This window comes from Indicator indicator, chromosome 9 (genome assembly GCF_027791375.1).
Source record: "Indicator indicator isolate 239-I01 chromosome 9, UM_Iind_1.1, whole genome shotgun sequence".
Taxonomy (NCBI): domain Eukaryota; kingdom Metazoa; phylum Chordata; class Aves; order Piciformes; family Indicatoridae; genus Indicator; species Indicator indicator.
In genome coordinates, this window is record NC_072018.1 from 29503242 (window position 1) to 29564189 (window position 60948).

The window sequence follows — 60948 nt, forward strand, 5'->3', positions numbered from 1 at the left end:
CCTGGCAGTGCTGAGTTAATGGTTGGACTCAAGGATCTTAGAGGTCTTTTCCAATCTAAACAGTTCTGTGATTCTATGATTGTATGAGAAGAGATGGAGAAGGAGAGCTCACACCTCAGAGATGGCGAAGGAGAGCTCACACCTCAACCACCAGCTCATGTGGCTGAACAAAGGGTCTGAACCAAAGCATGCTGCCAGCCTCTGCTTCTGCCTGCTCCTGCTCACCACCTCCTTGTCCACCCCTATGTTCCCTGTCTTCTCCTGGCATTATGCCTGGCTCCTGTACCCTCCTGCCCTACCTGTGAACGCAGTTGATGGCCTCCAGGTAGGCGAGGGCTTTGCTGATCTGCAGCGCGTAGAGGATGAGGGTGGGCACAGCCAGGCAGTGCTTATTCTGCTCCAGGTATTGTCCCAGCTGCAAGGGGACAAACAAAGTGGGCTCAGGGACCAAGAAAGGGCAGGAAGGGTGGCCAAGGGATGGGATCCAGCAGTGGGATCCTGCTCACCTCTCCATAGGGATAGAGCTCCATGATGATCCAGGTGGGCTCCTCTTCTGCGATGCCAATGAGCTTCACAATATGGGGGTGGTCCAACTTCTTCATCAGCACTGCAGGGAGATTACATCAGGCACCCTGCAATCAGGGGACCCCACCACAGGAGTCCCAAACCTTGTGTCCTGGGGTGTAGGGGCAGGCTTCTGCCAAGAAGCCAGAGTCAGAGCAGGAGGAATCACCAGGGATAGCCTAGTTTGTCCCTAGAGGGGTTGAGGCTCCTGGGCTTCCAGCAACTCGGGGATCTACAGCCAGGTGGTGCCCATCTGCCCTCAAACAAGGCTTCAGCCGCTGTCCTTCCCCCCCACAGTGGCCATCCCTCTCAGAAATGAACTCTTTTGGAGAACACTCCTGTCACAGGAGTGAGGATATGGGCCACCTCCCTCTTCCTGCTCTATCCTTCGTCGCAAAGGCAATTTGTCCCCAGGCAGGGACCAAAAGATGCCAGGACAGGGTTCTGCCAGCCTGGCTGTAACACCCCAGCATTGCAGGCCCCACTCCTCTGCCCCAGGCTGGGTGCTGAGAAGGCTCTGTGACCACCCCAAAGCGCAGCAGAACCTCCTGGTGTACCTGCTTCGCTCAGGAACTTGTCTTTGTTCTCTGGGCTGCAGTCCTTCTTGCAGGTCTTCACAGCCACGTTGATCTGCTCCCCCTTCTGCAAGGAGAAGGAAGGATGGTGGCTGCTTTACCCTGCTCCCCCCTGGCCACAGAGGAGACTGGCAGGGCAGGGAGAGGTCAGGAAGCTCACTGGGGTGTTGTAAATCCCCTCGTAGACCTCTCCGAAGAAGCCTTCTCCGAGGATCCTGCCCAAGGTGATGTCCTCTCGGGAGATCCCATAGTGCTGAACTTCATGGACAGAGAAGGGCAGGGGTGGCAGCACCAGCAGGCAGGGAGCTGCCTGTAGCACTGCCCAATTCCATAGGCAGAGGGTGCTGGTGATCCCAACCCTCTCCATCACATTCTCAGCAAGGTCCTCTCTCATGGCAGCTCCCTCAGTCCCTCTGAAGAGCAGGTAAAGCCTTGCTCTCAGCTTTGGAGGGATGGGGTGGGAAATTGGAGTGGGCAGGAGGAGGTGGGAGGGCTTGGCTGGGGTGCTGGGGGATGGGCAATTTCACCATGAGCCAGCAATATGTCCTGGTGGCCAAGGTGGCCAATGGTCTCCTGGGGTGCATTCAGAAGACCTGGGTGGCCAGCAGGTTGAGGGAAGTTCTCCTTCTCCTCTACTCTGCCCTAGTGAGGTCACGCCTGGAATCCTGGCTCCAGTTCTGGGCTCCCCAGTTCAAGAGAGACAGGGAACTACTGGAGAGAGTCCAGTGTGGGCTACAGAGATGCTGAGGTGACTGAAGCATCTCTCTGAGGAGGAAAAGCTAAGACCTGGGGCGGTTTGGCCTGCAGAAGAGCAGCCTGAGAGAATCTTCTCAACGCTGATCAACAGCTAAAGGATGGGGGTAAAGAGGATGCTGGACAAGGGGTAGTGGGCACAAACTGGAACTCAGGGATTTCCATCTGAAGATGAGGATAAAATTCTTTACTGTGAGGGTATTGGAGCCCTGGACCAGGCTGCCCAGAGGGGTTATGAAGTCTCCTCTGGAGAGATTTCAAACCCACCTGGATGCAATCCCAAGCAACCTGTTGTGAGTGACCCTGTTTTAGCTGGGGTTTGGACTAGATGATCTCCAGAGGTCCCTTCCAACCCCACCAGGCAGTGATTCTGTGAGAAGTGCAAGGAGGGAACCAGAGGCATGGCACCTACCTCCAGACCTTGGTCTTGAAGACTCATCAGGGATTTCAGCATAAATGTCAGATTCTAGGGCAAGAAGGAGGTTGCAGGCAGGGAGTCAGGCATGGCACTGGGCAGGGGAGGATCTTACAGCCTCACCCAGCCTGCAGCAGCCCCCACAGGGATCAGGACCATCAGGATGCTCAGCTGCATCTCAACCTCCAGGCAAAGGGCTGCTGGGGATATCAAGCTCTGCCAAACCCCCATAGAACATCCCCATGGCTGGTGGGAAGTGAGGAGATGAGCCCAAAACTCACCCAGGCTCACACTGTCTGACAGTAGAGACTGTCTCTCCTCCAGGTTCCTATGGGGTGGGAGAAGATGGGTGTCAGGGAAGTGGGTTAGGGGGCAGCAGGGAGTCCTAGCCCCACTCTGGGGTCTGGTGCTACTCACGGGGCTGGGATCTGTGGCAGGCTGATCCTCTTCACTCTCTCTGCAAAGAGGACAACATAGTCACCTCCCATCAGCCTGACAGCTTCTGGGGCTCCCCCAGCACCTGGACCACACATGCAGGGAGCTGGTGGCTCTCAGCTGGGGGCATGGGTGATGCTGTGGCCATGGAAGGAGTGGAAAAGGGTTTGAGAGGGTACAAGTGGGGGAGTTTCCTGGGGTTGATGCCCCTCAGGGTGCTCACCTCTCCTTGGGAAGATGATGAGTGAGGTTTCCAAGTCCCCTTGCAGCCTGCAGTAGCCATCAATGAGGTCAGCCATGTTCTCTGCCTCAGCCAGAGAAGCTGTCTTGATAGCCAGGGACTAGAGGAGATAGCCAGGGACTGGGTGAGCCCAGAGCCAGGCCAGGGCCATGCTGGGATGGGATAGTCCCCCCCTTGTCTCCACCTTGGGGTAGCTTAGTGAATAACTCCTTGCTCTGCAGCACATCCTGGTTTCTCCAGCAGCATCCTTCCCAGCACCCCAGGACACTTTGGCCAACACACCTGGCATCCAACCACCCTCAGGCAAGGATGACACCATGGGGCAGGGGCACCCCAGGGGTGGCTTGGACATTCCCTGCTTTGGAGGACACTCTCCCCTTGGCCAGGGCTGGAGGCAGGAGCTCTCTTGGTGGAAACTGAGGCATCCACCACATCCTACCTAACTCACAAGGGTGCAATGCCACCCCATGGCACTGGGAGACCCTCCTATCCCACCCACACCCCCTCAGCACCTGGAGCACCCCTCCCCAAGCCACCTTACCTGGGGAGTGCCGCTGAGCCCAAGCTGCAGGACTGCCTGTCCATCCTCCACGCTGGAGCACTTGATGGACTTGATGTGCTTGAATTCGGCCAAGCAGGTGGGCTGGGGAGAGAGGCAGAGCCCCAGGGCTGACTTTAGCCACCAGTTTAAGAGCAGCCACCCCCCACCACTCCCCACCCAGCACCCACCATACCTTGGCCTCCTTGCTCGTCATCTGCCGGATGCCCTTGGGCCCAATGACCAGGTCCACCATGATGTTCCACCCTTGCTGGGAAGGGACAGCAGAAGGAGAAGGCAAACTTGGGAAAGGAAAGTACCTCCAGAGCCAAGTCCAGCCCCTCCAATCTTCTGCAATGTGTGAGACACCTTGGGAGAAATCATCTTTCCCCAGGGACTTGGAGAGGGGGTGGTTTGGAGAGGGGATGGTGGATGCTTAAAGGAGCCCAGTGTGGATGTTTTTCCTCCTCCTGGCTCCAAAAGGATTCTCAGTGCTCCTAGTTTGCCACATTCTGTGGTTCCCAGCACTCCTGGTTACTGCTTTTTCACCCAAAAGGGGTTCAGTAAATATCAGGTCCCAGCTCACACCCACCATGCTTGGATTCCTGGGTGTGGAAGGTCCCCAGAGCCCCCAGCACACCCCCAGCCCCTCTCAGATTGCAGGATCCTCCAAAAAAAGGAGTCCCCGGAGCCTCCTCCTGCTGCAGAGGAGGGACAGAGATGCTCATCTGCCCTTTGGGAGGTGATGCTGGGGAGTTGCATGGGGCTGTGGAGATTTTGTCTCCCTTTGGGGTCAGTGAGTGAGTTCCAAGCCTCCCTGCAAGGGATTTGTCCGAGATGGGGGTGTCCAAGTCCCCATCTTGAATCTGGGGAGCACAGCAAGGAGCTGTCCCCAGCAGGCTGGCTTTGTCCATGCTGTCACTTGTGAATATCATGTTGGATCAGGTGACCTTTAAAGGTCCCTTTGTCCATGCTGTCTAAACAGTGTCCTGCTGTGCATGGTTAACAAACAGCTCAAGGGCACCCTGATGGTTATGGTTGCACCTTCAGCAAGCCTTTGCTAGGTTTAAGGGCATGGGAGATCGTAGAATGGTCTGGGTTGGAAGGGACATCCAAAGATCAGCTAGTCCAGGGTGCTGGGCCACTCACTTCAACTATATTCTTACTTGGAAAGGTTGGACTAGAGGATCCTTAAGGTCCCTTCCAACCTGGTATTCTATGAATGAATCTATGAACCTCGTGTAGCCTTAAACACCAGCTTGTAGTGGAGGTTGTCCCTGTCCTGCAGTGTTCCTCCCTGCACACTCCCTGGCACAGAGGGACACAGTGAGCCTGGGCTCTAAAGTACCCTGGGCCGGGGGATGTCCTTCCATCGCATCGCATCGCACTGCATCCCATCCCACCCCATCCCATCCCATCCCATCCCATCCCACTCGTCAGACTCACGATGAGCTCGCAGTGGTAGCTCTCCTGGTCGATGTTGGCGAAGGTGGAGAGGGTGTGGAGGAACTTGAGGATGCAGTCCTCCTCCCGCAGCAGGGCGTACTGCTGGAACGTCTGCTGGATCATCTTCCGGAACTGCCTGGGCTGTGGGCACAGCAGCCCTGAGCATTGCTGCCAGCCTGCCAGGCCTACAGCGAGCGGCTGAGCAGCACACAGGGACACCCAGGGACACACCAACACGCAGCTGAGAACAGGAGCTGCACACAGGCACGGCCACAGGTGTGCACACCTGTGTCTGTCTGCTCCCTCACCCTGGTGTGAGGGTGGGCAGAGCACAGAATCATAGAATCATAGCCTCATAGGATCACAGACTCCTAGAATCATAGCCTCATAGGATCACAGACTCCTAGGATCATAGCCTCATAGGATCACAGACTCCTAGACTCCTAGGATCACAGACTCCTAGAATCATAGCCTCATAGGATCACAGACTCCTAGACTCCTAGGATCACAGACTCCTAGAATCATAGAATCACAGACTCCTAGAATCATAGCCTCATAGGATCACAGACTCCTAGACTCCTAGAATCACAGACTCCTAGAATCATAGCCTCATAGGATCACAGACTCCTAGACTCCTAGGATCACAGACTCCTAGACTCCTAGGATCACAGACTCCTAGAATCATAGCCTCATAGGATCACAGACTCCTAGACTCCTAGGATCACAGACTCCTAGAATCATAGCCTCATAGAATCACAGACTCCTAGACTCCTAGGATCACAGACTCCTAGAATCATAGCCTCATAGAATCACAGACTCCTAGACTCCTAGGATCACAGACTCCTAGACTCCTAGAATCACAGACTCCTAGACTCCTAGGATCACAGACTCCTAGACTCCTAGGATCACAGACTCCTAGAATCATAGACTCCTAGACTCCTAGGATCACAGACTCCTAGAATCATAGCCTCATAGGATCACAGACTCCTAGACTCCTAGGATCACAGACTCCTAGACTCCTAGAATCACAGACTCCTAGACTCCTAGGATCACAGACTCCTAGAATCATAGACTCCTAGACTCCTAGGATCACAGACTCCTAGAATCATAGCCTCATAGGATCACAGACTCCTAGACTCCTAGGATCACAGACTCCTAGAATCATAGCCTCATAGAATCACAGACTCCTAGACTCCTAGAATCACAGACTCCTAGAATCATAGCCTCATAGGATCACAGACTCCTAGACTCCTAGGATCACAGACTCCTAGACTCCTAGGATCACAGACTCCTAGAATCATAGCCTCATAGGATCACAGACTCCTAGACTCCTAGGATCACAGACTCCTAGAATCATAGCTCTAGAATCACAGACTCCTAGACTCCTAGGATCACAGACTCCTAGACTCCTAGAATCACAGACTCCTAGACTCCTAGGATCACAGACTCCTAGAATCATAGCCTCATAGAATCACAGACTCCTAGACTCCTAGGATCACAGACTCCTAGACTCCTAGGATCACAGACTCCTAGACTCCTAGAATCACAGACTCCTAGACTCCTAGGATCACAGACTCCTAGACTCCTAGAATCACAGACTCCTAGACTCCTAGACTCCTAGAATCATAGACTCTTAGACTCCTAGACTCCTAGACTCCTAGACTCCTAGAATCATAGACTCCTAGAATCATAGACTCCTAGAATCATAGACTCACAGAATCACAGAATCATAGAATCATAGACTCAGAATCATACTCACGGAATCATAGAATCATAGAACCATAGACTCAAAGAATCACACAATCACAGAGTCATAGAACCATAGACTCACAGAATCATAGAATGGTCCAGGCCAGAAGGGACCTCCAAAGGTCATCCAGTCCAACCTCCCTGCAGTCAGTAGGGACATCCCCAACTAGATCAGGCTGCCCAGGGCCTCGTTGAGCCTCACCTTGAATATCTCCAGGGAAGGAACCTCAACCACCTCCCTGGGCAACTTGTTCCAGTGATCCACCACCCTCACAGTAAAGAATTTGCTCCTAACATCCAATTTAAATCTGCTCTTCTCCAGTTTGAAGCCATTGCCCCTTGTCCTGTCACTGCAGGCCTTTGTAAATCGTCTCTCTCCATCCTTCCTGTAGGCCACCTTCAGGTACTGGAAGGCTAATAAGGTCTCCCTGGAGCTTCCATTTTTCCAGGCTGAACAACCCCAGCACCCTTGGTCTATCCTTGTAGCAGAGGTGCTTCAACTCCCTGATCATTTTTGTGATGAGGTTCAACCCAGTCAAGTGCTGGGTCCTGCACCTCAGGCACAAGAACCCCATGAATGTTCCAGGTTTGGGCAAGTGGCTGGAAAGCTGCCTGGCAGAAAAGGACCTGGGGGTTCTGATCAATAGCTGTCTGAAGCTGTTGTGCACCCAACAGCATCCTGGCTTGGATCAGCAATAGTGTGGCCAGCAGGAGCAGGGCAGGAATCATCACCCTGTGCTGGGCACTGGTGAGGCAGCACTTCGTGTATGAGGTTCAGTTTTGGACCTCTCACTACAAGAAGGGCATTGGGGAGCTGGAGTCTGTCCAAAGAAGGGCAACAAAGCTGGTGAAGGGTCTGGAGCACAAGTCTTGTGAGGAGCAGCTGAGGGAGCTGGGGTTGGTTGTTTGGTCTGGAGAAAAGAAGGCTCAGGGGAGACCTCACTGTCTATGACTCCCTGGAAAGAGGCTAGAATGAAGTAGGAGTCGGTCTCTTCCCCCAAGGAACAAATGATTGGACAAGAGAAAATGGCCTCAAATTGTGCCATGAGACGTTTAGGTTGGACATGAGGAGCAATTCCTTCCTTGAGAGGGTTGTCAATGCCTCAAACAGGCTGCCCAGGACAGTGGTGGAGTCCCCAGCCCTGGAGGGACTGAAAAGCTGTGTAGATGTGGTGGTGAGGGACATGGTTTGGTGGTGACTGAGCAGTGCTGGGTTAATGGCTGGACTTGAGGATCTTCAAGATCTTTTCCCACCAGAACTACTCAGTGACTCTGTCTGCATGTGTGTGCATGGTGGTGCAGCAGCAGGCGTGAGCAGCTGTGCCTGCACACACACATGAACACACTTCACATACACACACAAAAGCACCCTCACACACCTCAGCAGACATGACCAAGCCACTCCTGCACACAGGCACTCACCTTCAGGTTCTCCTGCATCTGGCTGGGGAAGAAGAGGTCCAGGCCCACCTCCTTCCTGGAGAGCAGAGACCTCTTACACTCATTAATAGTCCCATGGGGACCCCCAGCTGCTGGGGACCTCCCTGGGGAGATGCAAACCAGCACAAGAGGGATGTACCAGGCAAAGTGGGTGCTAAGTGTCAAATGGGCTGCTCCTGGGTGAGAAGCCACCCACCCAGAGCAGGATAAAGGGCTCCCCCACCTTGCATCAGCAGGGCTCAGGGAGAATGAGTAGTTGCGGGGGGATGAGGAGCTGCGGGGGGATAAGGAGCTGTGGAGGGATGAGGAGTTGCAGGAGGATGAAGAGCTGCAGGGGCATAAGGAGCTGTGGGGAGGATAAGGAGCTGTGGGGAGATGAATAGCTGTGGGAGGATGTAGGATGAAGAGCTGTTGAGGGATGAAGAGCTGTTGGGGGATGAGGAGCTGCCAGGGAATGAGAAGCTGCCAGGGAATGAGGAGCTGTGGGGGTTATGAGGAGCTGGAGGGACATGAGGAAGGCCATCTGCAGCACCCCAGCACCTTGAGGCCAAAGGGTCGGGGTGAGGGGTTTTGGGGTACAGGGGTTTCTGCCTGGCAGGATGGGCTGTGCCTACTCACTCCAAGAACTCGAAGTTGGACTTTTTATCCAGCGCATTTTGGGGCATGTCCTTATAAAACCTCCTGTGAGAAGCAAGGGACATCAGACAAGCACCCTGTGCCCATAGTCCCCCACCATGTTCCCACCCTCCTTGGCCCCAGCCCCTGCTGCCAGTCCTCCCCAGTGCTCCCAGTGCAGCCAGGACTGGGAACACACATACCTGAGCTCCAGGCAGCCGAGCTGCAGGGCCATGCCCTCGCTCACCTTGCTGGCGTAGTTCTGCATGTACTCACTGCGGAGCTGCCGGGGAGACCGGGGGTCAGGAGACACAGAGGGGGTGTGCAGGATGCTCAGAGGGGGTCAGGAGACAGAGAGGATTCTTGCAAGTGGTCAGGACACACAAGGATGCTCACAGGGGGTTAGGAGAAGAAGGGAATATTCGCAGGGAATGCTAAGCAGATGCTCGTGGGAGATGCCCACAAGGGATGCTCCCAGGAGGTCAGGAAGTGGAGGGGATGCTCACAGGGGATGCTGTCAGGGATGCTTGCATGGTGTGCTCACAGGGGATGTTCATGGGATGCTTGCAGGGTAGGTTTGCTGGGAGTGCTGGCAGGGGATGTTCACAGGATGCTTGCAGGGGATGCTCGCCAGGGTTGCTAACAATGGGTTAGGAGGTAGAGGGGATGCTGGCAGAAGATGCCCACAGGAGAGGCTCACAGGGGATGATAGCAGGAGATACAGAATGCTCACAGGGGATGCTGGCAGCGAATGCTTGCATGGGATGCTCACAGGGGATTCTGGCAGGGGATGCTCACAGGATGCTCACAGGGGATGCTTGTGGGGATTCTGGGCAGGAGATGCTTGCAGGGAGCACACCCTCCCACATCCCACTCTGGGATGTAGCAGGGTAAGGAGCATGGTGGAGGGATTGGGACCAGCTGTCTCTCATGGGGATGCAGTGATCCAGCAGCAGGATGGGATCATAGGAGCTGCCCTTGGGCTGCAGGCTGGGGGTTCAGCAGCTCAAGGTGAAGGTAAATGGGCTGCAAGCTCTTGGGAATCATGTTTTTTTCTGGGCTAGGGAGGAGGAAACAACCTCCTGGATGTGGGGTGTGGGTTAGGGTGGGTGGAGAGTAGATCTTGTTGGGGCTAGGACAGCTCCGGGGCCATCTCTGACCTGCTGGTAGAAGTAGAGCAAGGTGGTCCTGTCCTCTTTGAAGCGCTCAATGAAGTCCTCTGGCAGATAGCGGATCTGGAGGTCATACCTAGCAAGAGAAGAACCCCGCAGTGAGGACCGCGCCGGAGGAGACTGCCATCAGAACGGGCTCGGTGGTGCCCAGGGCCCTGCCTCGGCTGGGGTCCAGCATGGGTCCTACCTCCACTCAGCCTCCAGATGCAGGCACTCATACTTCTCCTGCACTTCACCCACTGTCAGGTCGGGGTGCAGCCAGTGGATCTCGTCGGATTTGACGTGCTTCAGGCGCAGCCCATAGCACTCGGCCAGCTTGATGTCGGGCCCAATGCGGCCGCTCACCAGGATGGACCTGATCACCTCCTGGGGTAGAAACGAGCAGGGCTGAGAGCCAAGACCTAGCTGAGCTCCAGAAGAGCTTTAGATAGTGGGAGAACAAGGAGGAAAAATGAATGAATTCAACAGAAATGTCCCTGGAGCGAAAGTGGCTGAGTCAGCAACCCTGGAGGGACTGAAAAGATATGGAGATGTGGTGCTGAGGGACATGGTTTAGTGGTGACCTGGCAGTGCTGGCTTAACACTTAGACTTGATGATCTTAAAGGTCTCTTCCAGCCAAAATGGTTCAACGATTCAATGTAGGAGGACACAACAGGGGAGGTGATTGTCCCCTTGTACTCAGCTCTGGTGAGGCCACACCTCAAGTATTGTGTCCAGTTTTGGGCACCTCAATACAGGAGAGACGTGGAGGTGCTGGAGTGAGTGCAAAGGAGGGCAGTGAAGCTGGGGAAGGGCCTAGAGAATAAATCTTCTGAAGAGCAACTGAAGGAGCTGGGGATGGTTAGCTTGGAGGACGCTGAGGAGAGACCTCATTGCTCTCTGTAACTACCTGAAAGGACACAGTAGAGAGGCTGGTGCTCGTCTCTTCTCACAGGTAATTAGTGATAGAACAAGAGGGAATGGCCTCAAGCTATGACTGGGTAGGTTTAGACTGGACATTAGGAAAAAACGTTTCCCAGCAAGAGTGGTCAGGCCTTGTGCTGCCCAGGGAGGTGGTTGAGTCACCAACCCTGGATTTGTTTAAAGGTCGTTTGGATGTGGTGCCTGGGGCTATGGTTTAGGGGTGAACTTTGTAGAGTAGGGCTCTTGGTTGGACTTGGTGATCCTGAGGGTCTTTTCCAAGCTGAATGTTTGATTCTGTGATTCTGTGAACAGCTCCCCCTCCCCACATACCCGGATCTCTGTTGTCACGGAGCACTTAACCAGCTTGAAGTTCTTCCCCATGTTGAAGCTGTTGCTGTAGAAGCAGACCTTGAGGATTCGCATCTCCTCCTTGTCCATCTCCAGCGTCCCCATGCCCAGAGAGGTCTCCAGCGTCCCAGCCAGGCTACGAGAGGAGCTGCTCCGTGGGCGACCCAACGCGTCAGGGATGGCTGACATCCTCACCACACCTGGGGTGCTAGGAGCTGAGCATCCCTTCCCTGCAGGAAAGACACTGTAGTGGCATGGTGGGGACCCTGCAGATGAGGAATCGCTGTGTGGGGTGATGAGAGGGTCAGAGGAACGGGGATAAGCAAGGACAGGCAGTGATGGGGATAGTGGGGACATCCCAGGGTGGGTAGGGAAAGGGAGAGATGGAAATGGAGGAATCTAGAGATGGAGAGAGAAAATAAAGCTCCTCTGAGCAGTGCTTTGTGTCCTCCAGAGTTATGTGGAGGACTGCATCCTTGTCCCCTCCCCTTTTCACCTCCAAAACAATACTCCTGTGTCCTTTGCCACTTCCAGAGCAATATCTTGTGTCCTACCCAAAGTTCACTCACTAAGCTGCTTCCAAGCTGGAGCTTGGCTCTTGAGTTAATGATTAAACAGCTGAGAAGCTGATTGCAAATTGGAGTGTTGCAGCTCTGGTGTGCATCACACCGGTGTGGAACATGAAAAGGTCCCATCGTGGTTCTCATGTCCCTGAGAAGTGAGCCTGTGTGAATCTCCTCAGGTTTAACAAGGTCAAGGCCTGCACCTGGGTGAGGACAATGCCTGGTATCAATCCAGGCTGGGGGATGAAGGGATGGAGAGCAACCCTGCTTAGGGATGAGAAGGACTTGGAGTTGCAGGTAGGTGAAAAGCTGGACAGGAGCTCACAATGTGCACTCAGAGCCCAGAACCAACCACCTCCTGGGCTGCATCCAAAGCAGCAGGGCAGTCAGTCAAGGGAATTCTGTGCCTCTGCTCCACTCTGGTTATTCCCCACTTGGAGTGCTGGGTCCAGCACTGGGGTCCTCAGCACATGAGAGATACAGACCTGCTGGAACAGGACCAGAGGAGACTGCAAAAATGATCTAAAGGGCTGGACCCCCTTTATTGTGAGGACAGGCTGAGAGAGTTGGGGTTGTTCAGCCTGGAGAAGAGAAGGCTCTGGGGAGACCTTCTTGTGGCCTTCAATACTTGAAGGGGCCTGTAAGGAAGCTGGGAACAGACTTCAGCAGAGCCTGTTGTGACAGAACAAAGGCTGACGGTTTTAATCTAAAAGAGGGGAGATTCAGACTAGAGAGATCACCAAAAAATTGTTTATGCTGAAGGTGGTGAGATCCTGGCCCAGGCTGCCCAGAGAGATGGTAGAAGTTCCATTCCTGGAACCATTCCGGGTCAGGTTGGACCAAGCTTTGAGCAACCTGCTTTATTTGAAGGTGTCCCTGCACGGGGGATGATCTTTTAAGGTCCCTTCCCACCCAAAGCCATTTAGTGATCTGATGATTCTGTGACCTGATCCAGGCAGCAGCACTGAGCTGAGCTAACCCTCACCTCCATCAGCAGGGCAGGTGCCTGTGAGCTCACCAGCATTTTCACACACGTTTTGGGGTTTAATGTTCTTTCATCTGCAGCAATGCCTCATGCTGCACAGGGAGGATCTTGCAGCAACCCACATCCTTTGCAGAACACTGGGCCATGTCAGGAAAGCCATCCCTGCAAGTGACATCATGGACACCACAACCCTGAGCAATGCTAGCCCACAGATGACACCCATGCTGTGGCCACTGAGCATCACACTGCCCTGGGTGAGTTTCCTGATCAAATAGACTCAACGGGCACAAGCAAAATTAGTAACCCTCTGCCCCGGCTCAGCAGCTTGTGCAGAGATGCTTCACTTCTGGGTTTGCCCCAGCTCTTGCTGCTCTGCAGAAGAAGCTGGTACCCAAAGAGGTTCTCCTTCCAGAAATACCCAAAATAAATCACTGAATCACCAAAGAGTTTAGGTGAGAAGGGACCTTTAAAGATCCAGCTCCCTGCCCTAAGGAGGGACATCTTCAACTAGATCAGGTTGCACAGGGCCCCATTCTACCTGACCTGGAATGTTTCTGGGGATGGGGCTTCTACCACCTCTCTGAGAAACATGGGCCAGGGTCTTACCACGTTCAGTGTGAACAGTTTCTTCCTTCTCTCTAGTCCAAATCTCCCCTCTTTTAGTTTGAAACCATCACCCCTTGTCCTGTCACAACAGGCCCTGCATCCTCTGGGTTTCAGACTGACCCTCCCAGCTGGATGTCAAGGTGGGGACAACTGGCCAAGCCAGCCCCTGGAGCCACACTCTTGAGAGTGGAGGTTCCTGGACTCAGGAAGCATGCTGCTGTTTCTCAGGGCACATAGACTAAAGGTATTTTTGCTCTAGCAAAGAGGGCACTTCTGTTTACCCACTTTCTCTTCATTGTCTGCTTTCTTCCTCCAGCCCCATTACCCTGGCACATCCTCTCATGCTCTCATTGAGCACATGGGGCCAGGACCAGGGCTGGATGTCCCCTCTGTGTCCCTGAATCAATAAATGATGATGCTGGGGAGCAGGATGCAGAGAGCATCCCACAGATTACATCTCACAGAGAGCATCCTGCTGCCCATGAGCAGCATCTCCAACCGTCATGGCTGGAGATGGACTGGGCTGGAGGCAACCATCATGAACAAGGCCACATTCTACATTTCCATGTGCCCTCAAGCCCAGCAGGGACCCAAGGGATGACTTCAGTCCCTCCCATGGTCTCCCAGCCCCTGCATGCCCCAGGCCAAGATACTTGACCAAAATAAAGCCAGAAAGGGCAGGGAAGGCACTGCCTACACCGTGGCCCTGTGACACATCCCCAGGGCCACTTGGCTGGAGGGGATGTGTCCCATACAGACCTGGCCATACTCTGCTTCTCGGCTTCAGGGATGGAGAAAGGTCCACAGCCACACTCACCTCCCCCTGCCCACCCACTTCCCCTCTGGCATGGGAACATGTCCCCAGTGGGGACAGCCATGACACAGCCTCAGTCACACACACGGACGAGGAGCCCAGGAAACGAAACTGAGTGCTTGCACCACGTTCACCCTCCCCAACATCCCCCCTGCTGCAGCTCTCTGCGTGCCCCAGCACCCCCACTGCCTGTCAGCGGCACCCCAAAAGCTCCTGGTGGCAGCTCAGAGCCACCTCCTGTCCCACACCCCGGGCACAGACGGAGACCAGGAAGTTTTCCTGGGTGCTCTCATGCTGTTGGAAATGTTTGGTGCCCCGGGGGCTGGTTCCTCCAGCTCCATCCTAACCCCCAGACCACACACCCGGGCTGATGCCATGGCACACTGAGAGCCCAGGAAGCCCCTTCCTCAACTCACTGTAACAAGTTTGCCTGTGCTCAGCCTTCCACTCACCTCACTGAGGGGAGGCTCTCAGGCTCACCATCACCCCCTGAGGCACCGGTGGGTGCAGGCAGGGCAAAGGGGGCGCAGGAGGCAAGCGGCACTTACAGCGAGGTGGCTGTCCCCTCTGCCCCCAGGCTGAGCCTGCGCTGAGGGAGCCCTGAGCTTCCTGCTGCGGCTGACAAGTGTGCGCAGAGGCATTTGCATAGCAGCCAGGCGCTGGGGCACGGCCACCCACGTGAGCCTGACATACCCACGGGGAAGCTGAGGAACAGCTCACCCAGCCTGGGAGCGCACTTCGGATTCCAATGCAATCCTCCCAGGCTGGGTGAGCTGTTCCTCAGCTTCCCTATCCCGATAACAGGCGCAGGGATGCAGGCAGGGAGGTGAGCAAGCAGCCTGCTCCGCTGCAAGTCCCTCTCCGCTGCAAACCCAGGTCCCACGGAGCAATGCCAGCACCACACGGTGCCTGTGCTGGCTGGAACAGGTTGTCCAGGGAGGTTGTGGAGGCCCCCTCCCTGGAGGTGTTGAAGACCAGGGTGAATGAGGCCTTGAGCAACCTGGGCTCATGGAAGATGTTCCTGCCACTGTCAGGTCCTTTCCTACCCAAACCATTCTATGAATCCCAATCAAGGACCCAGGGGATGGGGCCAGTGGTGACCTGACTTACCCCAGCCACCCAGGAGGGTCTCCAGTTGTTAAACTGGCCTGTGGGTTCCACCATCCCTCACACCAGGACACAGCACACCCCTTCCTTCTGAACCATCCTGCCCCTTCTAAGTTGGATCCTGGCCCCATCCAAGGAAAACTGAGCCCCCAGAGGAACCCAGGGATCTCAGCTTGAGTCATTCCATTTCCTCACTGGCAGGGATATTGCAGGCAGGGCTGCCTGCTCTGCCTCCAGCCCTTCCCCTATCTATGCAGGTATTTAAATGACTCATCACATTATTGCTTGTTACAGGGGAACAGACAGGCTCTCACCCTGTTTGGCACCCACAGCATCATCACCCAGCCCTGCTTTGGTACCAAACCCAGTGATTTTCCACCATCAAACTGGGAGTGGGGATGGGGCCTCTCCAAAAGATCACCCACTGTGGTCTGACCACCCCACCACACTCCCAGACTTAACTCTACTTCCTGATATCGACCCCAAAATCTGCCTTGCCTAGCTCCCATCCATCACTCCAGTTCCTAGGAGCAGGTTTTTGCCTCCCCACCGCAGATCCTGGATAGGGATCAAGGCCTGGCAACACAAAAACATGCCTCAGGGTGCTGCCAGGACCTCCACGACGGCTGGGAGCCAAGATTCAGTGAGATCTGAGCCTCTGCTGTGGTGTGTAATGCAGATTGTCCTGCCTCCTTCCATATCTCATCCCTGACCTCCATCCCCTCTTCCCCCGGTCCTGCCCATCTGGGGCATTTCTCCCCTTTCCCATCCATGAGGGTTCATTCTTGAGGGACTTCGCCCATCCCAGCACATTCCTGGCACATGCACAATGCTGCTGGCTTGGCAGGGATGTGATGGCCTTTGGAAGGGGGATATGAGGTGGGATGGCAGTGGTGGAAGCTGACTGGGGGCCACCAGGACCGTCCTACCACCCTGGTTCCCACACTGGGCAGGCAGCATTGGGGCAAGCTGGGGACTGAGGGCTCCTCACATGATGTCCCTGCACAGGAAGCCAGAGTTTTGCAAAGCAAAGGAAATGACACAGGTTCTGGCCAGCAACATCAGGCCACCTGGGATGTGGCTGAAGCAGAGGTGCTGTCCCCTCTGCTAAGGGAACCCAAAACACCACCCATTGCTGGCACCCCCATCCCCGGTGCTGCAGCTCCCCATGACAGCCAAAACAACCTCACACAGACAACAAGAACCACCCAGACCTCCTCAGGCCCATGTCTGTGACACCTCTCTTGCCAAAACAGCAGCCCAAGAGCCGTCATCCTGCCTCCTGTAGGGGTTTATCCTCCTCCCAATCAGACACCTCCCTTTTCAGACTGGGTAACATCAGTGGGGTTGGTTTGGAGTGCAAGGCTGGGCATAAACCTGCATCCCATCTTCCATCACATCTCAACTCACCCTGCATCCCATTGCTCACCACATCCCATCTCCTCCTGCATCCCATTGCTCCCTACATCCCCTCTACTCACTCATCCCATCTCCCCTGCATCCCACTTTCCCTGCATCCCATCTACTCAGTCATCCCACATCCCCTGCATCCCATCTACTCACTCATCCTGCATCCCCTGCATCCCATCTACTCACTCATCCCATATCCCCTGCATCCCCTCTACTCACTCATCCCATATCCCCTGCATCCCATCTACTCATTCATCCATATCCCCTGCATCCCATCTACTCATTCATCCATATCCCCTGCATCCCATCTACTCACTCATCCCATATCCCCTGCATCCCATCTACTCATTCATCCATATCCCCTGCATCCCATCTACTCATTCATCCATATCCCCTGCATCCCATCTACTCACTCATCCCATATCCCCTGCATCCCATCTACTCATTCATCCATATCCCCTGCATCCCATCTACTCACTCATCCCATATCCCCTGCATCCCATCTACTCATTCATCCATATCCCCTGCATCCCATCTACTCACTCATCCCATATCCTCTGCATCTCATCAACTCACTCATCCCATATCCCCTGCATCCCCTCTACTCACTCATCCCATATCCCCTGCATCCCCTCTACTCACTCATCCCATATCCCCTGCATCCCATCTCCTCCTGCATCCCATATTCCCTGCATCCCCTCTACTCACTCATCCCATATCCCCTGCATCCCCTCTACTCACTCATCCCATATTCCCTGCATCCCCTCTACTCACTCATCCCATATCCCCTGCATCCCCTCTACTCACTCATCCCATATCCCCTGCATCCCATCTACTCATTCATCCCATATTCCCTGCATCCCATCTACTCACTCATCCCATATCCCCTGCATCCCATCTACTCACTCATCCCATATTCCCTGCATCCCATCTACTCACTCATCCCATATCCTCTGCATCCCATCTACTCACTCATCCCATATCCCCTGCATCCCCTCTACTCACTCATCCCATATCCCCTGCATCCCATCTACTCACTCATCCCATATTCCCTGCATCCCATCTACTCACTCATCCCATATCCCCTGCATCTCATCAACTCACTCATCCCATCTCCTCCTGCATCCCATTGCTCCCCACACCCCATCCCTCCCTGCATCCCCTCTCCCCATGCATCCCATCGCTCCCCACATCCCATTTCCCCTTGCATCCCGGCTCCCCACGCATCCCAGCTGCCCCTTTTTGCCCACTTTCCCTGCATCCCCTGGCCCCTCAGATCCCATCTCCCGTGCTGACCTCCCGGCCTGCAGGGGGCCAGCGGCGGACGGGGCGCGCAGCAGCGCCGGCGCTCCCGGGGACTGGGGAACGGCACCCAGAGAGCTGCTGCCACGGCCCACGCCAGGCAGCTCAGCTGGAGGGGCTGACTCAGGCTCCAGGGGAAAAGATCTCCGTGTTCCCGGCACAGAGCGGAGCTGTTTATCTGGCGCCAGGGATGGGATGAGGAAGGACCATCTGGGAAAGAATGGCTCTGGCAGGCTGCCAGCAGAGCAGCCCTCGGGGGGCCTGCCGAGATGCTGCTGCAAGGCTCCCATCTGAGGGGGCACCAGGAACGGGGGAATCACAGTCACCCCGCGTTCCATGGCCATGGGCAATGTGGTGCCTGGACCTGAAGACAAAATGTACCTCCCAGCCAACCCCCATGAGGGAGAGACCCTTGGCTGGGAAGAAGCATGGAAAGGAGAGGCTGCACCTGGAATACTGGGTTCAGGTTTGGACCCCTCACTTCAAGAAGAGCATAAGGGTGATGGAGAGTGTCCAGAAAAAAAAGGGAAAAAAAAAAAAAGTGGTGAAGAGCACAAGTTTTGTGAGGAGCAGTTGAGGGAACTGAGGTTGTTTAGCCTGGAGAAAAGGAGGCTGAGGGGAGACCTTCTCACTCTCTGCAACCCCCTAAAAGGAGCATGGTGGGGGTTGGTCTCTTCTCCTGAGGAGTAAGTGATAGGACAAGAGAAAATGGCCTCAAGTTGCAGCAGGGAAGGTTTAGGTCAGACTTGAGGAACAATTTCTTCCCCAGAAGGGCTGTTAAGCTCTGGAACAGGCTGCCCAGGCATGTGGTGGAGTCCCCAGTTTAAAACCCCTGTAGATGTGGCTCTGATGGACATGGTTTAGAGGTGACCTTGCAGTGTTGGGTGAATGGTTGGACTCAATGATCTTAAAGGTCTCTTCCAACCAAAATTATTCTGTGATTCTATGATTTCAGATGCAAGCTTTGCTGCAATGATCCATTCTAGTCTTCGTCCATGGAGATTTTCCTGACAGAACTACTTGAGTGTTGCCCCTTGGCCATGCCAGAGCCATCAGCTCCTCTATGCTGAGCAATCCCCAGTGAAAATACACCCTCCAAGCAGGCCCAGGCTTTGCAGGAAGAGAATTTCACCCTAAAGCCCTCATATTTCATGTCAGGAGAGAAACTACTCACATCAGAGCCGCAAAAGCTGTAGGTGTATGCTCCTTTTTATCCTCCTCTTCCTGCAGCCAGACAGATAGTTCATGGACATGCTCTAAGATCTGGTTTCCAGCCTGCCCTACTAAGACATCCTGTATCTCAGGGGCCTTTCTGGGGCTCCCATTCATTCCTACAAACAATAATGTGATCATAGAATCATAGAAGCATTTTGGCTGGAAAAGACCTCTAAGATGACCAAGTCCAACCATTAACCCAGCTCTGCCAGGTCACCACTAAACTATGTTCCTCAGCACCACAGCTCCATGACTTTTCAGTCCCTGCAGGGATGGGGACTCCACTACTGCCCTCGGCAGCCTGTCCTAGGCCTTGACATTGCCTTTGTGTAAGAAATTCTTCCTCATGTCCAACCTAAACCTCTCCTGGCACAACTTGAGGCCATTTCCTCTTGTTCTTATCATTCAGCATATGGGTTTTGTTTTCTACATCCACAACCAAAAGTAGGTCCAACACCGCTCCAGCTCCATGAACAATGAGGCTGTAGTAGAAGCAGAAAGGGTCAAATATGCCAACAATTTGGAAGAGCTCCCAAAATCACAACTAGAAGGCTCTGCAAGCCCTCAAGGACAGTTGTAGGAGGGATTCTAGAGAAGCTTCCTGCTCTGGGATGATGCAGGACAGAAGCATACAGAACCACAGAATCACCCAGGCTGGAAAAGACCTTTGAGATCATCAAGTCCAACCTATCACCCAACACCATCTAACCAACTAAACCATGGCACTAAGTGCCTCATCCAGGCTTATTTTAAACACTTCCAGAGATGGTGACTCCACCACCTCCCCTGGCAGTCCATTCCAATGGCAAATCACTCTTTCTGTGAAGAATTTCTTCCTTGCATCCAGCTTAAACCTCCCCTGGTGCAGCTTGAGACAGTGTCCTCTCCTTCTGTCACTGGTTGCCTGGAGTTGGCTGGCAGGGCTCAACCTTCCCCACCAAAGCAAACCAAACCAAACCATCCAAGCTCACGCAACACCATCAGGCTAAAAATAAGCCCAGAGCAGCACTGAAAGCCTCCCCTCCAGGAGGGGAATCAGCTTCCTGGGAACAGGGTGGGCGTATTTCCCTGTAACCTTTCTGCAGGAGGGGGGAGCGGGGCGGGCGAGGGCTTGCAGCAGCGTTTTTGGCACGGCAGGAAGCCTGCCGGAGGTCCTGGTCGCTAAGCATTCCGGTCGCCAAGCAACCCAAGAGATGCTGCTCCTGCTTCCTTTGAGGAAGGAGAGGGGAAAGGAAAACAGAGGGGCTGGGGTACAAACTCCTTCTGGGGTTCTGGAGTCCCCATCCCTGGGAGAGGTTGGATAGAGGTGCTGAGTGATACGGTTTGGAGTGAGCTGCAGTGTTGGGTTAATGGTTGGACTTGGTGATCTTAAAGGTCTCTTCCAACCAAAACCAGTCCATGATTCTGTGGGTGAGGCTTGAGGGAGCTGGCACTGGGCATCAGCTGCAGGATGTGGCCAGCATCACCCTTCCAAGGTACTTGCCAGAGTCCCTGCCACAGGCAGAGGACCCTTTCGTGGGTGCACTTACACCACTTCCATTGTATTCATCTAAGTTTCCTGAAGAAGACTCATCTCCTCCCGAAGTTTATCCCAAACTCTTTGGGATAGACTTTTACTAGGGCCTGTCAAGACAGAACAAAGGGTGATGATCTTAAGCTTTTTAAAAAAAAAAAAATGGGGAGATTCAGGCTATATAGAAAAAATTGTTTGTACTGAGGGTGTTGAGACCCTGGCCCAGGTTACCCAGAGAGGTGGTGGATGCCCCATCCCTGGAACCATTCCAGATCATGTAGGACAGGGGTCTGAGTACCCTGATCTAGTTGAAGACCACAGAAACATTGAATGACAGAATGGTTTAGATGGGAAAGGACCTTTAAAGGTCATATAGTCCAGCTCTGCTGCAGTGAGCAGGGTCACCTTCAACTAGCTCTGTCCAGCCTGACCTGGAATTCTTCCAGAGATGGGGCATCTGAGATGTCCCAGCTCACTGAAGAGGGGGTTGGACTAGATGACTTTTACAGATCCCTTCCCACCCAAACCATTCCATGATTGTATGAAAACTCCTGCCTAGGTTGTGGCTTTTCAGGCAGAAATATCCCAGGAGGGTGCCAAGCTTCAGCCCCTCCAGCTCCCATTCTGAGCCCTTCCCCTGCACCAAGTGGGAATTTCAAGCTCCAGCTGCTTCTCCACAGCCCCTGCTGATTCCCAAGGGAATTGAGCCAAGTCCAGGGTCAGGGGGAGAGAAATTAATTAAGCCTTTTATTTCCTTGCTGGTCAATCATTTCTAGCCCACATTATGGTTTTGTGTAAGCCTGTGCAGCAGTGTCAAACTGGAAGTGTTTTTTATCCTTTGCAAAGAATTTCCTTTCTTTGGAAAGAATGATTTGAAATATCAGTCTTTAACATTCAAAAAAAAAAAAAAGCTAAAAGAGCCTCTGAGGTGCCTACAACTCTCTGCCCACTTGGTCTGAGCTGTAAATGTACCAGCTCAGGTCAAACCACATCATTAATTCCCCTGGAACTCCCCTAGACTGGGTGCTTTCTGAACTGTCTTCACTGTCAATCCCAGGGAGCACACTGGAGGAGGAGAAGGGTTTAGGGATAGAGCAGGGTGGGGGTTCTCATCTGGAATCCCTCCGTGGTTCAGCCTCTGGAGATAAAAACGGGCTGCAAAACATCCCAGCTTCTGCCAGGTGGAAATTCCCAGCCCCAGCAGGGCCCCACAGGGACAGGCCAGATCCTGGCAACACATACAGGTATTTGGCCTCTGGCTGCAGCAGCGGGAGGTGAAGGCAATCCCCCTTCCTCCTACTCTTCTTCCTCCTCTGCCTCTATTTCTTCCTGCTCAGAAGGGAGGCCTAAATCAGCTGTTCTAGCCCCAAAACCAGGCTAAATGACTGCCTAGACCCAGTCTGGCACCCCCTTGCCTGGGACCCGGTAAGCCCCAACTGGAAGGGGGAAGGAAAAGCCTCCAGGGGCAGGGCAGGCAGAGCCCTGCAAAGGGAAGAGATTATTTCCTTTCCTTATGGGGGCAGAGCAGGGCAGGGGCAGAGGGGTGTGTGGTGTGGCAAGGTATGCAGCATGGCAGGGCGTGCAAAAGGGCACAGAGTGCAGCCTGGCTGGGCATGCAGTGTGGCAAAGCATGAAGCATAGCTGGCACAGGGTGCAGTGTGACAGTGTGCAGCATGCCCAGGAGTGCAGCATGGCACAGGGTGCAGTGTGACAGTGTGCAGCATGCCCAGGAGTGCAGCCTGGCACAGGGTGCAGTGTGACAGTGTGCAGCATGGCCCAGGAGTGCAGCATGGCACAGGGTGCAGTGTGACAGTGTGCAGCATGCTCAGGAATGCAGCATGGCACAGGGTGCAGTGTGACAGTGTGCAGCATGGCCCAGGAGTGCAGCATGGCACAGGGTGCAGTGTGACAGTGTGCAGCATGCTCAGGAATGCAGCATGGCACAGGGTGCAGTGTGACAGTGTGCAGCATGGCCCAGGAGTGCAGCATGGCACAGGGTGCAGTGTGACAGTGTGCAGCATGGCCCAGGAGTGCAGCATGGCACAGGGTGCAGTGTGACAGTGTGCAGCATGCTCAGGAATGCAGCATGGCACAGGGTGCAGTGTGACAGTGTGCAGCATGGCCCAGGAGTGCAGCATGGCCCAGGAGTGCAGCATGGCCCAGGAGTGCAGCATGGCCCAGGGTGCAGTGGGACAGTGTGCAGCATGGCCCAGGAGTGCAGCATGGCACAGGGTGCAGTGTGACAGTGTGCAGCATGCCCAGGAGTGCAGCATGGCCCAGGGTGCAGTGTGACAGTGTGCAGCATGCCCAGGAGTGCAGCATGGCACAGGGTGCAGTGTGACAGTGTGCAGCACGCCCAGGAGTGCAGCATGGCACAGGGTGCAGTGTGACAGTGTGCAGCACGCCCAGGAGTGCAGCATGGCACAGGGTGCAGTGTGACAGTGTGCAGCACGCCCAGGAGTGCAGCATGGCACAGGGTGCAGTGTGACAGTGTGCAGCATGCTCAGGAATGCAGCATGGCACAGGGTGCAGTGTGACAGTGTGCAGCACGCCCAGGAGTGCAGCATGGCACAGGGTGCAGCATGCCCAGGAGTGCAGCATGGCACAGGGTGCAGTGTGACAGTGTGCAGCATGCCCAGGAGTGCAGCATGGCACAGGGTGCAGCATGCCCAGGAGTGCAGCATGGCACAGGGTGCAGTGTGACAGTGTGCATCATGGCCAGGAGTGCAGCATGGCACAGGGTGCAGTGTGACAGTGTGCAGCACGCCCAGGAGTGCAGCATGGCACAGGGTGCAGTGTGACAGTGTGCAGCATGGCCCAGGAGTGCAGCATGGCACAGGGTGCAGTGTGACAGTGTGCAGCATGGCACAGGGTGCAGTGTGACAGTGTGCAGCATGGCACAGGGTGCAGTGTGACAGTGTGCAGCATGGCACAGGAGTGCAGCATGGCACAGGGTGCAGTGTGACAGTGTGCAGCACGCCCAGGAGTGCAGCATGGCACAGGGTGCAGCATGGCACAGGGTGCAGTGTGACAGTGTGCAGCATGCCCAGGAGTGCAGCATGGCACAGGGTGCAGTGTGACAGTGTGCAGCATGCCCAGGAGTGCAGCATGGCACAGGGTGCAGTGTGACAGTGTGCAGCATGCCCAGGAGTGCAGCATGGCACAGGGTGCAGTGTGACAGTGTGCAGCATGCCCAGGAGTGCAGCATGGCACAGGGTGCAGTGTGACAGTGTGCAGCACGCCCAGGAGTGCAGCATGGCACAGGGTGCAGTGTGACAGTGTGCAACATGCCCAGGAGTGCAGCATGGCACAGGGTGCAGCATGGCCAGGAGTGCAGCATGGCACAGGGTGCAGTGTGACAGTGTGCAGCATGCCCAGGAGTGCAGCATGGCACAGGGTGCAGTGTGACAGTGTGCAGCACGCCCAGGAGTGCAGCATGGCACAGGGTGCAGTGTGACAGTGTGCAGCATGCCCAGGAGTGCAGCATGGCACAGGGTGCAGTGTGACAGTGTGCAGCACGCCCAGCTGTGCAGCCTGGCTGGTTTTGCAGCCTGGCTGGGCGTGCAGCATGGCTTACCCAAGGCTGCAAGGCAGAGCACCCCAGGCAATACTTGCTGCAGCCAGCTCAGGACAGGAGAGTGAGGTCAGGCTACTGGCAGCCACCTCTTGCCCATGGCAGCACTCCTGCTGAGGTGACAGAATCAAATCATAGAAACGTTTGGATGGGAAGGGACCTTTAAAGCTCATTGAGTCCAATTCCTCTGCAGTGAGCTGGGACATTTTCAACTACAGCAGGCTGCTCAGACCCCCATCCAACCTGACCTGGAATGACTCCAGGGATGGGGTATCTACCACATCTCTGGGCAACCTGGGCCAGGGTCTCACCACTCTCAGCACCAACAGTTTCTTCCTTCTATCCAGTCTGAATCTCCTCTCTTTTAAGTTAAAGCCATCACCCCTTGCCCTGACCCAAGAGGCCCCGATGAAAAGTCTGTCCCCATCTCTCTTACAGGCCCCTTTAAGTACTGAAAGGCCACAAGAAGGTCTCCCTGGAGCCTTCTCTTCTCCAGGATGAACAACCTCAATTCTCTCAGCAGAGAGGTTCCAGCCTTCAGATCATTTTTTGTGGCCCTAAATAATGGAAGACTATCAAATCTGCATCAGGCTGAGGCCAAGTAGGCAGGTGGGAGCCAAGCAGGGCAGGTACCAGGACCCTCTGCTATGCAGGCACAAGGGCAGGGCACAGGCAGAGCTCTTTCACCTCAACTAACAGAGCCAAGACGCTCAGAAACCTCTGTGGAAATCAACCTCCTCAGGGCAGGGCATGACCAGGCAACTTTTCAGTCCAAGGAGCAAGGTGGACACTTTTAGGCCACTGTTTTTGAGTTCTCCCTGAGATGGAACACCTCACACCCTAAAAATATCCAAGTTTGGGTTTTTTTTTTTTCCCTCCAAGGGGATCCCTGCTTGTGCCTTCATGTGGCTCTTTTTGCTGGAACCAGCCATGGCCTTCAGGGCTCACAGCCACACTGCCAAGTCTGCAGCACTTCCTTCCCTTCTGGGGAGCCTTTCTGTTAAGCTGCCTCTGCCTGGTGGTTACAGCTGGGGAGAAGCCTCTCCCCCATCATCCCAGTGCTGGGTTTTTCCCTGTGGGAACCAGAGCTCTGCTGAAACAACTTTTTTTTGGAGCCCTTTTTAAAAAGAGAAATCCACCCCAAAACAAAAAGCCCAACAGAGCCCTGTGAGGTTTCCCCAGGGGCTGATGGGAGCCACATCTCCAATGAGCTGTTGTGTTCCTCTTCCTTCTTTGAAAGCCACTTCCCCAAACAGAGCTGGGGGGAGGCCTGGCTGCCGTGGCACTGCGGCCACCAGCACTGTCCCTCCTGGCCAGCACCATCCTAGGGGAAAGCACAGCTGACCTAAAAGGATTTGCCATCCTCAGGAGGATTTTCCAAGGGGAAAAAGCTCAATTAAGCCCTGGGGTTCCTCAGGGAAAAGTTTTTCCCTGGGATTATTGTCCCACTTTTTACCCCTCCTGCTTGCCAGGATGCCTTGGTGGAGAAGAGGTGGGTATCAGAGTGCCTCTGCCAACGTTGTGATTTGAATCACGAGCCAGGCTCTGCATGGAAGGTTCCCAGCTCCCTCTACCCCTCATGAGTAATAACTCTGCCAGGGAAAAAGCAAAGTGATTCAGACACTGCTCTCCCAGCCCCCAGCCCCTGCAACAGCATTTATGCTGAATATTGCCAACAGCTGAGCCCACAGGCATGGGGAGTCAGACCCTGGGGGAATTGGCACTCGAGTCTCTGCACACCAGACCCTTGGCTGCCCTTGCACACACCTGTGTGTGTCTCACTAGCATGGACAAAGCATCATGAGGGTGTTTCTTGTGCATCCCTGCCCATCCTTTGAAGACATTGTGGAGCATCCAGCCCCTGCAGCTACTGCAATGGGATGCTGGCTGCAATGGGACACTGCAGCTGACTGCCCCCTCCCCAGCAGAACTCAAGGCCCCACTGGTTACCTCATCCTGGAAACAGCCTTGGGTTAGGCATGATTTTGGGCCAAGATGTGGGTGAAGGACCCTTGCAGCATCGACTTGGCCATGAAGTGCCCAGGACACACCACATTCAAGCCCAGCCACCACCACCAACCTCTCCTCACCTCCCTCTCACAACACAGGTACCTTGGTCACCTTCCCCATCAGCTCCCTATCACTTCTTTGGGACAGTCCCAGCCCCACACAGCACCTCCAATGCCCCTTAAATTCCTTTCCAATCCCTGGCCACACATCCCCAAACATCCCTGTCCTTGGAGGAGCAAGCACTGGGGCAGATTTCACCAGGCCAGGACTGGGTGAAGAGAAGCAATATGTCCTCAAGGAATCCTCCACTGAGCTGATGCATCAAGTTCCCACTGCAAAGTTCCTGGGGCTCTTGCATCAGCCTGTAACGCTCCCACCTCCAGCCTTCCTCCCCCATGTCCTCAGCGGTGCCGTGCCGTGCCAGGGAGCCCATGCAGACACACTCCCCTGGCAGGAACCGCCCCACTGTTGGGCAAACACTGAGGCCAGCAAGAGATAGCAGAGCCTGGGAACCACCCAAACACCAGTGGCAGGGCAGGGAAAGCCGGGTGAATGCTGCACCCTGCCCTTGACCCCCCAAACTCCAGAGCACCACGGCTTGGGGTGCCCCTCTCCTGCACCCAACATGGGTGCATCCACTGCCTGGCCTCCCTCACCTCCACTTCGTCCCCCCCTGCCTCCCAAGCGTCCTCCCTGGCACCCAGATGTCCCCCTCAAAGAGCAGGCAGAGGCTCTCTCACCTTGGTGGAGGGTGTGGGAGTTGCCTTCTGCCCACTGGTTGGCCCCAGTGGGGAGGGTTGCCCCGGTGTCTGCGTGTCCCCGCCGGCTGGTACCGGTGCTAAAACCACTCCTTCCCCGGCGCCTGCTTCCGGAAAGGGCTTGCCAAGGCTGGTGGGTACTGCCAACACCCCGAGGAGGAAGAGGAGGTGGGAAGCAGCAAAGGCTAAGGACCCCTCACCTGCCCACCCAGCCTTTCCCCACCTCGGTCCCACAGGCAAGTAGGGGCAGGTCTTGGGATCAGTCGGGAATTTGGGCAGGGAGCCCGAAGCAGCTGGCGTTCAGGTGCTGCTCGTACCTGGGAGGAGCTGGCAGGCTGTCCACGGTAAGCCCCCGCTGCTAGGGGTCCCTCCCCAAAACCACAGGCCCGGAGGGGATGTCCCAGTGCCACGGAAGAACCCAAGGCAGGAAGGAGGATGGTGCAAGAGGCAGCTGGGGCAACGGTTGTGCTCGCAGGGAGGCTGTCCAGGCACTGCCACACCCCCAGGGCCACAGCAACACCTCCCTGCTTCTGGGGTGCACCAGCAGCCCCTTGACACTTGCTTTAACACTCCTCTGAGGACCCCCATAGACGTTGAGGTTGGACAGCCAGGCCTGCACAAGACTCAACCCTGAGCGCTTCCAAAATGGTTAGGGCAGCACTGGAGGTGCCAGAGACAGCTGGATGAAGAGAGGAGCTATAGGGTGCCCCCTGCCCCACAGCATGCAGGGGGGCAGCCACGATCCTGGGGAGCAGTGGAGGTGGTGGGGGGCACCCCTGTGCCAAGCAGGAACGGGGAAGTGCTGGGGTGTATCTGGTGAAGCAGCTCCCCAAACCCTGGGAAGGAGCTTGCAGGGTCCCAGGGAGCTGCAGTTCCCTGGGGATCCCCCACCTGCTGCTTAGCAGGTCCCTGCCAGATCACCTATTGATGGCTGTGCCCCATCACACAGCTCCATCACTCCACATGGCACCTTCTGCCTTGGAGAGGTGTTCAGAGACAGGTCTCACCACCTCCTCCCTCCACTCAGCTCCCTGCTGCTCCCCAAATTAACACCCCTGGAAGGTGTGATGCCTGGGAGCAACAGGAGCTACACTAGGCACAACCTGGAGATGGCCCCTTCCTGCTACAACCCCTGAAAAACTGTTGGAGCATCCTCACAGCCAGGCACAGAGTGGGAGCAATATCTTCCAGTACCCCAAGAGATACAGAGGGGAAGAAGCATAGACACCAAAGAGCTTCTGGACATGAGAAAGACTCCCTCAGGAACCAGGAGAGCTTTAGATGGACACAGGTCAACCACCATCACCCTCTTCTCAGCCCAACCCCACCAGTGGTGCCTGGAACTCCGGTGGCAGCACTCCCACGCACGCAGGGAGAGCGGCACTGCCAGCCTGCGCCCACACTCTTGCCCGATGCCAGCCAAGCTCTTTAAACACCTGAAGACCCTCAAAGAGATGGAGCTACCTCAGCACACTTCAGAAGAGCTTGCATCTCCTGGTGAGGGGCATGGGGGGCAAGCAGGGTGGGAGAGACAACCAGCATCAGGGACTCCTCTGCTCGCTGCCGCGGCTTCACAGAGCTGGGGAGGTGGAGCACCCCTTTCCCGTGCACCCCCTTCCCTCTCCATCCCCTTGTCCAGCTCCTATCTCCTTCCCTCTCCACCCAGTCTCCTGAAGAGGTGCCTGGGCTTAAGCCCACATCTGGCCCGCTGCTGCCATGTCCTCCCCAGCACAGCCCTGCCAAAAAATTAACCCAACCACCCCCTCCTCCCTCCTGAGCCCCCAGCAGAGACACCCCCCCCATGACTTACAGGAGAGCTGGTTGAACAGCCTGCTGAGCCATCCCATGCTCCTGCACCGAGGGCGAGCTACGTAGCTACGAAACAGCTCCAGAGAAGCAGGTTCCCCCCTCCCTCCCTCCCTGGCCCCCCCTCCTTTCCCCAAGCCACCCTCTCCATTGGCACAGGGAGAAGCCATCAGTTCTGACGGGGTTTATTAATAGCACCTCTCCCAGCACTACGGCAGTGGGGCTTTGGAAACGGCTGCCAGCATCCCAGCGCGGGGCTGCCTCGAAGGAGAAAGGCTCCAACTTACTTCTGCCAGGGTCAGCTGCAGCTCCAGAGGCACCAGGAGATGTTTGGAGACGTGAAGGAGAAGCAGAAGTTGCGTGGTGCTAGAACCAGCAGAGGTGGTTGGGGGTGTCCTTCCAGCCAGGAGGTCCCCACTCCCTCCAAGAGGAGATGTAGAGGGTTGCTGCCATCTTGAGGTTGGCCAACCTGAAGTGGAGAAATCCCCTCTAGCTTCCTTGCAGCACTCCAAGGAGTGTGGGGTTCCCCCTTCTCCCTGAGCAAGTTGCAAGTTACTTTCTGATTTGACACTGATAATCAGTTCTGGGTTCACTTGTAAGGGGTCAAAATTCCTTTTCCCCAAGTGGTTCAGGCCCCAAAGCCTGCAAAATAGTAGCAAGGGTTGGTGAGTGTCCTCCACCAGCAGTGATGGGGAGACAGCAGCTGAGGGTCAGCAGACAAACCCCATATGGGGGCTGGATCTGCTTTTTTTTCCCCCCCATCTCAAGGTCCCTGGTGAGAAGACTGCCTGGCTTGCTGGGTCCTGGAGCTCCTCCACCTGGGCCAAGCAGGCCATGAGAAGAACGAGCTGGGCTACCCTAGAAGCCAGTAGGGCTCTCCACAAAGTATCTCCTGATGTATCCCTGCCTGTGGACCCCAATTCAGCCCATGCCTACAGATCCTAAGCTGTCCTCCCTCACCCAGCCCAGCCATCACCCTCCTGGTGCCTTGGTCCAGCCATGATCGGTTGATTGGTCCATCTCAGGATCCTGCCAGGGGTTTGGAGCAACCTCACAGCCCTTCCCTAAAACTGCCCTTTGAAGGATGAGTTTTGGTTCTGCCTGGCTTCTGTCCCAGTCTCCTCTGAAAGGAGCTCCCCAAGGTCCAGGCTGGACATGAAGAAGCTGATACAGACCTGGAGAGAGAGCAGTGTGCCAGGGGGAGGAACCTGCTCTGGGATGATGGTGATGGATGAGATGACCTTGGGACAGCAGGACAACCTGTCCATCTACAGCTACTGGCAGAAGGCTGCTAGCCATAAAGCACAGAGAAAGAGATCTCTGGGCTCTATCAGAGCTACCTCCAGGCTGTGGGGGGCTTCCTGAGAGCTACCTCCAGGCTGTGGGAACTGGTGGCATTGTCTGTGCTGTTGCCATGGGGTTGCCATGGAATTTGTATCTAGGGTTGCTATGGAGATAGAAGGAGGCTGAGAATGGGGGGCTGCTGCCAGAGCTACCAGGATAACCCCCATGCCTCACATGGAGGAGTTAAAGAGGCCTGACCAACCTGTGGTTCCCCAGATTCTCCTTCTTGACCTTCCTGGAGATTGATGTCACAGTTCCAGGGAACTGCATCTTCCTGCTGGAGGCTGCTACAAGTGGCTGTGTGTCCTCACTCTTTCCTGGGTGGGTGTGACAAGAGGCAGGCAGAACCAAAAGGCAGACTCCAAAGAGGGGTGTCAGGGAAAGTCTTTGGGGTTTCTTCAGCCCTCCTGGCAGCATCTCAACTCTGTTGGGCTAAGGGAAGCCATCATGGCTGGACCAAGGCATCAGGAGGGGGATGGCTGGGCTGGGCAAGGGACTTCTTGGGCAAGTGCTTCCAAGGATGGGGCAATCACATTTTCTCTGGGCAGTCTGTTCCTATCACCCTTATAAAGAACTTCATTGTCACCAAACTAAACCTAACCTCCTCTTTAAAACCATTGCCCCTTGTCCTGTCATTACAGGCTCTGCTAGAAATATTTTCTCCAAGTACCCTTTATATAATGAAATAAAGACTACAATATGATCTTCCTGGACCCTTCTCCAGGTTAAAGATCCCCAGCTCACTCAGCCTGTCCTCACAGCAGAGAGGTTCCAGCCCTTGTGTCATTTTGCTGACCTCCTCTAGACCTGCTCCAACAGGTCCATGTCTCTCATGTGCTGGGAACCCCAGGGCTGGACACAGCACTGCACACAGGGTCTGACCAGAGCAGAGGGCAGAATCCCCTCCCTTGATCTGCTGAGTGAGTACACACTGCTGGCCTGGTTTAGTTTTTTTACTATGAGAGCTCCACAGGTAGCCCAAGGAGGTTGTGGCATCTCTTTTCTTGGACACACTCAGAAGCACTCAGGATGTGATCCTGGACAGGATCTGCCTGTGCCTGGCCCTGCATGAACAGACAGTTGAACCAGGTGACCTCCATAGATACCTGCCAGCTGGAAAAAGGCCTTTAGGGTCATCAAGCTCAACCACTAATCCTGCACCACCAGCTCACCACTAAAACACATCCCTCAGCACCACAATTACAGGGCTTTTCACTTCCTCCAGGGCTTGGGGACTCCACCATTGCCCTGGGCAGCCTGTCCCAGGGCTTGACAACCCTTTGGGGGAGAAAATTATTCCTAATGTTCAACCTATACCTCCCCTGGGGCAACAACCTTTAGTCCTGCTGCTTGTTCCCTGGGAGAAGAGGCTGACTCCCACCTCACTACAACCTCCTTCCAGGGAGCTGTAAAGAGCCAGAAAGTCTCCCCTGAGCTTTCTTTTCTCCCGGCTAAACAACCCCAGTTCCTTCAGCCACTTCTCACAGAGCTTGTGCTCGGGACCCTTCACCACCTTCGCTGATGTCCTTTGGACACGCTCTAGCCACTCAACGTCGTCCTTGGAGCGAGGGGCCCCGAACTGATCCCAGGACTCGGGGTGCAGCCTCACCAGCGCCCAGCAGATGGGGACAATCCCTGCCCTAGCCCCGCTGGCCACACTATTGCTCATCCAAGCCACGATGCTGTTCTCCTCTTGGATGCCCAGGCACACGCTGGCCCATCTTCAGCCGGCTGTCGATCAGCACCCGCAGGTCCTCGTCCAGCCAGCAGCAGCTCAGAGCGCACAGGCGCCGGCACTGCCTCACGGCGGCCATGCCCCAGCAGCACACCGCCGCCACCTCTCGCCACCCGCGCCGCTCCTTCCTTTTCTGGCTCAGGTCCGCAGCCTCCGCCAATCAGCGCCGCCGCGCCGCGCGTGCGGAGTAACAGCACAGAGAGGCCGGTGCGGGGGGAGGGGTAGCGCAGCCCGGGCCCGGCGGGGTTCTGCGCATGCGCACTGCTGCCGTTTCCAGGCGACGCAGGGACGCGCTCGCCGTGAGATGCATGCGCGGCAGAGGGACGGCGGAGGCATGCAGCGGGGAACGGGAGCGGAGCAGACGGAACGGGGCGGTCTGACCCCCGTCTTCAGCGACGTCGAGCTCAGCGCCGAGGAGCGTATCGCTAGCCGCCGCCGCCTCACCGCTGCCCGCCTCGATGCCAAGCGCCGGTGAGAAACAGGACTCGACGCCCTCCCCCAGCCCAGTTGCAGCTGCCTGCACCCCCTATATTCGAGCACGGTCCATCCCCCTCCCTGCCGCACCTTCTCCCCAAGCTCCGTGTCTCGTTACAGATGATCTCCTCTTCCCAAAATGGCTCTAGGGAAGAGGCCAAAGCCGTGCCTCTTCCAGATCCCTCATCCCAAACTGGAACTCAGTCCTGACCCTGCACCCAGGACCGGGATAGACTCAGAGGCCAGCCCCAGGAGCCACCCCCCACCACCACCCGGGAACGGCTCAGGATAATACACTGTCCCCAGGGCTCAGAACATCCCCTGCCCCACAATAGCACTGGGGCCAGGACCCCTAGCCTGAACTGGGCAGGTGGCAGGGACTTGATATGTCCCTGCCAGCCTTCATGGGACCCAGGACTTCTCCCCAGACTGGTGGTGTGTCAGGGGCCACCAGTCAGAAACATTCTCCATTCCTTGCCAAATGGCAGATGAGGACAAGGACCACCTTTCCCAAGCCTGGCACAGCCCAAAGTCAGGAATATCCCTGTCCTGCCCCCAGGCCAGTGGTAACCTTGTCCCCAAGATATTGCCCTGCCGTAAGCCCTCTGCCCCCCTGGGCAAAATGAGCACCAGAACAGTGGCTGCCTGGATCAGACTGATGTTCCTAAACCTGGGACTCACCAGCAACAGGACACACTTTTCTTCAAAGCAGGACTGAACTGTGATCCTCTCCCAAGCCTTTGTGGTTTCTCCAGGCTGGGTAGGATCAGATCATAAAGTGGCAGCACCCTGCCATCCTCGCCTGAGCTGGGGTGGGTCAGGGTGCCCATCTTGCTGCAGTCTGGGGAAAACTGGAGCATCATTGCCATAATCATCTCCTCCTTAAACTAAGAGTAAACCACAGCAAGCTGCATGTGGATCTTGTGACCAACCCCTGGGTCCAAACTTTATCTAGATCACTAACATCCCAACAGCCTTGTTTTCCCCTTCTGGGTCTCAGAGCCTTCCTTAGAGGTTAGACCGATCCCAAGGAACTAGCATAGGATTGGTGCCACCACTGGAATTGTTCAAGACAGAAACTCTCTCTCTTTATGTTGTCCTGAAGTCTTTGCCCCCTGTCCTTCTCCCTCTGGGAAGCAAGCAGGGGCTGAGTTCCTCCAGTCCTGTGCTGCAGGAGTAACCAGCCTTGGGCTGCACTCCCAGCTCCAGAATGGGAAGCCTGGACCTCCCCATTTTCCCTCAGGGAGGCTGTCCCACCCTTTCTCCATCTGTCGACCTTCTGGCCTGGAAGTAAACTTGCTGAGGTGAAGAAAGAGCAAAGCGTGCTGTGCTGTGCCATGCTGTGCCATGCTGTGCCATGCTGAGCCATGCTGAGCCATGCGGTCTGGGCTGGGATCCCAGATTCAAGGCCATGTCCAAACATTAGGAAGATGATTTGATGTAAAATGTTCTCAAGGCCCTATCCAAGCATTAGGAAGGTGTGAAATGTTCCGGCTTTCCCCCTTTTCTGCCCAGGGAGACCCTTGGAGATGCTGCAGAGTTGAAGGTGGCTGTGGAGGAGGAAGAGCAGAGAAAGAGCCACAAGCTGATTGAGGAGACAAATCGGGTAGGACAGGAAGGTCCTTTCAAGTCCTTGACCTCTAAATATTTGGCTTTAGCCTCCTTTTTAGCTTTGTGTGATGCTTAGTGTCACACAGCAGCATTTCTGTGAGAAGAAACAGGGACAGAAACTCCTCCAGACTGGGTGGAGGGTGATGCTTGAGCTGGATCCTGGGAACGTGATTTCCCCATGACAAACAGCTCATGGGTTGGAAAAATCTGGGACTGACACCATGGATCCAAACCCCAACCTCACCCTTAGACCCATCTGCACGTGCCAGAGAAGTAAAACAAGAGCATGTTCCTCTTGGAGCATGTTCCTCTTGGTGGCTTGTGCGGCTTCCAGGAGAGGGAGGACCCACAGATGCATGGAGGTCCTTGCAGTGCTCATCAATCCTGGCTGGAGCATGGAAATACAGGGCTGCTGGGCCCACACAGACATCTCAACATAGGGATAGGAGCCCTCCAGCATCCATTCCTTGAGAGCTCAGGGCTCCAGCTGTGACTAGGGCAGGGATTGTCCCCTGTGCTGGGGACTGGTGAGGTCACACCTCATATATTGGGTTCAGTTTTGGGCCCCTCGCTCCAAGAAAAACATTGAGTGGCTGGAGTGTGTCCAAAGAAGGGCAGCAACAAAGCTGGCAAAGAGTTCAAGTCTTGTGAGGAGAGGCTGAGGGAACAGGGCTTGTTTAGCCTGGAGAAAAGGAAGCTCAGGGGAGAGCTCACTCTCTACAACCCTCTGAAAAGAGGTTGGAGTGAGGTGGGGGTTGGTCTCTTCTCTAAAGGAACAAGCAACAGAACAAGAAGAAGTGGTCTCAAGTTGCCCCAGAGGAGGTTTAGGGTGGACATGAGGAACAAATTCTTCCCCAAAGAGCATTGTCAAAGCTTGGGACAGGCTGCCCATTGCAGTGGTAGAGTCACCATCCCTGGAGGGATTTACAAGCCATGTAGCTGTGGAGCTGAGGGATGTGGTTTAGTGGTGACCTGCAGTGCTGGATTAACAATTGGACTCCATGATCTTCAAGGTCTTTTCCAGCCAAAATGATTCTGTGATTCTTCTATGATCCTCCCTCACAGAAGCTGACCAAGCTGCTCTTTGATGGCACGCAGTTGGTGACAAACATCCAGGTTGCTGCTGACTTGAGGGAAACACAGAGGAGAGCAGAAGGGGCAGAGCTGAAGCTGCAGAGGTAAGAGACTGCATGGTGGGTCTGGGCTGCTGGAAAGGAGCAGTACAGATGTTGGGGCAGCTTTCTGAGGACATCCTAATGCTAGTCATTCAGGAATGCAGGAATGCTAGTCATCCAGGAATGCTCAGCATGAATTTGATGTTCCAAAGGAAAATTGACACAAAGAGCCTCTAGGTCCCACCTGCCACAGCTGGATCTTTACAGAGCTCTGCAGTCAAGGCTGGTGGCTTCTCCAGGTGGCACTGCAGTACTACGGATGTCTGCTTACTGAACTTCTCCACATCCATACCATCTTCAGCTCCAGAGCTGGTTCTCAGCTGGAGCCTGTACCATGTATACTTGTGGTCTGCTTGCCTGAGAAGCATAAGCACAGTTGCCCTTGCTTCTGGCTTGCTGAGCAGCCCTCCTGAGCCTGGAGGCAACATCATCATGGAGAGCATGCCATCTTGTGCTGAGGTTGCCCTCCAGTTATGGAGATAGGAGTAGTTATTAGCCATAGCATGGGAATGAGCTGCAACAACCACATCAGGCTGTGTGTGAGAGGTGGGAAGAATGTGAGCCTGTGCTGAATGTAAGATGTGGGATGTTAAAGTCTGCACAGTGAGACATCCTGGGTCAGGAGCCCCTGATATTGTAGAGATCTTTCTCCTTGGAGATAGTTTTGGTAGAAAGATATCTCTAAGATCATTGAGTCCAGCTGTTAACCCAGGTCACCACCAAACCATGTCCCTCAGCACCACAGCTACACAACTTTTCAGTCCCTCCAGGGATGGGGACTCCACCACTTCCCTGGGCAGTCTGTTCCAGGCCTTGACAACCCTTTTGGGGAAGAAATTGTTCCTCACGTCCAACCTAAACCTGCCCTGGCACAACTTGAGTTCATTTCCTCTTGTCCTATCAGTTGTGACTTGGGAGAAGACCCCAGGCCCCACTTCACTCCAGCCTTCTTTCAGGGAGTTGTAGAGTGAGGTCTCCCCTCAGCCTCCTTTTCTGCAGACTAAACAACCCCAGTTCCCTCAGCTGCTCCTCACAAGACTTGTGCTCTGCACCCTTCACCAGCTTCATTGCCCTTCTTTGGACATGCTCCAGCTACTCAATGTCCTTCTTGTAGTGAGAGGCAAAACACTCAACCTAATATTTAAGGTGCAGCCTCAGCACATGCCTGGACAAGGTCCTGCACAACCTGCTCTTGACACTGAAATTAATCCTCCTGTGACTGGGAGTCAGCAATTTCCTTAAGCCCTTCCAGCTCCTATTGCTCTCTGCTCTCTCTGTATGCCTTGCTGGACAACCCTCTCCTGCTTTACCAGAGGAGCTGGGCAGTCTCCAAGAGGCTGGCTCTTTTAGGACTCTGAGAGCAGCTAGACAACACTGAGCTCTCCTTCTGCCTTTGGAGACCACTGCAGGAACAATTTATGGGAGGCTTCTGTAGCAAGACCCACGTCCCTTGCTCAGATGATTCCCTAGTGGGAATCTTATTAAGGAACAAGGTGCTGTGTCCAGGAACTGCCTGTAGAACAGGTCTGGGGGGGCAGAGGTGGTGGCTGTAATATGTCTGCTCAGTGCTGTTGGGCTTTAGGTGGAGTATGATCTCTGGACATAGTCTAGGGGTATCTGGTAAGCTGTTTTGCACTGCTTGTCCATCACCTCTTGCCCAGAGCTTGCTTGGTAGGAGGATTTGTGCTCCTTGCAAAGGTGACTGCTGCTTGAGCTCCTCAGTCTGTCCTCCTCCAGGTAAATGGTTGATAGAGCACTGGGTGAGGGCAGAGCTGGAAACTCCATCTTTGGATTCATCAGCACAGGAGAGACATGGAGCTGTTGGAGTGGGTCCAGAGGAGGACACAAAAATGATGCAAGGGCTAAAACTCCTCTGTTGAGAGGACAGGCTGAAAGAGTTGGAGTTGCTCAGCCTGGAGAAGAGAAGGCATTTCGGTACTTAAAGAGGCCCTTGAGAAAGCTGGGGACAGACTGTTTAGCAGCACCTGTTGTGACAGGACAGGGAGTGATGGCTTTAAACTAAAAGAGGAAGATTCAGACTAGAGAGAAGACTGTTTAAACTGAGGTGGTGAGACCCTGGCCCAGGCTGCCCAGAGAGGTAGTAGGTGCTCCATCCCTGGGACCATTCCAGGTCAGGTTAGATGGGGCTCTGAGCAACCTGCTCTAGTTGAAGATGTCTCTGCTTACTGCATGTGAGTTGGACTAGATGACCTCTAAAGGTCTCTTCCAGCCTACACTGTTCTATGATTCTATGAAATGTCTGTCTGTAGAAAAGGTTCTGCAGGATGCCAGCTCTGCCCTAGGTTGATGCTCTGATAAACCCTTGCAAGAAAGCTGCTGCTCCTCTGCTATCTTGATGCTACTCAGAATTCAAACTGTGTTGGGCAGGAAAGTACTTCTGTAGTGAGGGTCACTGAACCACATCTGAAGCACTTTGCTGCCCTGCCCCAGCTCCCCATTTGTCCTTTGCTGCCTGCAGGGTGAAGAAGCTGGAGGATGAAGCCAAGTCTAACGCATACAAGCTTGAGGAGATCACCTCTAAGTGGGCCTTGGCCAAGGAAATGAAGATCCCACAGGAGCTGTGGCAGCTGCTGAACCAACAGCAGCAACAGTGCACGCTCCTTCTGGAGGAGAAGAACAAACTCATCAGTCACCTGAAGCAGGTAGAGTGGGGACCAGGCAGGGCTGACCAGGGGTATCAAGCTCTGGGAGATGCTGTTGTAAAGCAACAATCATCCCTGTCTGATTCTTCAGTCCACCAGGATATGGCAGGGATCTGCATAGTGTCAGTTGGTCTGGGCCAACATTGCCAGGAGTTGCAGTGCAAATGTTCCAGCGTGGATGATGAGCTCACAGGATCATAGAATTGTTTTGGTTGGGAAAGACCTTTGAGATCATGGACTCCAACCATTAACCCAGCACTGAGAGGTCCCCACTAAGCCATGTCCCTCAGCACCACGTCTACAAGAGTTTTCAATCCCTCCAGGGGTTGTGACCCACCACTGCCCTGAGCAGGCTCTTCCAGGGCTTGACAACCCTTTTGGGAATAAAGTCTTCCTCATGTCCAACCTCAGTCTACCCTGGTGCAACTTGAGGCTGTTTCCTCTTGTCCTGTCACTTGTTCCTTGGGAGACCCCCACCTTGCTCCAACCTCCTTTCAGGGAGCTGTGGAGAGTGAGAAGGTCTCCCCTGAGTATCCTTTTCTCCAGGCTGAACAACCCCAGTTCCTGCAGCTGCTCCTCACAAGACTTGTGCTCTAGACCCTTCACCAACATATTGGGTGCCCTGGCACTGTTCAGTGGCCAAGAACATGCACTCTGACACTGGAAGCAGTGAGACAAAGTGGCAGGTCTCCAGGCAAGGCCAAGGAGCAGAGATAGGCAGTGTTTTTGTTCAGGGAAGAAGGCCTTTCCCACAGCAGGCTCCCTGGCCCCCAGAGAGGCAGTGGTGGTGTGTCTGCAGGCATCTCACCTCCCATTCCACCTCATTTTGGCAGCAATGATCTGTCTCTCCTTCTATTTTCTCTAGTCTCTACCTCTTGATTTTCTGTCTCTTTGTTCTCATCACCTCTTCTCCTCTGGGAAAGGCAGCATCTGCATCTTCCCCTCTCAGTTAACCCCGGAGGATTCCTGGTCTTCAAGTATTTCTCCCTAGTTCCAGCATCTGTTCTGCTCTTCTAGGAGCTGAAAAACAAAGATGAGCAATATGTGGAGGCCATCAAGAAGCAGTCAGAGGATATCCACCTGCTTTTGGAGAGAATGGAGGAACAGACCAGATTCATGCTGAAAACTTACCGCCACAAGCTGCTGCAGATTGAGGTAACTGCTCTGCATGGTGCAGGAAGAGACCAATGAGAAAGCCTTCAGCCACTTACTTGGAGACACAGAACCACAGAATCTTTTTGGTTAGAAGACACCTTTAAGACCATTGAGTCCAACAGTTAAGAGAGCATTGCTGGGTCACCATTAAAACATGTCCCTCAGAGTCACATCTGTAAGGCTGTTCAATCCCCCCAGGGATGGGGTCTCCACCACTGCCCTGGGCAGCCTGTCCCAGAGCTTGACAATCATTTCCAGGAAGAAATTGTTCCTCACGTCCAAACTAATCCTCCCTTGGAACAATTGGAGGCCATTTCCTCTTGTTCCTTGGGAGAAGAGACTGACCCCAACCTCACTCCAACTTCCTTTCAGGGAGTTGTAGAGAGTGAGGTCTCCCCTCAGCCTCCTTTTCTGCAAACTAAAGAGCCCCAGTTCCTTCAGCCACTCCTCATAAGTCTTGTGCTCTAGACCCTTCACCAGCTTTGTTACTGTCCTTTGGACATGCTCCAGCACCTCCATGTCCTTGGAGTGAAGGGCCCGAAACTGAGCCCAGAATTCAAGGTGGGGCATCACCAGTCCCCAGTATATGAGGACAATCCCTGCCCTACTCCTGCTGGCCACACTATTGCTGATCCAAGCCAGGATGCTCTGAGCCTTCCCAGAGAGGTGGAGTCTCCATCTCTGGAGTCATTCCAAACCTGCCTGGACACTGTCCTGTGCAATATGCCTTAGATGAACCTCCTCTGGCAGGGAGGTTGGACTAGATGATCTCCATAGGTCCCTTCCAACCTCTGTCTTTCTGGGATTCTAGGATTCTAGGCCACCTGGGCACACCCTGGCTTATGTTCAGCCAGCTGTCTACCAGCACACCCAGTCCTTTTCCACTGGGCATTTTCCAGTCACTCTTCCCCAAGCCTGGAGGGTTCATGGGGTTGTTGTGTCCCAAGTGCAGAACGTGGCACTTGGCCTTGTTAAACCTCATCCCTTTGGCATTGAGCTATTGATCCAGCCTGTCCAGATCCCTCTGTAGAGACTCCTGCCCCACTTGGTCTCACCTGCAAACTTACTGAGGGCACCCTCAATCTCCTTGTCCATATTGAAGAGAACAGGCCCCAGTGCTGAGCCCTGGGGAACACCACTTGTGACTGGACATTTTCCATTCACCACCACCCTTTGGTTACTTCAGTGTCTTCTTAGGTGAAATCAGGTGGCTGTGTGACCAGGCTCTGCTGGTAATCATCCAGAAATGATTTCTAGTCAACTCACAGAGCTACCTAGAGCATCCCTCCCAGCACAGAGTGGCAAGCCCCATGGGGTCACACTGTGAGGTCTCTGCCAGCAAGGTCCTGGCATGGAAAAACAATGTGCTGTTGTGGCCAAGAGAGCCAATGGGATCCTGGGATGCATCAAGAAAGCTGTGTCCAGCAGGTCTAGAGAAGTTCTTCTACCTCTCTGCTCTGCCCTGCTGAGACCACACCTGCAATACTGTGTCCAGTTTGGGGCTCCCCAGTTCAAGAGAGACAGAGACCTGCTGGAGGGAATCCAGCAGAGAGCCACAAGGATGCTTAGGGGACTTGAGCATCTCCCCTGTGAAGAGAGACTGAGAGCTCTGGGGCTGTTTAGTCTGGAGAAGAGAAGACTGAGAGGGGATCTGATCAATGTCTATCAATATCTGGGGGGTGGGTGTCAAGTGGAGGGGGCCAGGCTGTTTTGGGTGGTTCACAGTGGTAGGACAAGGAGCAATGGGTTCAAACTTGAACATAGAAGATTTCACCTCAGCATGAGGAGAAACTTCTTTACAGTGAGGGTGACAGAGCCCTGGAACAGGCTGCCCAGGGGGGTTGTGGAGTCTCCTTCTCTGGAGACATTCAAAACCCACCTGGATGCATTTACCCTAAGTGATCCTGCTCTGGCAGGGGGGTTGGACCTGATGATCTCTTGAGGTCCCTTCCAGCCTCTGATATACTGTGAGACTGTGATACTGTGATGGAGAGGAGAGATCAGGCCAGTGTGTGCCCAGCAGGCAGCAGCACCAGTCTGCATCTGATCCTCTCCTGAAGGCTGCTGGCCTGGTGTAAGGTTGGCAACGTGATGGTGAAGGTCTTTGTTCCACAGAAAGCTTTTGAGCTGGAACGTCGAGAGCTGCTGGACAACAACAAGAAGAAGTGGGATGAAGCCATCCTGGCCCACAACACACAGCAGGTAAGGGTGCTTGGAGATTTACACTCATAGAATTGTTTTGGTTGGAAGAGGCCCTGTTCCAGTGTTCCACCACCCTCATAGTAAAGAACTTCTTCCTGATATCCAGTCTAAATCTGCTCTTCTCTAGTTTGAAGCCTATCACCACAGGCCTTTGTAAACAGTCTCTCTCCATCCTTCCTGTAGGCCCCCTTCAGGTACTGGCAGGCTGCTGTTAGGTCTCCCTGGAGCCTCCTCCTCTCCAGGCTGAACACCCCCAGCTCCCTCAGCCTGTCCTCATAGCAGAGGTGCTCCAACCCCCTGATCATTTTCATGGCCCTTCTCTGGACCCTCTCCATCAGGTCCATGTCCTTCCTATACTGAGGGCTCCAGACCTCCGGATCCATCGATGACCTTGCTTTGGGCTGGCCAAAGGAGCTGTCACCATGCAAGGATGCTGTCACCAAGCTGTGTAGACGTGGTGCTGAGATACATGGTTTAGTGGTGACCTGGCAGCACTGGGTTAACCATGGGACCTGATGACCCTGAAGGTCTCTTCCAACAATTGCATCATTATAGGGTTCTGTGAGGATTGGTGGATCCTGGCCTCTATTAGAAATGCTGTGTCCAGCAGGAGTAGGGAGGTGATTGTCCCCTTGTACTCAGCTCTGGTGAGGCCATATCTTGAATATTGTGTCCAGTTTTGGACACGTCAATACAAGAGAGATGTGGAGGGGCTGGAGCCAGTGCAAAGGAGGGCAAGGAAGCTGGGGAAGGGCCTGGAGAATAAATCTTCTGAAGAGCAACTGAAGGAGCTGGGGATGGTTAGTTTGAAAAAGAGGAGGCTGAGGGGAGACCTCATGGCTCTCTACAACTACCTGAAAGGACGTAGTAGAGAGGCTGGTGCTGGTCTCTTCTCACAGGTAATTAGTGACAGAACAAGAGGGAATGACCTCAAGCTATGACTGGGTAGGTTTAGACTGGACATTAGGAAAAAAGTTTTCCCAGCAAGCGTGGTGAGGCCTTGGAATGTGCTGCCCAGGGAGGTGGTTGAGTCACCAACCCTGGATGTGTTTAAAGGTCGTTTGGATGTGGTGCTTGGGGCTACGGTTTAGGGGTGAACCTGGTAGAGTAGGGTTAATGGTTGGACTTGGTGATCCTGAGGGTCTTTTCCAAGCTGGATGTTTCTGTGATTCTGTGATGTTCTCCTTCTGCCCACAGCTGGAATACCTGCATGCCCGTATGAGGAAGGTGAAGGAGTATGAGAGACAGCTCAGTCAGCTGCGGGCACAGGATGAGGAGGAGTACACCAGCATGAAGATCCAGCTGCAGAGCGATGTGCAGGTAGAGTGAAAGGCTGCTGTGTGCCATGGGAGGCAGCAGAGCAGATCTCTCTCTGCTCTTTGGTGTGGAGACAGCAGGATGGTATGAAAGCTGCAGCTCCTACCTGGTCACCTCAGCTCTTCAGCATCCACAGTCCAACCCTGCATCAACAGGGTGATGGAGCTGTTGTTTCCTCTCCATGGGTCCTACATCACAGTGTCCATCTTGGCTCTCAGAGGTTTGTAGCCCATGGACTGTACCTCTAGGACAGAGGCAGCACCGTGGAAGGCCAAGGTGTTTCCTACCTCTGCCATCATGACCGATGGGAGGAATAAAAGGTGTGAGTCTCCTGACAGCAAATCACTTCAGGTCAGCCTGATTTGCCTCCTTTGCCAGGGTCCTGGCCTAGGAGAGGTGAGGTTTTTCCTCTGACACCTAACCATAGACCCATGATTTCTCTAATGCACACCTGATGTGAGAATTATCATGAGTTTGCCCTTAGGTAGGAGGGCTTGCAGTGGAAGAGCACATCCCTGGCACACCACTGGCTCATTGTTTGCCCCCCATGGGATGTCCTCCTCAAAAACCCAAGCTGGGACTGGTATCTAGAAGGTTTTGTCCGACTTCAGGTGAAGTATTACTGTTGCAAGTCCATGAAAGGACATGTCTATGGAGGACAGTCCTGCCTTTGCAGTTTCTTCACCTTCATATTGATGACCTGGAAGGTGACACAAACATTTGCTGGTGTCTCTGAGCCCTTTGGGGAGGGAGGCAGCAGGATGCTGGAGAGGAAGGTACATAGACAGTGATGTGGGGCTGTTGTGAAACCACACCTGCTGCCTTTAGCTATAGCTGTGGGAGAGTTTTGATACCAGGCAGGGGAGGTGTTTGTTCCTCTCTGCTTCATATCTGCAAGTCCTTGTCCAAGTTTGGCAACACGCTTGGGAAACAGCAGAGAGTCTTAAACAGACCAAATAAACAGATGACTGCTAAGGAAATGTTGGAAGGCTGTGGGACTTAGTTAGACCAGGGAAGAGGTTTCTGTAGGGAGGTGAGAAGTCTGCAAGTACACACAGTTCTGTGTGATACAGGAGGAGGAGAAGTTCTCTGTGTCCACTGTGGATGCAAGAAAAAATCGTGGGCTTGAGTTTTGTGTAAGGAAGATTTAAATTGGCGTGGAATCATAGAATCATTGAATGGTTTGGGTGGGAAGCAACCATTAAAGGTCATCTAATCCAACCCCCCTGCAGTGAGCAGGGACATCTTCAGCTAGAGCAGGTTGCTCAGAGCCCCATCCAACCTCACCTGGAATAGCTCCAGGGATGGGGCATCTACCACCTCTCTGGACATCCTGGGCCAGTGTCTCACCACCCTTGGCACATAGAATTTCTTCCTTCTATGTAGTCTGAATCTCTCCTCTTTTAGTTTAAAACCATCACCCCTTGTCCTGTCACAACAAGCCCTGCTAAAAAAGTCTGTCCCTGCCTTTGTTAAAGATCCCTTTAAATACTGAAAGGCCACAATTAGGTCTCCCTGGAGCCTTCTCTTCTGCAGGCTGAGCAACCCCAACTCTCTCAGCCTGGCCTCCCAACAAAGGGGTTCCAGCCTTTGCATCATCTTCATGGCATTCAGATTTAGGGTTGAGATTTCAAGCCAGGAAAGCCTAGAAGGGGTAAGGAGTTCCTTGATGGTTACCTAGAGTGATTGTGCCCTTAGTTTGCTGCTCTTCAACACAGGATTTCAGCAACAGCCTAAGTCAGCTTTTGCTGGGGCTGATCTGGTGTAGTTGTTGCCTCTGTGGGGCACAGGGATGAAGCAGAAGGGCAGATGTCCTTCTGGTTGTGTAAGTCTGTATACCACAGGCTTCACCCTTCCAGTTCAGGGTGAATAAGAAAAGATAAGTTGGTGACACCAACCTTCCTGATTCAGCTGTGATACCGTTGTCCTCAGGTATCTCAGGACCTTAACCAACACCTAAAGATGAAGTCTGTGGGTTGGGGGTTGTTTGTACTGCCCAGTTTCACTAAATCATAGAGTCACAGAATGGTTTGACAGGAAGGGGACCTTTAAAAGTCATCTGGTTCCCCCCTTCCCCCCTCACAGTGAGCAGGGACATCTGCAACTAGATCAGGTTGCTCAGATGGGAATCAGCATTTCAGATATAGGGTTTGGGCTGTGGTCTTCCTCCATCTGCTAGAAGGAGAAGGTCCTTTGGCCCTGCTGGGATTTACCACCACCTTTTCTTCAGTCCAGGTTTGATCCTAGCCAGCTGCTTCTGGGTGTCTTCCCAGGTTGTTTGCACACTCTCAGTTGTACCTAGGGCTCCCCAGGAGAGAAGGCTAACTCATGTACCAGTGTCTTCTCTGCAGTTACAATAATGGGTTAAACCATGCCAGGCCCAAACACCACCTCTCACCCATCCATGCAGTCATGCTGCCTTCTCTTAGAGTTCCCATGTCACTGTGCCCCCCCCGAGCTTGTTTCCAAGGGCTAGCAGGCAGCAGTGATCATCAGCAAGGAGTGATGCTTCCCCTCCCAGAGCAGCAGTCCCAGGAGACTGGGAAGTGGCTCTTCCTTTCCATCACATATCAAGCAAAAGGGTTCTCCCTGGATTTGTGTGTCAGTCCTCCTATCTGTTCCTTCCTCCAGCTCACCAAAGAACTTCTGAGCCTCTTGGCTGATTCAGAGACATGCAATTCCTAGCAGTGACATCAAAATCAGCAGCTAGGTGGAGGAGAGAGGCCCATTCTGTGGCCCACAGACTGAAAGCTGGGCCAAACTTCAGTCCTTCCTCCCTTCCCCAAACATGGCCCTGTGGCTGGTACTTACTGAGTCACAGAATCATTTGGAAGAGGTCTTGGAGACCGCTGAGTGCAGCTGTTAACCAAGCACCACTGAGCCCTGTCCCTCAGCACCACATCTAGTACGGACAAGCAGCGTCTCTGTCCCTCACTGTCAGTGTGGCCAGGGGGTAGCTGGGAAAACGTGCATGGGAAGATGGGGTTTGGAGAGCAGAGCCAGCAGCACCCAGGCTTCAGTGGGACCTTTGCTTATGGCCCATCTTGGCTTTGTGTTTTTTGCAATGCCAGAACCTGGAGAAGCAGCTCCAGCAGGCGAAAGCCATCTACCGGCTGAACCAGGAGAAGCTGGAGTACAACCTCCTGGTGCTCAAGAAGCAGGATGAGGAGAACACCATCCTCAGATCCCAGCAGAAGAGGAAGATCAACAGGTAAAAACCCATCAGTCTCTGCTTTGTGTGCATCTCCTGCCCTGTGCCATTTTGTCTGGAGGCCATCGCCTAGGACAGGCCAGCAAGCTCTGTCCCACCTATCCCTGGGCAGAGGCAGGGGTTAGCCACCCCCAGAGCACTTTGTCTGGCTGTGACCAACCCGTGCCAGCTGCATCAGGGTCAGCCAGGCCTTGGCACTGAGCAGTCACCAGTAGATAAGCACGCCCATGTCCCAGAGCCTTCATGTGAGCTGTGTATGCCCAAAGGTGTCTCTTTGGGCTTGCCCAGCTGTGCTGTCCCTCCCCAGGCTCCACAGCTTGCTCAACAACCTGAGAACAAAACTGGCCAACCAAGAGAAGCAGCTTGAGGAAGAGAAGCAGAGCCTGGCAGCCTACTGCAAGTCCATCAAGAGACACTGCAAGGAGGTGCAGAGGAGGATGAGGTGGGCTGCGCACAGGCACCTCATCACAATGAGGCCTTGGAGCACCTAAGTGAGGTGCAGGAGGAGCTGACGAGGCACAGAGCCTTGTTCCATGGGCCATCTCCCTCCTGCACAGGCACTCTGCTGCCGTTGATGCTGCAAAGTTCCTGGAGGTCTGGCTTATGAACGAGAAGGAAGCCAAAGGGCTGATACAGAAAGCCTTGGATGCAGATCGCATCATCCACACCCAGCTGCTGGGGCTGCCCTGGGAACAGCCTCATTATTGGTTCCTTGACAATGTTGGCCCTCTCAAGTGTGCCAAGGAGAAGAGGATGGCAACCAAGCTGGCTGAGGAGGTCCTGACAGGTGGGATGCATAGAGACCTTCACCTTCCTCCATGGTGGTCCCTTTGGTCACTTCTGTCCCTGCCACTGCAAGGTGAAGTCCCCATCCCTGGAAACATTCTAGGTCAGGTTGGATGGGGCTCTGAGGAACTGCTCTGGTTGAAGATGTCCCTACTGACTGCAGGATGGTTGGGCTAGAAGACCTGGAAAGATCCTTTCCCATCCAAACCATTCTGTGACTCTATGATCTCACAGGGGTGACATCACAAGCCCAGGCAGGAGCTGTCCCAGCTCTGAGCTGCCTCATGCCAAACCAGCTTAGGGATATTTGCCTCTGCTGTGCCCAGTGCTCCCAGTTGCAAACAGGTTAACCAAAAGCCAGCCAATGTCCTAAGATCGTGGTGGTCCTTTCCAGGTCATGGGCAGCAGCTGTGATTTCCATGACGACTCCTGCAGTGCTGTGACTGAGGAGCACAGACCAAGCACAAAGGTTTTTGCTCACCCTTCTTTCTCCATGTTTCAGAGAGCACATCTAGGGGACAGCAGGAGGAAGAAGGAGGAGAGAAGGGAGTGGACAGTGGAGAAGGAGGAAAAGAAAACACAGAGAAGGCTGAGGATAGAGTCACACCTTTGAGAAATATCTCCAAGAAGACTGCCAAGAAGATCCTGGAGCTCGTGAGCGATGAGTTGGTGCGTGCCTCGATCGGGGAAAAGGAGCTCCTGTCCCCTTGTGCTGGTTTGAGGCCAGCCAGAACATCTCTTGCCCCGAAAGGGACAAAAGAATGACCCTCACACAAACAGATTGGAGAGTGATGGAAAGTTTAAATGGAAAAGCGATTGGTGAAACTACAGAAAAACTACAAAGCGTAGTGGCAAAGAGCATCCTAAAGCATACAGAGTCCCTTACATAGTACCCAGAGGCTTCCCAATCCTTCCCTCCTCCCACCTGAGGGTCTACCCAAACCCCCAGGGCTCCTTCTTGCCCCTCCCGCTGCTAGGCAAGTCTCAGGCTGGCCAGGTCTGAGACTGCCCCCCCCTCCATTCTCCTCCTGGCATTAGGCCTAGACAGGCCTAAGAGGCCTGAGATACTCCCCCACCGTTATCCGATAAGAGAGGACATCTCCCTCGGGGGCAGAGAGGGAAGAAAGAGGAAGAGAATGACTTTGCAGATGGCTTTATAGGGTGCAGGACTTATGGGTAGAAATACGTCGTTTCCTGTGTCCACCCCTGTGGGTGGGCACCCAGGACACCAGAGGTGTATCTCATGCGGCAGTGGCAGGGGGCACCCAGCCTAAACTGTCACACCCCTGCTGGGGACACTTGCTCCAGCTTGTATTGCATCTCTTCCAAGCTCCACACCTTGGGGGGAAGGCTTCTGCATGGCACTGCCTTGCAGTACCAAGCAGCCTGTTGTCAGAGAGCTGCCCCAGGGGTTCACAAGTCACCAAATGATTTTGGGTGGAAAAGACCTTTAAGATCATTGAGTCCAACCAGTAACACAGCACTGCCAAGACACCACCAAACCATGTCCCTCAGCACCACATCTACACACCTCTTAAATCCCTCCAGGAATGGGAACTCCACCACTGCCCTGGGCAGCCTGTGTCTGTGCTCGGCAATCCTTTCATGGAAGATATTTTCCCTCATTGTCCAACCTAATCCTCCCCTGGAATAACCTGAGGCCATTTCCTATTGTCCTATCACTTCTCCCTGAGAAGTGACCAACACCCACATCACTCCAACCTCCTTTCAGGGAGCTGTAGAGAGCCAGAAGGTCTCCCTTGAGCCTCCTTTTCTCCAGACCAAACAACCCCAGATCCCACACCCTCTCCTCACAACACTTGTGTTCTAGACCCTTCACCAGCTTTGTTGTTGTCCTCCATGCCCTCAATGTCCTTCTTGGAGTGAGAGACCCAAAGCTGAACCCAACATTTGAGTTGTGGCCTCACCAGTCCCCCATGCAGAGGGACAATCCCAGCCCTAGTCCTGCTGGTCACACTATTGCTGATCCAAGCTAGGATGCTGGTGGCCTTGGTCACCTGAGCACACTGCTGGCTCGTCTTCAGATGGCTGTCAACCAACATTCCAGGGTCCTTTTCCACTGAGCATTTTCCAGGCACTCTTCCCCAAGCCTGGAGCATTCCTTGGGTTGTTATGACACAAAACTCCAGGATCTCCCAAGTCTTACCCCAGTGAATGGCAGATAAATGATTCTAATAACTGCTATTGGTGGTCACAATCCCCTTCCCAAATCCATAGCTCCTCAGGCCACAGGCTACATCTGCTACACCTGATGCTCCAGGCTCTTCCTTGTATCTGGGGACTGCCAGCAAGACCTTCAGACCATGAGGTCCTGTTGGCATCACCACGCTGTTGACTCTACCTTCTCTTTCTGTTGGGTGGCAGTTGCAGAGCCTCCTGGCCCTGTCAGCTTCACAGTGCCCAAACACTGCCCCCCCTCCCCACTGGGGCTGGCTTCTGGGCAGGGATGGAGAAACTGTTGTCTGCATGTTCTTCTCTCTGTGTCTCCCAAGGCTTTCCTTGTTCCAAGCACATTGTTGAAGCCCCTGCAGACACTGAAGAGGCATGAGCACACCCTCATGAAGCTTGACTCCATCTTTTCAGTGAGTTCTGGCTTGCTCCATCCCTTGGTGCTCACAGGGCAAAGCTCTCTGCCCTGTGTCCATATGGTGGCCACTGCAGGGAGGTCCCCTTGGATTGCTGGGGGGACTTGGGTAAAGAAGAGCGTGGTGGGAGGATGTGAAGCACTTTGGCCAAATGCTTCTCAGCCTTTCTTATGAAAGACCATCTCCTATGCACCTCCAGCCTGCTCTCAGACTTCTTACCACCCACTCTTGTCATGGCATTGACAGAGGGACACCTCAGGTTGAGCCCTCTCCTATGATGTCTCTGAGGGATGCTAACCTGGTTCCTCTGCTCCCCAGGCCCTCAAGATTGACAGTGAGGATGACCTGTATCAGCTGCTGGATTTTTTCCTGAAGTACAAAGCCCAAGGAATGACTGTCAGCCAGGTGGGACCACCGGGGTAGAGCAGTGGGGTCCCCTGGGCCCAGGAAAGGGAGGGCAGCACATGCCCTGAACACCCAGGGAAGGCAGCGATGGGGAGCAGCGTGTTGGCTCTGACATGTTTCCCTGTGACATTCCAAGGGAGGGGAATGTGTCAGGGCTGAGGGGTGGTGAAACAGAATCTCTTGCATGGGAATTTTTGCCACGTGAATTTTTTGCCTCAACTCCCTAAATTTACCAAGGGACAGCTGGAAGCTCCCAGAGAAAAAGTGTCTCTTGGTGCACAGGACATTGGCCAGCTTGCTGACCTTCCCTCCAGATCCAAGACAGCCCAGGTGGGGAAGATGTCATGGATCCAGCCAAGGACAGAGAAGAAGGTGAATCTAGTTGGCAGAAGGAGAAGCTCAAGTCCCCTAGCAGCTCGCTCTGCACCCTTCCTTCCATGTATTTCCATGCTGATGACGTCCTGAAGATCCTGAAGGCGTTTATGAAGGATCGCACCAAGCCCAGGTAGGACCTGGGGTGGAGTGGTTCCTCACATTCAGCCAAAACCTTCCCTGTCCCAACTTAAGGCTATTTCCTCTTGTCCTATTGCTTGTTCCTTGGGAGGAGAGGCTGACCTCCACTTCCTTCCAGTCTCCTTTCAGGGAGTTGTAGGCAGTGAGAAGGTCTCCCCTGAGCCTCCTTTTTTCCAGGCTAGACAACCCCAGTCCCCTCAGATGCTTCTCACAAGACTTGTGCTCTAGACCCTTCACCAGCTTTGTTGGGACATGCTCCAGTCCCTCCAATGCCTTTCTTAGAATGAGGTCCCCAAAACTGAACCCAGGATTCATGGTGTGGCCTCACTGGTGTTTAGTAACAGAGGGACAACCCCTGCCCCTACCTCTAAATGGTTCTCTGTCTCTCAGGGAGAAGGATGAACCAGCCAAGAAGGTGCTACAGGTACAGGACAGCTCCAAGGATGGAGAATACTGGGAAGCCTTGGCACATGTTATACCTGAGCCAACACTGAAGCTGTGGGATGCACTGGCAGTGGCACTGGGAGAATATTAGTGAGTGCTTGGGACAGGGGAGGATGGTGGTGTGGCTGGGGGAACTACAGCAGGGCTGGCACCAGCTGGGGTTAAAGGTTGACCTGGTGGAAAGCAGCTCTGTGGAGGAGGATCTGGTTCTCCAGGTGGACAATAGGTTCACTGTGAGCAAGCAGTGTGCCCTCATGGCCAAGAAGGTCAATGGTCTCCTGGGGTGCATTCAGAAGAGTGTAACCAGCAGGTCAAGGGAGGTTCTCCTCCCCCTCTGCTTTGTCCTAGGGAGACCACATTTGGAGTATTGGGTCCAGTTCTGGGCTCCCCAGTTCAAGAGACACAGGTAACTGCTGGAGAGAGTCCAGTGGAAGCTACAAAGGTGCTGAGGGGTCTGGAGCATCTCTCTGATGAAGAAAGGATGAGACACCTGGAGCTGTTTAGTGTGGAGAAGAGCAGACTGAGAGGGGATCTTCTCAGTGCTGATCAGTATCCAAAGGACAGGGGCAAGAGGGTGGGGCCAGACTCTTTTCAGTGGTGCCCAGGGATGGGATAAGGCACAGTGGGCACAAACTGGAACACAGGAAGTTCCATCTGAATTGAGAAAAAAACTTCTTTCCTGTGAGGGTGCTGGAGACAGGAACTGGCTGCCCAGAGAGGTTGTGGAGTCTCTTTCTCAGAAGAGATTCCAAACCTGCCTGGACACAATCCTGGGTACCCTGCCATGGGTGACCCTGCTTTAGCAGGGGGGTTGGACTAGATGATCTCCAGAGGTCCCTTCCAAGTCCCCATGAATCCATTCTGTGACTGGCCACATCAGTCTTCTCCCCTCCTTTCCCAGCAAGGTGCTCACAGGCCGGGTCAGCCTTCTCTCCAAAGTAGCTGCTCTGCAGCAGGAGAACTCAGAGCTGTATACCCTGCTCAAGGAGTTCATCAGCTCCAAGGTGAGTATGACATCCTCCTCCTCTCCAGCCCAGGGACACCCTACCATGGGTGCCCAACACAGAGTTCCCAGACACACAGGGTCAGGGTGCTTCTCCCCACAATTGAACACCAACCTGCTCCCCCCTCCCATGCAGGAGATGGACCTCTGTCCTGGGGAAGTGCAGTGAGTGGCCAGCACCAGGATATGGCTTTTCTTGGCCCTGTGCTGAAGCTGTGTGTGGAGCCAGGGCTTCCTGGCAAGAACTAATAAACTCTTTTCCTTCACCAGTCTCAGTGCTGCTCTGTCCCCAGTTTTGATATTTCCACAGAACCATAGAATTAAGTTAAAAAGACCCTTAAGACCATTGAGTCCAACAGTTAACCCAGCACAACTAAGTCCACCATTTATCCATGTCCTTCAGCACCAGGATGCTCTCAGCCCGGAGTGGTGCTACCAGCAGATTTCCATTCAGGAGGGTTTTGTTGTATCCAGAAGTCCATTCCACCCCTCCCAGGTTCACAGAGGTTGTATCTCAATTCCAGTAGAGGCTTCCTGGCCAGCTTTATCTTTAGCCTGCCTCACACAAGCATGGCACAAAGAGTTCCTCACACAAGCATGGCACAACGAGTTCCTCACAGCAGAGCAGAACACCACCACCTGATTTTGCTCACTTGTTACCTGTGGCCTTGAATGGTTCTCACTTTTCTCCTGCTTCTTAGCAGGGCTGGTAATCCCATGGGACAGCTTGCTCACTGTACCCCTGGGACAGAGCAGAATCCACAAAGATCCACAAATGCAACCAAAAAAGCTAAGATGGAGAGGGTGGAAGGCAGGGAAAGGGGTTTGGGGCAGGAAGGCAGGGATGGACAGGCTGCCTTGGATGAAGGAGCAGCAGACACCACCTGGCACATCTTGGGTCGCTCTGCTGGGCTCCTGCAAGCACTGAGGCACCAGCTCCTGGACTCACAGAATCAAGGAATGGTTTGGCTGGGAATAGACATTTAAAGGTCCATCCTCCCTGCAATCAGTAGGGACATCAGGTTGCTCAGACCTGGAATGTTTGCAGGGATGGGGCTTCTACTACCTCTCTGGGCAATCTTGCCAGTGTCTAATTCCTTGAAGAGCTGGAAGTTTACTTTTCTAAAGCTCAAGGTCCTGACTATGCTCCCTGCCTGACCCATATCCCTCAGGCCTGTGAACTCCACCAGTGAGTGATCACTGCAGCCCAGGCTGCCTCCAAACTTGACATCCCCTATTAGCTTCCTTGTGTTGGTGACCAGCAGGTCCAGTGTCACATCCCCTCTGGTAAGGTTATCACTTACCTTAAGAAGTTATCCACTATGCATTCCAGGAGTCTCCTGGATTGTCTACATCTCACTGTGCTACTTCTCCAGCAGATATTGGGGTTGTTGAAGTGCCTCAGCAGGGCAAGTGCCTGTGAGCATCAAGTCTCCTGGAGCTGGACTATGAGGAAGATTTCTTCAATAAGTTCCCCTTGGTCTGTAATAGAGACCAACCCTGAGATTCCCTTTGCTGCCTTAGTCTCTCATTCTTAACCATAAACTTTCAAGCTGCTCGTGGCCATTCTTGAGGGACAATCCTTCACACTATCCTTTACTTGACATAGAGGGCAACACCTCCACCACACCTTCATCTGCCCCTTCTGAACAAGTTTCAGTCACAGCAACTAGGTTGTAGCTTTCTAGCAGCACAGTGGCTTCCAGTTCCTCCTGTTTGTTGCCCATGCTGTGTATGTTGGTGTGGAGGCACTTCAGCTGGGCTGTCATCATGTCACCTCCTTTGAGGTATTTCACTGGTGCCTCCCTATTGGCTCCTATGGCCTGAGGAGCCTCCAGCTCATCTTTTTAAGACTTCAAGTGTGGTGCAGTGTCCCCCAGCATGCCTCAAAGCAACCGTTAAGGCCCTCACTAGCAGAGGTAGATTTAGAGTAGATATAAGGAAGAAATTCTTTATGCTGGGAGTGGTGAGACACTGGACCGGATTGCCCAGAGAGAGGTTGTAGATGCTCCATCCCTTGAACCATTCCAGGTGAGGGTGGTCTGGGCTCTGAGCAACCTTGCTCTAGTGGCAGGTATCCTTGCTGACTGCAGGGCAGTTGGGGTAGATGACCTTCAACGGTCCCTTCCTACCTAAACCATTCTGTGATTCTGATTTTCCCCTCTCTTAGTTTAAAACCAACACCCCTTGTCCTATCACATCAGACCCTGCTAAGAAGATTAGAATCATAGAATTGTTTTGGTTTAAAGAGACCTTTAGGATCATCATCTCCAACCATTAGCACTGCCAGGTCACCAACAACCCATGTCCCTTAGCATGACAGTTATGTGATCTTCCCCATCTTGCCTGTAGGTCCCCTTTGAATACTGAAAGGCAGCAATAAGGTCTCCCTGGAGCCTCCTTTTCAGGCTGAACAACTTCAACTCTCAGCCTGTCCTCACAGCAGAAGGGTTCCAGGCCTTTCATCATGACTGTGGCCTCCTCCTGTTTCAATAGGTCCCTATCTTTCCTGTGCTGAAGACCCCAGAGCTAGACCCAGCACTGCGGGTGGGGTCTTACCAGAGCAGAGCAGAACGGAGAGCAGAATCTCCTCACTTGACCTGCTGGCCACACTGCTTTGGATGCAGCCCAGGACGTGGTTGGCGTCTGGGCTGCAAGCACACATTGCTGGCTCACGTCCAGCTGTTCACCCACCAGCACCCCCAGGTCTTTCTCCACAGGGCTCTCAATATTCAGGGAATGTTTGGGAACCCTGAAAAAGAGCAACCTCCAGCTCCTGCAATCACAAAGGGAGGCGAACAAGTGAGTGGCAGCGGTCCCAGATCCATGGAGGGGCGTCACGAGAGCCCTAAGCCCCCCACCCCGTACGGGACAAGCACAACATAGGTTGTGAACGAGTGAAGATCTCCCCCAGAAACAGCAGAAGGGCTGAAGCCCGAGGGTGAGGATAGACTGCAGAGCCGCCGAAGAGGGGGCGATGGGGTCGTGAGGCTGTGCCTGGCGAGGTCCCGCCCCAGAGGCTTCAGCCCGGCCCCCGCCCGCTCCGTCCCGCCCCTTCGGTGCTTTCACCTCGGCCGGCACGGGCTGAGTCCCAGACTACCGGGAGCCCCGAGATGTTGCAGGCGTACAGCCGGACACCCTCCCGCCGCCTTGCCCGGCGCAGAGGCCGCTCCCGGCGCTGCTACTCGCCCTCGGAGAGGTAAGACACACACACACACGTCCAGCGCTGGGCACCCCATGTGCGCGGGCACCGAGGAGTGGGCGTCCGGGCACCGAGGAGTCGGCGTCCGAACACCGCAGTAGTTCCGGGACTGGGAGCCCTGGTCAGGGCACCGGAACAGCACCGGGACTGGGGCAGCAGGCACCGGCACTGCCATGGCTGAGAGGGTCCGGGTCCGGCACGTAGGATGAGCGTCCCGATCCGGGTATCGGTGGAGCACTGAAGGAGGAGCCCCGGGTGTAGGGGAGTGGGTCCGGGGACTGGGCGGCGGAGCAGCCCCGGGAGGTCCGGTGCTTCGAGACCGGACACCGGAACGTCCGTGGGGGTCTGGGCACTGGAGGAGAGCCTTGGGGGTGGGGGTCACGTACTGGGGACCATCCCAAGGCTGAGGGTTCGAGCACCGGGACAAGACCCTCGCAGGGTCGCAGGCCACCCGCGGCCCACTTCCCCACGTTGTCGGAGCATCCCGGCACGCTGGCCGGAGCCTGCCCGCCCTTGGTGGCTGCCAGTGGCCCGGGCCGGTGTCACTCAGGCTGGTGCCTGCCCGAGGAGGGAGCTGCGGGGTGAGTCACAGGCAGGAAACCGATTGCATCAGGAACGGGGCTGTTTTTCCAACTGGTGCTCTCGGAAAATCCTGCTCCGGCTTCCCTCCGTCCACCGCTTCTCTCTCCAGTGCCATGGAGAAGGAAGCCAGCGTCTCGATCAGCAGCTTGGTGGCCGCCTCCGCCACCACGTCTTCCACGGCCACTTTCAAGGAAGAGCTGCTGTGCCCCATCTGCTACGACCCTTTTCGGGAAGCTGTGACACTGGGCTGCGGCCACAACTTCTGCAAGGGCTGCGTGACCCGTTCCTGGGAGCACGGCGCTCACGTCTGCCCCGTGTGCAAGGAGCGCTCCTCGCTGGACGACCTCCGCATCAACCACACGCTCAACAACCTGGTGGAGAAGATCCTCAAGGAGGAACGACAGCGGCGAGGCCAGGCGGCCGCCCTCTGTCCCCTGCACCACCAAGAGGCCAAACTCTTCTGCCTGGAGGACAAGGAGCTGGCATGCTTTGCCTGTCAGAGCTCCAAGCAACACGAAGGGCACAAGCTGCGGCCGGTGCAGGAGACAGCGACAGATTTCAGGGTAAGGGATGCTCCAGGAAAAGGGGGGGGAGGACTGATGACTTGGAAAAGCTCCCTGAGGCATCTGGAGGGGTGCAGCTTGCAAACACCACGGTACATTTAAGGATGCCAGCACATGGCTTTGGCTTGTTGTACCCACTGGCGTGCCAGGATGAAGAATGAAGCAGCCACACTGTGAGGGTTGATCCCTGCAGAAGTGCACCTCCTGCCTAAAAATTACCCAGTGCCATGCCGTGCCCCAGCATTTTGCTCTGTGGGGAAGGGGAGAGGGGGGATTCTTTGAGGGGTTTGAAGGGTGGCCTGGTTCCCATGTTTCTTTGGCTTGTTGATCCTCAGGCAGGCTGGGCTGGATCTGGCCATGCTGGTTATTTCAGCAGCTGATTACTGCAGCAGTGCCTCGAGGCTGGGAGTGTTTTCGGGATGGGGGTTGCACAATTCAGCCAGCCGAGGAAAGGATGTGGGATGGGGACGCAACCCTGGGCCCTGCGGGGCAGGATGGGCCACGGCTGTGTGGGGAGGAGTAGGAGAGGATGGGGCTCTGGCCAGCAGCTGGGCAGCATGCCAGGGCCCGCTGTGTTTCCCATCCAGGAAAGCAGCTGCTGCCTCCCTGAGTCAGCCCGTGGGGGATGAGCCAAATTTCGAATGTCGCGGGGAGGACGTGGAGCTGCTGTTTGGCAAGGCCTGGCCAGCTGCCCGCAGTGTTGAGCCTCCCGGGGAGCTGCCGTCAGCACCGAGACAGGCAGGGACTTGAGGGTGCACCAGCAGAAGGATTTGAAAACGCAAGGGAGGATTCACCACAGAGCAGAGCTCCTCAGGCTCGTGTTGCCCAGCCCTGCACCGCACTGACCCTGTCCAGCGCTGGCCGATCTCAGGCTGCAGGAGGGGAAAGTTTGACTTGGGCGAGGATCCTGCTTAACCTGACCCTGCTGGGTTTGGTGCTCTTTTTCCACATGGGCATAGGCTTGTGAGGTTCCAGAAGGCATTTCCTCTCCACAGGCCAAGCTGAAGAACATGGAGACCTCCCTGCGGGATAAAGCGAAGGATTTTGGGACCGCCCATCGTGCCTACGAGTCCATCTTCAAACACAACCAGGTGTGTGGCTCCTCCCTGGTAGGGCCTGATCCTCGCACCCATGTACACATGTGCACACACACATCCTGAAGTGCAGCTGGCTCCGGGGTGGAACCATCCTGGGCTGCTCCATCCTTGAGCAAGGGGGGTGATGCTGGGAGGGAGGAAGGACTCCATTGAGGAATTGAACACCAGAGGGATGGGGCTGGACAAGACATTGATTTGTGGAGTAGAGGATCCCAGTGGGAGCCTAGCGAGTCCCTGAGCGCTGGAGTTGGTCAGAAGGCTCTGGAGGAGAGCTCAGGAGGAGGCTGGGGGAGCCCAGAGGAGCTGGGGATTCCGATGGGAGGTGGTGACATCCCTCCACGGGGCAGGCGGAGGTGACGCGGCTGAGGGAGCAGATCAAGCAGGAGTTTGAGAAGCTGCACAGCTTCCTGCGCAGTGAGGAGCAGGCTCTGCTGGACGAGCTGCAGGAGGAGGTGCAGCACAAGCAGGACTTCATCGAGGGCAAGATGAAGCAGCTGTCGGAGGACTGCTACACCCTGCTCAACGAAGCCAGGCAGCTCCAGAATGACCTCAAGGAGGATGACTACACCTTCCTCATGGTAAAGTCCATGCCCTATGGGGTGTCACCTTTGCCGTGGTAGCCTCCTGCCACTGCAGAGAATGGTGGGTGATCCTTTGGGTGTTTATAAGCCCCTGGGACTCTTTACAAGTGGGGGTCTGATGCCTCATGTCTTCTTCTCTTGCAGGCTCACAAGAACCGCAAGCGCAGGTAAGTCCTGGTCCCCTCTGCATCCCATGCCCAGTGGCACAGTGTGCTGGAGGTGGCTGAGCCCCCACTTCTCCTGAATGGGGCTGAATGGGGTCTCCTGCCTAGATGCAGAGTGAGGTCACTGCCACAGGCGAGTTCCTGTACCAGCACATCCCTTCTGGGTCTGGGTGCTCCAGCAGAAGGTGGTACTGGAGGTCCCCAAGGCCAGGCAGCACCCCTTGGTGCCTCTGGGCAGGGTGAAGGGGCACACATGCAGACACAAAGCAGCACTGCAGGTCTTGGGGGCAGCATTAAAACCTTGATGTTGGTGCTGAGATCTTCCTACCATTATTGTCCATCCTCCTGGGTTGAGGAGAAAAGCCCAGAAGGAGATGGATGGTATTAGTGGGGAAGGCTTTGCCAAAATACGAGGTGCCAGGGGATCCAACTGACTGCCTTCCTCCATCCTTGACCATCTCTGTCCCTGCCCAAGGATTGCCTGTGCAGCTGAGGAACCAGAGGACATGCCTGTAGGGATGCTCTTTGATGTTGCCAAGTACCTGGGCTCACTGCAGTACAACGTGTGGAAAAAGATGCTGAACATCATCACTGTAGGTGAGGTGCTGAGTCCCCCTCCAAAGGACGGTTGTCCCAGGACTGGTTAAAGCAGCCTTTGCATGGGGCAGCCTCAAGGGCGGTGGGTGCTGGAGAGAAGAGGAGAAGGGAGCAGCCATGCCTGTGGCTGATGGGCCTGAGGAGGGGGTTTGGAGAGCATAAAGGCTGCTCTGGGGCACTTGCACCCCAAAAGGGAAACCTTGGAGGATGTATTTCTCCATGGTGAGCTGGGGGATGGATGGACAGATGGATGGATGGATGGATGGGTGGATGGATGGGTGGGTGGATGGGTGGATGGATGGGTAGGTGGGTGGGTGGTGGATGGATGGATGGATGGATGGATGGATGGATGGATGGATGGATGGATGGATGGACGGATGGATGGACGGATGGATGGATGGATGGGCGGATGGATGGACGGACGGATGGATGGACGGATGGATGGATGGGTGGGTGGGTGGATGGATGGATGGATGGATGGATGGAAGGATGGATGGACGGACGGATGGATGGGCGGATGGATGGATGGACGGATGGACGGATGGAAGAATGGATGGATGGATGGATGGATGGATGGATGGAAGGGTGGATGGATGGACAGACGGATGGATGGACGGACAGACGGATGGATGGATGGAAGGATGGATGGATGGATGGATGGATGGATGGATGGATGGATGGATACCTGCAGGGCTACTGTCCTTCCATCAGCTCATCCCTGCAGCAGCCCAGGCTCCTAACACACATATCCCCACCACAGTCCCCTTCACCTTCAACCCCAACTCTGCGGCGGGCTGGCTTGAGGTGTCAGAGGACCTCACCAGCGTCACCAACAGAGGCTACAAGCTGCTGGTGGAGAACCCTGAGCGCTTCACCTCAGCCCCCTGCATCCTGGGCTCCCGCGGCTTCTCCGCCGGCTTCCACACCTGGGAGGTGGACCTGGGCGGCATCGCGAACTGGCGGGTGGGGGTGGCTCGGCCGCACAACGGCACCCAGTGGACCTTCCACCACGATGCTCGCTCTGGCTTCTGGTACATCTATCACCTGCCCGGGATCGACATCGAGATGGATCGAGCCTCCAACGCCGCGCGCCTGGAGACGGCGCTGGGCAGCGTGAAGCGGATCCGGGTGGAGCTGGACTGCGACGAAGGGGAGCTGTCCTTCTACGACGCTGACCGCAGGACCCACATCTACACCTTCCACGAGAAGTTCAGCAGCACTGTCTACCCTTACTTCTACGTGGGGCCCGCGGCGGTGGGCGCCGTGCATGAGCCCCTCCGCATCTGTCCCCTCCGGGTCCGCGTCCAGGAGGACGTCTCTGTTTAATGGCCGCCACCACCACCATGACCTGCATTTGGGGTTCCCCCAGGTGCTTTTTGTGTCAACTTTCCTCAGGGAAAAAAAAAAGAAGAAGGAAGAAAGAAAAGAAGAGAAGAGGGAAAAAAGAAAAGAAGGAAAAAAGAGAAGAAGAAGGAAAAAAGAAAAGAAGAAGGAAAAAAAGAAATGTGTCTTATTTACTCTCTTTTTTTTTTAATTGTTAATAAAAGTTGTTCTTCTGATACGATTCTGTGCTTCTATGCCTCCAAATCCGCCCCCCCCACCCCCCAGCTCCTTTCCTGCCCCTCTCCACCACCAATGCTAGGAAGGCTTTGTGAAGAAGGTATCTCCTGCAAGGAAAGGGATAGGGGGAGAGGGATGCGTAAATTAAACTCTCTAGGGGCTTCCCAAGCTTGTACAAATGCTGCAGGTAAAGCAGGGGAAGGTGGCCTTTGGTCCAACGCCTCAGGGATGGAAAACTCTCACATAGACGGATGCAGGAAGAAGTGGGTGCTTCCCTTTGTGCCCTCAATGAGGACATCTTCGAGGTGAACAACCCCTTTCCTCCTCCACCTTCTCACCATGAGTTTATCCCTTTGAAGGGCTTTTCCACAAATCCCCAGCTCCGGCAGCCAGGTGATGATGTGCAGGTTGGTGTCTGGAGGTAGAAGTGTCTCAGAAGTGGGATGAGAGGAGGGTCAAAACCACCCTCTGCAACCCCAGGCTGGGTCTATCTTGATCTTAATCCTGCCCAAAAGGTATTTCCTTCCATTCTGGTGAGCACTTGAGGTTCCAGGGCAATGCTCTGGGGAAAGAGAAGGTGGTTGGTGAGCTGGGATGCCATGGCTGCCCACGCAGCCTGGCCAGTCAGGACCTCTGCAGCAGGATGCTGATATTAACGGGTGGTTTCCATGGTTTCTGCCTGATCACAGAAAATGCTTCCTAGGAACAAGAACAGGCAGGCAGAAAACAAAAGAGAGATGCTGAGGCGTGCGGTGTGGGGTGTCCTCCAACCTCATTACGCCAGCTGATGTTATCCATGTCCAGATGAGCATCCCTGGATATGGGGAGAGGAGGAAAATCAGTGTGAGCATCCAATTGCCATCCCTGTGCCATGCCCTGATGCTGTCACCCCCCTAAAGGAGAGAAATTTGGGGATCCTGTGACCCTAAAACTGGGGTTTTGTGCAATAAATGGTACCTGCAGCTTCTCTGAGATTGATTTCATTCCACCAAATGCAAAGAAATGTCTTGAAGTGGAAACCAAGGCAGTGAAGCTGTTCCTTCCCCCAGCATGGACCTCTCCTCTGGAGGACATTCATCACCCAGCCTGCAGCAGTGGGT

General features: G+C 54.6%; 3 protein-coding genes across 3 annotated transcripts in view; 2 read left to right on the forward strand and 1 right to left on the reverse strand.

Moving 5' to 3' along the window:
• PTK2B (protein tyrosine kinase 2 beta) overlaps window positions 1–11417 on the reverse strand; it is a 20156-nt gene extending 8739 nt beyond the window's left edge. The window contains exons 1-17 of the mRNA XM_054383812.1: window positions 11178–11417; window positions 10131–10309; window positions 9932–10019; window positions 8975–9054; window positions 8775–8837; window positions 8139–8193; window positions 4968–5108; window positions 3718–3792; window positions 3525–3626; window positions 2966–3083; window positions 2725–2764; window positions 2589–2635; window positions 2305–2358; window positions 1300–1397; window positions 1122–1206; window positions 507–607; window positions 300–415 (exon numbers count right to left, since the gene is read on the reverse strand). Of these exons, the coding sequence (XP_054239787.1) occupies window positions 300–415; window positions 507–607; window positions 1122–1206; window positions 1300–1397; window positions 2305–2358; window positions 2589–2635; window positions 2725–2764; window positions 2966–3083; window positions 3525–3626; window positions 3718–3792; window positions 4968–5108; window positions 8139–8193; window positions 8775–8837; window positions 8975–9054; window positions 9932–10019; window positions 10131–10309; window positions 11178–11384 (1649 nt within the window). The 5' untranslated portion in view covers window positions 11385–11417. The remainder of the gene's footprint in view (window positions 1–299; window positions 416–506; window positions 608–1121; window positions 1207–1299; window positions 1398–2304; window positions 2359–2588; window positions 2636–2724; window positions 2765–2965; window positions 3084–3524; window positions 3627–3717; window positions 3793–4967; window positions 5109–8138; window positions 8194–8774; window positions 8838–8974; window positions 9055–9931; window positions 10020–10130; window positions 10310–11177) is intronic.
• Window positions 11418–22828: 11411 nt separating this feature from the next.
• DRC1 (dynein regulatory complex subunit 1) lies at window positions 22829–51671 on the forward strand. The gene is made up of 19 exons (XM_054383375.1): window positions 22829–22897; window positions 28692–28730; window positions 32356–32408; window positions 33927–34017; window positions 35088–35200; window positions 37677–37860; window positions 38878–39015; window positions 41131–41217; window positions 42415–42537; window positions 45606–45745; window positions 46053–46187; window positions 46303–46532; window positions 47034–47200; window positions 49045–49134; window positions 49456–49542; window positions 49857–50047; window positions 50446–50589; window positions 51401–51509; window positions 51612–51671. Exons 1-19 carry the CDS (start codon window positions 22829–22831, stop codon window positions 51669–51671), a joined length of 2250 nt encoding a protein of 749 aa, XP_054239350.1.
• A 2944-nt stretch (window positions 51672–54615) lies between these two features.
• TRIM35 (tripartite motif containing 35) lies at window positions 54616–59614 on the forward strand. The gene is made up of 8 exons (XM_054383572.1): window positions 54616–54701; window positions 54996–55007; window positions 55396–55849; window positions 56809–56940; window positions 57294–57524; window positions 57672–57694; window positions 58167–58288; window positions 59049–59614. Exons 1-8 carry the CDS (start codon window positions 54616–54618, stop codon window positions 59612–59614), a joined length of 1626 nt encoding a protein of 541 aa, XP_054239547.1.
• The last annotated feature ends 1334 nt before the right edge of the window (window positions 59615–60948 follow it).

What these genes read in the sequence shown, in the direction of transcription:
- DRC1 (XM_054383375.1), top strand. Translation starts at nt 22,829, where the DNA reads ATGGCCCAGGAGTGCAGCATGGCCCAGGAGTGCAGCATGGCCCAGGAG. An exon ending in GCAGCATGGCCCAGGGTGCA is followed by an intron (nt 22,898 to 28,691) that starts GTGGGACAGTGT and finishes CCCCTTGTCCAG; the next exon opens with CTCCTATCTCCTTCCCTCTC. An exon ending in GCAGAGCTGAAGCTGCAGAG is followed by an intron (nt 35,201 to 37,676) that starts GTAAGAGACTGC and finishes TGCTGCCTGCAG; the next exon opens with GGTGAAGAAGCTGGAGGATG.
- TRIM35 (XM_054383572.1), top strand. Translation starts at nt 54,616, where the DNA reads ATGTTGCAGGCGTACAGCCGGACACCCTCCCGCCGCCTTGCCCGGCGC. An exon ending in CACAAGAACCGCAAGCGCAG is followed by an intron (nt 57,695 to 58,166) that starts GTAAGTCCTGGT and finishes TCCCTGCCCAAG; the next exon opens with GATTGCCTGTGCAGCTGAGG. An exon ending in GCTGAACATCATCACTGTAG is followed by an intron (nt 58,289 to 59,048) that starts GTGAGGTGCTGA and finishes TCCCCACCACAG; the next exon opens with TCCCCTTCACCTTCAACCCC.